The sequence below is a fragment of the Corvus cornix genome, chromosome 4A (genome assembly GCF_000738735.6).
Source record: "Corvus cornix cornix isolate S_Up_H32 chromosome 4A, ASM73873v5, whole genome shotgun sequence".
Classification (NCBI taxonomy): Eukaryota; Metazoa; Chordata; class Aves; order Passeriformes; family Corvidae; genus Corvus; species Corvus cornix.
In genome coordinates this window covers 6,568,711-6,640,799 of record NC_047058.1, presented here as the reverse complement: position 1 = coordinate 6,640,799, position 72,089 = coordinate 6,568,711, and the positions used below count along the sequence as shown (strand labels likewise).

Sequence of the window (72,089 nt, the reverse complement as noted above, 5' to 3'; positions counted from 1 at the left end):
CTCAGGGCCCTCAGAATGACTGCATTTGTTGGGGCTCTGCTGGCTCCAGGCTCAGCTCCCTGATTCCTTTGCTCTAAATCTTGTCTCCAATGATCTTCTTCATAAATATAATTTCAACTTTAATCTCAACAATTATGATCTGCTGATCTAATTCTCTGATTTTGCCCCGTGTCTATCTGGCCAGACTCAACTCCGTCTTTCGTGCATCTCATGATCAGCTTAAAACATCAAACTCAAATAATAAGGAGCAGAGGAATAGACAGCTGGAATTTTCCTCCTGTCTAGACAGCACGACCTCCACCTGCAAGTGACACACTCACTAAAACTCCACACCCAAACTTTCTGCCAGCAAACATTTCTCAGCGTGTTCCTCACAACAGCCCCAGAGCTATTTCAGAGCTCTTGGCTCGCCTGCCTCCTGTCCACCCATGACCAATGTCTGGTGACTTCTTTCTCCCAAGTCCTTGTTTTGGGGGCAGATCAGCAAAATCACTGTGTTTTTAGGTCAGCATTGAAAGCTGCTGCTTTCCCTTGCCAATCCCAGGGGAATTTTTGTCCTCTTTGGAATCCTGTGGTCATAAAACTCATCGGTTTTACTAAAGCCAAGTGCTTTTGTTCAGAGGTTGGAAGAAGTATCAAGGCAAAAAGAAACAGGGAACAAACAGGCTTTGCTTGTACTTAGTCTCATCTAATTTTACGCTTCACTACAAACAAAATTAGCTACATTTCCCTGCTAAATTAGTCTAGCACCTCTAAACCAGCTTTAGTCTCCAAGCAAGTGCAGGTGCTTCAGTGTGTTTAGAGGACAGATTTTCCCTTAGGAAAATAACTATAACAGAACTTTAGCTTTCCTTCTGAAACAGAGCTTTTTATTTAACTTACCAAGTTTTCTGTTGGAATTCTACTGGAATGGACAAATGTCTATTTGGGCTTCCTTTGTCATTCAGAAAGGAAAAAAATTTTCCAGGATTGTTCTATTTTGTAGAATAAATTCCAACACCTGATGAATTATGTCCAATAGCTTCTTTTTTCAGGGCTCAGATTTTCAGTCTCCTAAGGCAGGATGATGGTGACATCCTTTAAAAGGGCACATTTGCTTTCAAGTTAAAATTTTATATAAATAAATTCTGCTTTAAAAAGAGTCATAGCTAGAACATTCTAGCTTGAGAGTTGAACTGAAAAGGGAAAAGAAAACCCTAGGCAGAATGATAGAGTCATTAGAGGTCTTTCTATGGACATAAGTGAGCTCAAGTGGGAGTCTAAAGTAGCAATCTCTATGACTTAGCCACTCACAATCATTTCCATGAAATCAAAATATTAAGAGCATCTTCTAAATTCAGAAATAGTCAAGTGCCTTATCAAAATGTATGAAAAATCAGTGAAACTAAGCCAAAGGAAAAACTTCCAAACTTTCCTTGCCTTTGCATATTTACCCTTTTCAGCAGTCTACAGGGGATTTTAATTTACGTGATTTTTGAAACTCAGGTAATGTTGTGATTGATGTGCTGGTGGAGTGATAAGGTCATAGATATGCCAGCTTGGTAACAAAGTTAGGGAGAAACCCCACACTGGAAATCTGTACAACTCATGGTAGGCAACGAGTGATGCCAGGCTGTGCCATCACCTCTGTGGGTTCTGGTGGCTCAAGAACAGAAATGCAAATTAAACCCTTCCAGGCAAGCCAGCACATGGCCCTGTAGCATCTTTGTACTATTTTCTACTTCAAATGGGAGATGTACAATCAGCAATTTGCTTTAATGTTTTAAATCATGACCTTCCTAATGCTGCAGCATCCTTGCAGAAGTGATTGAGTATTTGGATTGTAGAAGAATAATTCTCAGAATATAGGGTGTCTTGGGTCCACTTTCCCCTCAGGCAGTCCTTTTCTCACAAGGGATCAGATATATTTTGGAGATGTCACCCATACAAAACGGCCAAATTTCAGTATTTCCTCAGTTTTCTCAAATATTCATATTCTTTTAATCTTTTTCTTGCACTGAGAACCACTCCAGCTAGTGCTGACAGAAATGTATTTTGCTCTACTTCAACTTTTCCTGATGAAAGTACTCCTTTCCCTGAGGAAATAGTCACTGGAACGGAGCAGGATATTTATTCTAATGCAAGAAGGTATCAGCATATCTGTTTATAAAGCAGTTTCTTCCCCTCTGCTTTGTGTCAGGACAGGAATGCTAAACTGCATCTCAATTACTAAACCTCAGTATGGAAGATTCATGCAGCCTCCTGAACCCAGAAAGGCTATCATAATTAACTCCTCAATAAAGCTGTAATTAATTATTGACAATTTAATGTCTCCACTTTTAACCTTAAATAACAGGCAGGAATTACTGGCTGTCATCTCTTCCTTAGCACTGCCAGCTGCAGCACAGGTGTTTTCAATCAGGTCACCCCAAATCCATCAGCCACTTACAGCATCCACTCACACTGCAGCAGCACCTTTCCCTGCAGAATAGCGATGGATTCTTCATTTGAATAATTTACGTCTGAGTTTTGTAATAGAAACTCATCATTTAGTGAAATGAGCTACTAAACGGACCTTAGAAGCACATCATCCCCAGCATTTCCCACAGAAACGTGGTTCTGTGCTGCTTATAAAACCCCAGAACTGTGATATCCAACATTAAACTGTAGCTGCTGGATTGGATGCTCATCTACACCCTTTGCTGAGCTTTTCCTCTACAGCCACTTTGTGTTTTGAGTCTATCTATTAATTTATAAGGTGTCTGCTGTTGTAGATAGCTGTTAAATAGTTAATAGGGACCTACTGCACTTTGTCCAGCAGCATAACTGCAGCCTGCCTAATAAAACCCTCCTGCAGTAAGTAATGATTCTCTCCTTTCACACTTCTCACACTGAATTCACAGTTGTATAGTTAAATATTTCACAGTGTACAGAAGAAAAAGGCTGTACAGCTTCTCCATGTAAATTACTTTTATACCACAAGGCTACAGAAAGTCTCCGAGCTGAATAGTCCTACCCGAGTATATATTTCAAGTATATATGTTCAAATATTTTAAAATAAAAATTAAAAATAACTTCTCAATGCCAAGGTATTGGCCAAGTTAAAATGATCTTTCCTGAGCACAGGTACTGTTGCTACAGGTGTGCCACCTAATGCCCAAGGAAAGCCTTGAATTGATCCAGCTTATTTGCCCCTGGAAATTTCCTTCAAGACAAATCTTATCACTGTGAAAAGTTGTTGCAGGAGTTGCTGGCGATGGGCAGTGGAGAAAAACTCAAAGTGAAAAGGTCTCTCCTACTGCCACAATGGCCTTAGGGATTGCTGAGAACAAACTTAATTACAGGAACAGTAATTTTGCAGGACAGCAGAGAAGAACCCAGGAGATCCGAAAGCCACAGGAGTAAAAGTTGCAAAGCCAAAGCAGGCTCACCTTCCTTCTTGGCTGGGTAATGTCCATTTCTGGCACCACAGAGCACATTGACCCACAGTGCCTGACACCAAAACTACCAAAATCTACTTCCAAAAGTTGTCTGAGAGAAGAAACACAGATTTATAATTGGGGTTCAATGAGTTTAAGGAGTTTTCATCAGTCAAAACCTACTCTTTTTTTTTTTCCATAAACTACTTGTTTTATTGCTTTTACTCTCATAAAATTTGAACTGCTTTCGAAAGAACACAATTAGCACTTTGAGAGGAACAGGCAAAATTTTGTGCAAGTACAGACAATGACCATTGAGCTTTTAAGAATTTTCCATGACCCTTACATTACAGAAGGCTCATAAATCACCAAAAAATTACATTTGCCTGAAAAGTCTTTGCACAGCTCATAATTAATGAAGGAAAAATTAACAGAAATTTCATTTCACAACTCAAAATCTCAAGTTTCAAGTTGCACATATATGTTAATGGCCCAAATGTCTTATTTCAGAAGTACTCACTTGGTGGATATCATGAGTGTACATCTAATTTTAAGTTCCAGTTCCTGTGTGGATCACTAGATGGCACATGCCCAACTTGGTGAACTGGTTTTATGCAGAAAAGATCTTTGCAAAGACTCTTCTGCAGCTAAGGAGTACCAGGAAAGTTAAGACACTGCTTTGCAATCTGCTAATTATCTGTCTATTCAATTCCTTATTTAGCATAAATGGTTTCAAAACAGATATGAAAACAAGGATGTCCAAAACAAGGAAGAGCTCTTATTATTTAAATGCAGCTGGGGAAAAAAATTTATAGGATGTCTTGAAGAGCTGCAATTTGCTTATAATTTCTGAGCCAGCTTTCTTGTCCTGATTGTGTATGTGTGTTTGAAGTACATTAAGTGGTTGAAATACAGAATGATTCACAAACTAACATTCTGTTTTATCTTTATTTTGGGAAATACATTTGATCTGTTGAAAGCCTTGGTTAGATATAAGAGGTTATAGAGACTTTTTTTTTTTATTATAGATACATTCTGTTTTTCAAATGGAAGGCAAAGTAGGCAAGTGAAGGCTTTCATTTAGTCAGAGCTCGGTCTGAAGGAGATAAAAGCATTTGGGGCTGAGTATAACCCCGTTATTACACATCATCTATGAGTAGCCCTGATGTTCTTGCTTACCAAACAAGCCTTTTAAAATATAAGATACATTTTATGATGAATGCCTAGTAACACACAAACTCCTTTGACATGAGTGCTCAATTTCTCGTTTGCAGCTATTTTCCTCTAAGTGTTTCTGGGTGATTTCAGTGATTGCCTCTATCAGGTGGCACAGGGGGACAGGCACAGGCTGGCTTTGCTATTCACAGGGACCATCCATGACCCTCAGCCCTCACCCCAGTGCAGTCTTTCAGCATTGTTCCATCCACATCATCCTTATCAAACACCAACAAGCCCATAGGTTTTCCACCAGACCTACATTTTGCTATTCAGCTCAGAGCTTTGATATTAACCTTCATCCAATGTGCACCAGGGCATGAAAGTTGCCCATGTGGTGAGCTGACAGCTGCACATGCCAAATCCCTCTCTTTCCATGCAATCCAACACCAGCAGAACTACAGGATGGGATTTCCACTTGCTCCATGCCCAGCTGGAACCAGCTGCAGTGCCAGCACAACAACCACACAATGGTCACTCTGGAAAAATCTGCTTTGAGGGCTGCTTGTGGTCCCAGCACACTGCACGCTCTGGTCACAGGCAGAGCACAAGCAGAAATACCCTTCCATGTGCATGGCACGGCGCTGCTGGAAAAATGTGATGGTATAAATCCTTGGAGAAGCTGTTATAGATTCCTCAGAGGGCATATGGCTGAGATTTCTTTACTGAAGTCACAAGTTTCCTTTTGCTTGCACATATTCCCTAACACTTCCTGAAGTTTGTCACCTTCGGGCTTCCAGTGAACTCTGATTAAAATGAATTTGGCATCTTGTGCCTTTGATTTAATTCCTTTTATTTGTTCATGGGCATCTAGAAGTAAAGAGTGTGACATTGAAAAAAAAAAAAAAACTTACCTTCTTTTTTTCCTTTTTTTCTATTTCTTTTTTTTGTTATTTTTCCATCTACCCACTCACCCTCCCCCCAAAATCTAATGTGCAACATCAGACCAGCTTAGTGCTTTGAGAACTCCCCATACCCTCTGAAATTGAAGAGGCTGTACTCAATTTCTAAGAAGCTGAACCAGAATACAGCCTATATGAATACAAAATTAAAACAAACATAATTTTTAAAGTTATCACAATGTAAAAGAGATTGTAGGGTGCATAGGAGAGAAGTGCCCTCCAATCCATCACACATTGCATGGGCCAGACTAAATCCAGGCTGAATTATTTATGGCCATAAAGGAGGCCTGTCCTTCTGCTTTGACCACTGGGGAACAGTACAGCTGCACAGGTTGTCTGTGATTTTTAATCTGTAAAATTAGATTATTTCCTTATATCTTAGGGATGAAACATAGAAGTCATCATGTAGAGCCCAAGGAAGAGTTTTTGCTTATCTCCTATTCACTAAAAGGGGGAAGGCAGAGCTCAGGCACAGAATGGTGGCCAGACACACATTTTCTCCCAGCTGGTACCTTTGGGACCCCATGCCCTGCTGCAGGGGATGGCAGCTGCTGGTTTGGGTATCAGACACTACACAACACTCACAAACCTCAGTTATAAAGGTTTGCTGGCTCCTTCCACAGTCCCCCTGGCACCCCTTGGAATCCAGCCCAGTGCTACTGGAAAGGATCCTGGGTGTGAGCCACACATGCCTGCATACCTTCTTCTGACTTAAGAAAAAGTAAAATTTCTCAAGTGGGAGCAGGGGAGTGAAGTTCATAAAAAAAAAAAATTCAGGAGGGGAGGCAAAGTGATGCAGTCACACAGGAGTTTTTGTGTGTGGCAGACAGAGGAGAGAATGCAAACCTGGCTGATTGGGCTTAGCAAAGCCTCTCTTCTGAGGGAAACCCCTTTAGGGCAAGCAGCCACTGCAGTCTCTTGTATGATAAAAATCAGCTGGCAAGAGTAAACCCCTAAATGTGGTTGTGCATGCTCAGTAAGAGGCAAAATGGCCTTTTGGACAGGCTGGGATTATTTTTCATCTGAGCCCCAGACAGATCACTGGGCAGACAAACAATGACAATTCCTCCTATTTCTGGCTGGGTCAGCTCCCGATCACCACCAGAACTGTGGGGCTGCACTCACCAGGAGATTTAGGGCAGCAAATTCTCTTAATCTTCAGTTTGCCATCTACTGCCAGCTAAATATTTACTGGGCTGGAGGGCTCCAGAGGGCAGCAATGTAATCTTGTTACTGTCTCTCCAAACTGTTTGTACACCCACCAAACCCCCCCTCATTATCACACAGCTGCCAGTCTGATAACGCCCCTGGCACAGGTCAAGGTTTTGATAGCAGTGGTACATTAAACATCAAACGTAAAAAGATATTAATTTTAAATGCAATTTCAGGCTGTTTTGAACTAATTCTTTGAACAAGCTTGTTTCACAGAGGAAATTAATGAAAAGTTAAAGGCCAAAACACAAAGCTACAGAAGAGACTTGTTATTTTCATTAATAAGTAAAATAAATACTCTGAAAAAGCCTTTCTTTATTTTTATTGCTCTCAATGCTTTTAAAAAGGCTTCTCACCTGGCACACAAAGCTCCAATAGCACTAAATGCCCAGAAAACATGCACTCATTTTGTGCTAAACCTGCAGGATGACATATTTACATTCATGTTAAGGGATGCAAACAAAGAAAAACTCAATTCCAGCAACATCAGATGCAAAGTTAAATGCCAAGAAAAATTATTCCAGGAGAAATAACACATTAAAGAAATAGAAAATTGGCATTTCAGTCTTGCAGATGATTCAGTCTGCATTAATTCCTTTCAAGATTCATATAATGGGTAAAACATCTGCATCCTCTGGACCCCTGCCTCCATTATTTTATGAGTCAGAAGAATGATCAGGGAAGGAACCAGGATCACAAAGACACAGAAGGAACTGTTCTCCAAAATGAGACTTCATTCACAGAAGTCAAAATGCTGTTCCACATTCCTGCTTATGTCATCCACAAAAATTGAACTGTGGAGTTCAATTTTAACCTGGAATATGGCACAATATAAAACCTATTGATGTTATTTTTTGGACTTCACTGAGGAAATCAAGGTAATGAGGAGAAAACCATAAAAAAGGTGTAGAGGAAATAGATGTCATGACCATTATGAAGAGAGGTGCACATCATTTTGTTTCTGTGACTGATCTATGAGTGAAATCCAATTTGCCTAGATTTCATTGTGCAAACCAGGTGAACAGAAAATAAATTTGTTCTGAAATAAATCAACTCTTTCATACTGGAGGAAAATCAAATTCAGAGCCGAAAATCAAGATTCAAAAAGCCTATACAGAAATAATGAAAAATGGGCAGACATAATCAAAATAAAGCTTGGACTCATTCTGTTGCCACAGCTGTAAGGACACCTTTTAAAGCTGGTCTTCTTCTGCAGATCACAAAAAGGAAGGTGCCAGCCTTCGCATGCTACCAGAGGCTTGTTTTTTCTTAAGTGTTTGTTGTGCCTTGCAAGCCTAATGAATTATGTTTATAAAGGTTAATTAGCTTTCTCCTATAATTCTACTCGAATGCAAAACTCTTGCATCTCAAACAAATAAGGGAATATACACCCAATTATTATTCCAAATGCAACTCAGTGGAATATTCCAAATATCTTCCTTCTTTTTCCTAGCAGACAGGCTGGAATCTTTTAACCCTCTCCTGCAAAACTGCTCCAATGTTATCCAGGCACAACCTAGGCAAGACAGAAATCCTGATTTCTGGAATGACCAGCTAGGCAAACAAATATAAATCCCCATGGCCAGTATATTCCCCATACATAATAAAAAACCAACAAATTAAGAGGTACAGAATTATTCCTTATTTAAACACAATGACTCTGAACAGAAACTCCTCTTGCAGCCCGATGTAGACTGGTCACAGTGCAGGAGCAGCCAGAACAGAGGGGGAACCAAATTTTTGAAGGAAAGCTAAAACACAGCATTCTAACAAAGGTCAGAGTTCAAGTTAACACCATTAACTGAAAGCATTAGCCACTCAAAAATATTGAATTTCCACAGCCACCCCTGTTTTGAAGGATTACATTTTCTCTCTTAATAGAATAACCAGCGAAGTCCAACTTTTTGTTATTGTTACTTTCATAGAGAAAATTTTCTTTTTTCATGACTGGGTAAATTTTCTATATTTTTCTGCCAGTGATGTGCAGAAGTGCAGGAAGAATAGAGCAAAAATTCCTTGGTGCAGTGGACAAATGGCATGGTTGAGGTTTCTTGCTGCTCCTGTTCCTTAATATTGCCTAAAGTTCTACTCATATTTCCAGATCCATGCAACCTAAAAACAATCAAACAAGTCAGGCTAAATAATCTAGACTGCTCTCAGATACCAAAAGAGTTTTTACCTCACAACACATAAATTACAAGGAAGCATAATCAGTTATTTGGCATAAAATGAAAATAATCTGTTCCATTACTGTAGAAGTATCTTAATCAAGACTCTAAAATTAATGCAATGATTCAGAAAACACATTACTGTTCAAACAAAAATATTAGGCATCTGTGTTTCCTAAATATGCTTTGCTAATTTATCAGCAGCAGCTCCTTCCCCAGAGGCTCACAGTACACAGATTCCCACATTTTGGTCTCTGGTTTGAAAACACCCTCTCAATTTTCACAGGGCTGGAATTTTTCTCCTGCACTCTTAACTTGACATAATAAGACCCAAAGTGATGCACACAGTTTTCAAACAGCTGAGGAGTTGGTGAGAAGTGCATGTTCTTACACATAGAGCCCGTGTCCTGGCTTTTCCAGTGTCTTATAACACCCCAATTTAAAGAAATGTTAATACAAGCTTTATTGGGATATGCATAATTCATAGATCATTTATTTGGATGCTGCTTGAAATTCCTGCAGGTACAAGCCTTTCATACTCTGTGTTTTAATGGATGTGATCAAAACATGAACACTACTAAACTTTCATTAGGAAAAATAAATAAATAAATTCCTAGGTGATCAGGGGCTCAGTCAAAGAGTTCTGCTCTATGGGGCCTCTCAGGGCCAAAATCCACTTAAAAAAAAAAAAAAAATCAGGTAAGAAATGGTAATTTTAGTCTATTATTTTTTGGCCTTATGACATGAATAAAGGTATATCAGTATTGCAGTTATATGAAACAATATAAGCATCCTGCTGCAAGGCTCTAGAACTCAAATGCTAAGTAAATATTAAGCTAATTTTAATATTTGCAAGATTTCCTCACAAATATTCTCTTCTGGTTTTTTTTTTTTTTTCATGCTTCTACTTACAGCAGGGTGTAACCAAAACCTACAGTATATAAATTTATATCTTTAGTCTTCATCACGGGAATGTATACAAACTTGCAGGTTATAAGATCAGTTCATCTGAAATCAAAAGATCTCAGCTTTCTTCCCATCTCTTCTGGCCTTTTAACAGCTTGGAAGAATGCTTATTGGGATTTGCATTTTATTTCAACATGATGATATATTTGTTTTTATAATTCTCTATTGACAAGGCATTCTGCTACAGTACCCTGATCATGTAGTATCCTACAACAGAATGTGTAAATGGATTCACTGGACTTACAACCAATAGCAATTTAGGCATGGATTGGAGTTTTAATTGCTTTCTTTGAATAATTTTCATCATATCGACAATTTGAGCTGTCTTAGTCTACTTATACTGCTCTGTGATATTATTTTGTCCCTTATTGACACAAATACCCTACAGCCAATTTAGGCAGCCATTAGGTTTTGCATTTAAGCCTTACTCAGATTTAATGATCTAAAAATACACAAAATCTTGAATCAGTAACTAAACAATAAACTCAGCAGGGAAAATATCTCGGTATGGTGAGATCCCATGCAGTTGTTGTGATTTTTAAAGCCATCCAGGTGTAGCAGCATGGACTTCCATGATGGATAAACAGGGAAATTAAACCCTACTGGATTCAAACTCTGAGGCCTGCAACCTTGCAGGACAGGACATGGATTGGAGTTCTCTGACTCACCATGAAAGCACAAGAACAGAAGTTGTGAGACATGCACCACAAGTTCTCACTCCTCCTTGGTCACCACGGATGGACACAGGATCCTGGGGACTAAACAAATCTTTGTGTTTGCTAGCACAGTTTATCTTTTATTACTGTTCTCAGAGGAAGTTTCCTTTAATGAATAACATTCATTAGTTATAGAAAACCTGAGAAAAAAACCAGCACAATGAATTCAAGGGACATCCTGCTGCTATCACAGAATCAACTCCTTTGGGATGACTGGGGGTGAGATTTTGTCTCTGTGAAACTCTCAGTCCCTGCTGACTGTAGAGAGGCAAATTCCCTAATTCAGTCTTTGCAAACACTTTCATGTTTCACTCTCTGGATGACATGAGGGGAGATTTTTCCTGCTGATGCTTGAGCTATCCAAAAGTGTCTCCGAGGCACAAGTTACAGCTGCTGGAAATCCAGACTTTACTGGGGCCCTGACTTTCTTAGTCTGCCTAGGAAAGCACACAAAGCAAACTTGGTGGGAAGTGAATGGACAACACAGAGAACATCCTGAATTGGGAGGGACCCACTGGGATCCTCAAAGTCCAGCTCCTGGCCCTGCACAGGACAACCCAAGAATCCCACCACGTGTCTGAGAGCATTGTGCAAACAATTCTGGAGCTCTGGCAGGAGAGAGACATAGAGGAGATACTCAGAAGAAAACTTTGTCAGAAAGGTCATTATAACCTTCCTCTGGATTAGAAAGGAGAAAGAATAATTCTGAAGTTGAGTATTTATTTACCTCTAATAACAAGGCAGCTAATCTTTTCAGATTAGCAGAACCTGTTTATAAACCTCCTCAAAACTAGGGAGCTTTGAGCTCCAGGCTTTGTTTGGGATATTACTCTGTGTACAATGAATTAATAATTCAACTTCCTAAACAAAGCATCCACAGCATTCATCTCTGCTCAACAAACAAAGCACTGGCTCACCAAGCCAGGGCATCCTGCAGTGCAAATCACCAGGGAAAAATAAGCAAGCACGAGATGTCCCTCTGCTCCCAGGAGGGAGGTGGCTGGAGCTGTGCTGTCAAAGAGAGGAGACACAACTGGGTTTTTGATTTTGTTTTTATGTTAAAGCACCACAGCAAGGCTGGAAGGACTTGTCAAGATAATCCAGCTCAGTGAGGCAGCATCATCGCCACCCAAAGCCTCTGCCAAGTTCCTGACTTGCTCACAAAGACTGTGGCTGACAAAACCAGAAAACACACCAGTGAACAAAGCAGAGCTCTTCTGTCACTGTGTTCTCAGCTCTGCAGCCTCTGGACAGAGCTTTGGGAAATCCCCCCACTGCTTTAAAATCCCACCACCCACCTGGGTGCTGTTTTACCCATCCAGGTTATGGCAGTTTTCAGCACAGTTTGGTTTCTCCAGTTCAGTTCTTGCATCAACCGGACACTCCAAAGGCCACCAGTGCTGAGCCCTCAGCTGTTGCTCCCACCATAACCTGCAGCCCAATGTCCCCATTGCTTTTATTTCCTATGAGCTCTGCTAAGTCACTGCAGTTTGAGACACTCTCCTGGTGTATTCCTAGAGGGCACAAACCAATACTCTGTAGGAATCCCAGCACTTTATTCCATGGGCTCACTTACACCAGATTTGTGTACAATTGCTCTCAGAGGATAACAAACCCACATTCCTTGACACCTTATCTTTACACACTGCCTGAGAACACCTATGGGTAACATATGGTTAACCAAATCTGCTTCTGCTTTATTTTTGGGGGATATTGATCAAAAGAAGCTGTCCTTTGCTCTCCATGGGTGGTGGCTGGACACAAAATGAAATGTAGCTAGTAGCACACAGCACCTGAATATAATGAGATTGGAAAAGGAGATTGACACAGGAAGACAAATGTGTTGTGGTGGTCTAATTAATAAAGTACTTTTTCTGTATGTGTGTGAGAAAGAAGGGGAAGGAGCAAGCAGGAAGGAGTAGGCAGTGCTTCTACAAATAATGTGTGTTCAAGTATCGTTAAATTTTACAAAAGGTGTTTTCTCAGAAAAAGAATGAGTAGGCTGATGGGAATCAGTTTTCTAGCCTCAAATATTAATGAAACAGCTTAGCCTCTACTTTATTAAGTGTTTTATGAAAATATAAACGTTTACAGAAATCACATCACTATATTTTTATATATTTGTAAATAAAATTTAACCAAATCTACGCCTCTATACTTCACAAACATAGGCAAAAAATATATATATATATAAATCTTCTTAGAGAACTAATTTACAATTTTTTATCTTTAATTACATTTACACAGCACTTGGGATATTTTAAAATACTCAGATTTTATTTTTTTTAAAGACATCCCTGGCTAGTGGCTGGGATTATTAAATGAACAACTGTGAGCATTACAATTCACGCAGAACAAAGTACAGCTCTCTACGGCTTCATTTATGCTCTTAAAACACAAAGTAATGGAAGCTTTATAATCTAAATAGATCTTTGGGTTTTTATGGGTTCAGTTTTTAATGCGTTACTATTTAAGGGAAAATAACATTTTTCCCTGAAATAAAACTGTATTTTGACTTCTGAGGCAATGTGGTGATCAGTAAGGAGTTAAGGAACAGCTCTTACCAAAATTAGGTTTTACCTATTGAAAGAAAGTTGTTCAAATTCTGGTAGATAACACTACCCATGTGAGAATCGCTGGTTTTGTGCCATTTGGGCACCAAATTCCAGCTATAATCTAACAATCTACAGTGCCAGAAACTGGATTTGAAAGTTGGCTTCCATCACCCTGCTGAAAATGTTTCATAATCTCCCATTCCTCTCCTCATTAGATCACACTGACAAAAAGGACACAAGAATGAAAGCCTTTAAGACAGAAGTTAGAAAAATACACAGGAAAATTATCATTTTAATTATCCTCTTTTTCCTCAACTCTTTCCATTTTTCTGACTCTATTAACGAGTTTTTACCACTGTCAGCATAACATTAATGCACAAATATTAATCCCTTCCACAAGTTCACTTCCTAGTCATTCACAGAAATATATAACAGCATTCCTATATTGGATGCACACTGTGTGCAAACTGGGACTAAGCCTATTTAAGTTGAAAGCACAGACATAAAAAACCCAAACCCAACAATGGGGGTGCTCCAAATAACTTTTTTTTCCTCCCCCTCCTCAAAATGCATCAAAATTCAACTTTAACTTCTCTTATAACAAGCTCTGCCACATCCCCTGCCCCCCTGACACTCCTGGCCATGAAGGAATCTTCTCATTTTTGCAGCCAGGTGACAGAGGCTCTGCAGCATTATCTAACCCAGATAAACAAACACCTGCCACGAGTTAGCTCCTATCTGATAACAAACTCACAGTGATAAGGCTACAATCAATTCTCATCAAATCTTGGTCTGAGGTGGTTTTCAGAACCTGACACACCATCACAGAGTGCAGTCACGCTGACTTTGCAAAGCTGCTTTAAACTCCTGTCCATTCAATTCTGATGTTATTAAATACTCTTTTTTTTTTGTTATCTTCTATTCAGATTTAATTTTTTTTTTTCCCCTCAGGCAGGTACAGGTTTCTGTATACCCCAGAAATATTCTCTGCAATAACTTTTATAGAGAAAAAGAATAAACCCATGATTTTTTTCAGATCATAGAATACCCTGAGTTGGGTACTAGTGTGCATCCAATATAGCAATGCTACCATTCACTGTGTAGGACACGAAACACTAGACAGGCATCTCCAAGGAGAAATGCAAGTTTGAAAGATGATTTAACTGCAGTCAGATAATTTGGAATTATTTAGGGGATTTAGAGGAGAGGAGACAGCTGTTCACAGTGGAACCTAGGATGAAATACTTGTTTCATTACAACACTCCCAATACTTAGGAAAAACACCCCAGCCATCAACAAAGGTCCAGCAATAGAAATAAGATTTGCATGTAATTTATACCTAAATTGAAAAGTGCAATATGTTTTGAAATTCCCAGATGTACATAATTTCTTATTCATTAAAGGATAACAAAACTTATACTATGCAATTTAGAACTAATTTATGCTTCAGCAGCCGAGGTTTGATTAAGACATACCACTGAAACTAAAGCAGTGGAACAGGACCAGCTTCTGGTTCAGATATAATGCAACTGCAATTTGCAGCACAATTTCATCTCAGAGAAGGAGAGGCCTTTCTTAGAAGAAGATGCTGCAATTATTAATTGTGGGGGCAACTCTGTATTCCTTGGAGGTAGGGCAATAAACTCGGGACTTAAAGAGAAACATTTCTGCCCTGGTTGCCTATTCAGAGTCTGCTATGAGGAGGTGAGTTCTGAAGAACAAGTGGTTTCATTTGGCAACACAAAATGTTTTCTGACAAGAGACCACCTCGGTACATCAGCATGAAAGCTGAACTATTTTACTCAGATGACAAACTGTTGAAAGCTTTAAAAACAAACAGAGCTTTTACAAAGAGAACACTAGTGTCACTTAATTTTAAATCTATGGTAGCATAGTGAGAAAGAACTCACTTTCTGAGTTTAAAACTGAGTCTAAATCCACAGTTATTAAGAAAGAATCATATGTGCAATCATACCTGTAACACTTTCAGAATATCATGCAGGTTCCTTTTATCACCCAGCAGTTCTTAGTGGTGTAAAACAGACACAAACATCCAGCTCAGGCTTCCTCTTCCTCTACCACCCTGAAACACGCAGACAGAAACTGCTTAAACAATTCTCACCTGCAACACCTAAACTGGCAAAAGAGCTTTTATTCTTAAAAGGAAACACATGTTCCATCACCTGACCTGAGGGAAATTGCCAACAGAATGGGAGCATACACGACTGATGATTTAAGGTTATGTTACAAAGGCTGATAAAAACACAGTGTGGAAGAGGAAATGTGCATATTATTTAGGACAAAAGTAAGAAAAAATTAGGACCCCTAGAGTAGGCAGGAATTAATCCTATTAATCCCATTAATCACAGGCACCCTGCTCCTATGGAGGTCAATGTTAGTGCTGTATCAACTTCTGTAGCAATACTTGGGACTGAATTATGTTTAAAATTTCACAGTTCAGGACCTTCCTGAAAAAAATTTCCCTCATTATTTGAATTAAATAATGGTTCTAAGTCATTCACTTGGTTATTCCTTATGTATTATACTGATGAATAAACAGGAATCTAATAGTTTACTTATTCAGAAGACAATGGTACCTAATAAAACCTAGATAGCTTTCACATTCTCACTCCAGCCCTAGTAGATAGAACCTCAAGAAATGCTAAAGAAGCACATATTGTTTTACAATTTTAGTGTAATACAATAATTTCTGAAATTAAACTGAATAACAAACTGGGATATCTCAGAATGAAAGAAATGGGATAATTAAAAGTTCCCATTTGTGTAATTGCTCCGAAAAATCTCCAGTTTGGGAGCAATTTTCTGTGTGTTCTCAGATACAGGGACCAGATTTGCAATAAATCTCAAATCAAGACAGAATTATAAATTTCATGATCCAGAATCTCTTCAGTCATAGAAAAATATTAATCCTGAGAAAGTAGAATGTTGTGTTTTGGTTGACTAGAGTAAATAAAAGATCTGGACCAGAATACTCACCTCGTTCCTTGACAGCAGGGAAAAATAATCTACCAAGAGTAATGAAGTCTATTCTCTATGGAAAACATGTGTCCTTTTCCCATTTGAATTAATGGAACATATATAGTCACATAAAAGTAAAGACTGTAGTCCCAGGCAGTATATTGGAAAGAAAATACAATTTTAACTGTGGCTTCAAGAATAATCTGCATCCAAAATGAACAACAATACCTTAGGCCCTTATTAGGTTCTAAGAAATTAAAATCTCTGCATATGTGAATGTGAATTAAAATTAGAATTGCTTTGTGGAGAGGAATCTTGGCTTTCTGACTTTGCTGCTTCGCAGGTCTCCTCGTCTGAATGTTTCAGCAGTCTTTAGGAGAGGACAGAGTCAGCAGGTCTCCAGCCTCATCCAAAATACATTCTGGCAGGCTAAAATCAATAAGATTTGTCTGCCAGCTTCTTTACCCTCATTCCCATTTGCTGCTGACTCTCCCCGAAGCCTACTGCACCTGGTACTGTCTGAAAAATTTGTTCTCCTCCAGTTTACAAATCACTTAAACCACTCCAGTGAAAGGAAGGGAAGAAGTTCTTCCTGGCCATCCTAGAACCAAGACCTTGTGTTCAAGGAGCACCTTGGCAGAGACACTTGGAGTGGTTTTGCAGCTACATCTGCTCCATCTGTTCTTGCTCTGCTGACAGGACCCTCAGCCAAGGCTGCAGCTCTCTGGCCAACTTGCCAGTGGAGTTCTGATGAGTCTGATCAGCTTTGGAAGAAGTAAACCCTGGAAGTTTTACATTGCAATGTTGCTATAATCATGTCTCAAATCTCCTCAAGAAAATGTACACTTATATACATATGTACAGCTAGACACAGGTGTGCCTTGGTACATTTTTAACCCCATAGATGATTTATGAGCCTAAAAGTGGCCTGACACTAAGTTTATTGATGCAAGACGTCATTAGAGATCATAATACCTTATTTCCCCCAAAAGAACCCCAAAGAAATAATTCCAGGCAGCACAAATTTGCTTAGGAATTTGTACTAATTTGAATCATTTGCTACTAACAATATCTGAGTGGTGTTTTACAGGCACCAGCCAAATGAAGTTAGAGGATTGTTTCCCGACTCTTTTCCATGCATACATTAAATTCTTCATTGCTTTTAAGGGATTTATCTATTTATTCTCCACTGCTCCTTTAGGCTAAAGGGAAGAACTGAATGAGTAACCCTTGTTCTCCAAGGTTTTTGGGGTCTGTAATTATATCTAACCGTTAGAGTAAGTTTGCCATTATTTGAAACTGCTTACTGCGTCCCAAAACTAAGACTGGACTTAAATCTGATCTTAAATCACCCTTTTTAACATCATTTTCTCATTTTATACAAGTCAAATGGCTTTAGACTGAAAGAGGGTAGGTTTTAACCAAATATTAGGAAGAAATTCTTCCCTGAGTGGGTGGTAGGCCCAGGGTGCCCAGAGAAGCTGTGGCTGCCCCTGGATCCCTGGAAATGTCCACGGCCAGGTTGGACGGGGCTTGGAGCAGCCTGGGATAGTGGAAGGTGTCCCTGCCCGTGGCAGGGGATGAAATGATCTTTAAGGTCCCTTCCAACTCAACCACTCTGTAATTCCATCCCTGTGATTTTATAATTCTGTGATTATTTCTCAAGGTGCTCCCCACAGTTTCCACCTTTTACAACCTTGTACTGGCCTCCATCTGAGTAAATTCTACTCATTTCCACTGGCAGTGCTGATCTAGTCCGAAGCAATCCCAGTTATCTCATTGCATAAGACCCCCAGCTCCAGAGAAATCAGGCATATGGAAATAAGGATTCTCTAAGACATTAAAGGTTGCAACTACATTTTCCTCTGGAGAGGCTTGAAAACAGAAATGTTGCAAACTGTTGGCATTTCAGGACGTTCATGGCTGTGCTCAATTTTAACAAGATTTAGCAAATTCTCCCTCCTCAGTTAGGAAACTTATCTGAAAACCCTGTATCAATCTCTCAGATAGCTGAATAATTCCCTAATTCCTCTGTGCAATTCAGGTAACAAACAAAAAGGTTGCAGCAGCATGAAAACTTTAAAGCTTGTAATCATGGCATATACAAATAGCAGTATTATATTAGAATTGTTTCTGTCACTAGGTTTCCTAGGGATAAATTGACAATAAATTATACTTTTATTATTATTTTGGGATGCTGTTGCAGTTTGTCTTTCCCAAAACCTAATTAGGCTTATGTATCATACACCACTCAAAATTGTTCTATCTAGCCTGGAGTTAGTCTGACTTGTTCCATTCCAGGGTGAATATTTTCCTTCTAATTCTTCTCCTGGGAATCTCTAAGCAAGAAAGACATAATTTCCATTAGGGTTGCTTCACTACACTACTCACACCAAATGTTGGGTGTTAGTATATTCTTGTATATCATTTGCTATATGTTCTGAAAAAATGGAAAATAATAACAATAAAGTCTCATTACCACTGGAGAACATGGAAGGTTTTCTTTTCAACTAATGCATCAGTTCTGACACTTTTGTTATTTATGAACAAGTTCAAATCATTTATAGTAAAACTGAGATGAATCAAGGTCTGAAGGAACCCAGAGTATGCTCAGTTACTAAAAACAAAACCCCAAACTTAAAGTATTTGTGTCAGGTATGCCTTAATGAATTATAACTCTTTCAAAGTCTGTTTGGAACATTTTAGAGAACACATCTGACAACCAAGAGTATTTTGCTTTGGATTAACAATTCATTGGCTCAGGTTTGTTTCTCTGTGTTTTGTTTTTTAAGCAGAAACCCTCCATCTCTGTGTTGCTTACTTGGGTAAGAGGATGTGTTTGTGCACTTTACATTTTATTCCATGCATTTGATAAGGCTGCAGCTTTACTGCTGTGACAGAGAAGGTAGACACCAAAAATCCAAAGAGGTTATTTGCTGGAAGGGAAAGGTGGGAGCAAAATAAAGTCATTTTAGAGTTTTCACTGTGTTTTAGAACAGCTTCTTTTTCATGAAGAAGCTTCTCTAGGAGGCACCATGGAGAGCAAAGTCCTGAGCTCTTCTTCCCGTATGAACTCCACAAACTCCATCCCCTGGAATGAATAAAAATACAAATGATGCCAGACACTGGAGCAGACAGATCACCTGGGGTTGTTCCCCTGGGCAGGGTGCTTTGGCAGGCAGCTGGGCACTGCTTTCCCCCAGAGCCTGCTGCATCTGCAGGTCTTGTGCCCTCTGTCCCTGCCGCCTGCCAGGCCAGCACTGCTCCCTCTCCGAGGGCAGCTCCCCGTGCCAAGTGTGCTCAGGCTGTCACAGAGCTGGCACATCATCCCTGCCCTCATGCTGCAAGTCCATGCCCCATTTCCTCTCCTCTCTGCTCTTTGTCCTCCTTTCTCTCTGCCTGTTTGCAGCCCCCAGTGTTTCAGTCACACACAAGTCAGGGACTCATTTCCCTTCCTTCGTGTCCCAGCTCTGCGGGGGATGCACCCACGGATACAAGGAGGGGTACCAAGGAATCAAAGTGTGCATCTTCCAGTCCAGGATGCAGCAAATTTGACTTTACAGATTCCAAGGAACCCATTCAGCACTCTCAACTTTACCGTCTGTATTAACTCTGCCACCCACTGCTGGATTAAGTTGTATCCTAAGAGTTCCACATTGTCTTGGTTTTGAAAGACAGGTGTCTGCTAAGGAAGGCAGAAGTCTCCCTTGAAGTGGCAGATATAACCCCTTATCCTCCGAGTTATTATAATTTTGAAATCAAGGGCCTTTAGGCAAAGATGTGGGAAATAGGAATAACAGTTCTTTACTATATATACATAAATATATATGTATATGTATATATAACCAGTCAAACAAGCAGCAATAACTCTGGCAGTAACAGCAAACAATCACAAACCCAGTCCCAGCCTTCTCGGCTGTCAGGCCCTTTCCCCTCGGGTGCAGTTCCGCTCGCAGCCGGCAGGGGCGCTGGCGGCTCCCGGTGAGCAGGGCAGGTGCGATGGTTCCCCCGCGGCTGCAGGGGGCGCTCCGGAGCGAGCTCGGGGAGCACGCGGCACCGGTGCCCCGGGATCCCGGGAAGGGATGGAACAAAGGCTTCACAAACCGCTGGGCAGCCGATCCCGGTGTCCGGCCGGACCCTCGGGAACAGCAGGCTGGAATGGCAGGCTGAAGCGGCAGGGATGAGCACAGATCCCGGGTGGCAGACGCGATGTATCCAAGCGGGGAACCCCCCGGAGGTCCAGGCAGGGCGAGCAGGGCTACACCGCAGCGAAGGCTCCAATCAGCAGCGGGGCAGGGCGGCCACAGCCCAGCCTCCAGCGGGGCAGGGAAGGTGGGCCGGGGGTCCTGGGATCTTTCTCCGCAGAAAGAAAAAACGGCCGAAAAGAACCAGGCTCCTCTCCCCGAGAACGCCGAGAGCGAACTGCCCCCACACCCAGGTGAAAACAAAAAAGTAGCCAGGTCTTTTGTCTACTTGTAAGTACGGCCATTTGTCCCCTAGCAACATGCATATGGGAAAAAATTCCTTTAACAGGAAAAAAACTAGGACTAAACTAAAACCCCAACACACATCATCAGCAAAGACCCTGCACAGCCTACCAATCCTTCAGCTGGATGGAGATGGGGATTTATGATGAGTGGAATGGGGTTTCTAAGCAGAAACTTGCAGTCAAGAATGCAGACACGGTGATTAAAACAGTTGGCTAAAATGTTCCTGTAAGGAAAACAGACAAAATGACTCCAAAAAGGTTAAAATATTTCATCTTTTCACAAAGAAGTGCTTTGATTTTTAAAATTCAAAGCATATTATAATTTTTATTATTTCCAAACACAATATTGTTTTACTCACTCACCTTTCTAATTCTGTAGAATGCAAATGAGATTTCACCTGGTTTAGTATTTATGTGAACTACTATTTTATACAGGAACTGACAGCAATTGCTGGTTTTGTTTGGTTTTTTTAATGCACTGAATTGATTTCAATAGCTGTCCAAGCCCCTCAATTTTTCATAGAACAATGAAAACACCCTGCCAGAGACAGGCAGGCCAAACTCTTTCTAGAGCACTTTAAACTCTGATCTCAGAGCTCTGCTGGACCCCAGTTAGAGCAGAGCAAAGAGGCCGAGAGATTTGAGTTTCATGGATTCACGTTTGCTTTCCTTGGATACAATGGCAGCTGATGCCTCAAAAGGTGTGTGACTGCAGCATTTTATATTTTGCTGTCTCATGTTATTGGGAGCACATTGGATCATTGAAACAAAATGTATGCATGGGGTGACCATGGGCCAAATAATTCCACAGGCCAGGAATGATTTTTGGTAACCCTCACTGTGACCAGATATTATTATTAATCCTTCTGCTGCCCACTGCAATGATGCAATGATGAAGAACTGATGTGTTGTTAATGGAAGGTAATGCTCTCTAGACTTCACAGAAATTCCCCTATAATTGACCAATCAATGTACCACTGTTTAAATTGTTAATTTGTTTTTAAGAGTAAATGTAACATAAGTTAACAGATGTTGTTTTAAGTAAGGCTGAGGCCAGCTATTTTCCAATGACCTTCTTGGCTCTTTTGGAAAGCTTTGCCAACTCATTCAATTACAAAGTGAGAAGACAGAGTGGTTTCAAAACAATTATAAAAAATGCCAATAAATTTCATGCAACTCTTCTTACTTAAACAGAAGGTCAGCAATGAGAAAAAAAGAGTCATTTTGAAGTCCACTTTTCATTTAAGAGGTTCTAAACCATAAAAACAAGTTTGAATGAATGTAGACAACTTGAGATCTCCCCAAAAGGTTTGGTTTTTGAAGGAATTGTACTTTCTACTGAAACGCAGATCTTCTAAAGGAGTCTAAAATTGGACACCCAAATTCAGTGGTATTTCAATATCATTATTATCATTATTATTCTTATCATTATTAATATTATTATTAATATTATTATTATTACTACTGTGGAATTGCCTGTTCATTTTAACTGATCACTTCTGCTTTTCTATGCCCTTTATCTTATCTGTGGCCAGGACATGTAGTTACAGCTCCTCTGCTGAACCCACTTCCTCTCCTCGTGCCTTGGGGACAGATTGATTCAGAGCACTCAGCTGACCTCAGATGTTAAACAGCAATCCTACCATTTCAGTGGAATTTGGTTGGTTTGGGCAAAATCTTCAAGAATTTACGGTTCAGTGAATCCAGAAATGCCATCATACAGGTTGAGACAATTCTGCTTCCATGAAAACAGAAGATGCTGTGTCAATTCCAAGCAGAAAACAAAAATACTTCTCAAAAGTGGGTGAACAGAGAAAAAATCTGAGGAAAATATTTTCCTCCATTTCATTCTTCTTTTGAATTACACATGTAGCATAACAAAAATGTTACTCTGATCTTAGGTTTAATTCTCCAGGGCTCCTCCACGGGAAATACCACTGAGCCAAGCTGGTCTGTCCCCATAACAGCTTCACTGGGTGTTGTATTGTCATTGATAAAATAACCTTGGATAACATTTGTACAGACATTTTGAGCTTTAAAACACCAAGGGGCCAATTAAACTTTTTCTAAATTTTTGGAAGCTGGGCTTTGGTCACCTTTCAAGGGAAAAAAGAAAAATGAGTCAGTGGTTATTTTAATTTCTCAAACTTTTAATGTCTGAATGCAGATATTTTAGCTTAGTTTTATCTCCACTTAAGTAATGAATTTGAAAAGGAGTAGGTTTAAAGTGCTTGAGCACTTTAGAGGGAGTTCTTTCTACTAACTTTAACTAGTTATAAGATCTGGTTTTTGTAAAGTGTCTCTCAAAAGAAAATGACAGTCTTTTAAGTTTGATCTAACAAATCTTACAAGCATTCTACATGATAATATTCTGCTTAAGAAACCCACGTTTGTCTCTCTCATAAAGCAGATGTAGGATTTTACTACGACACTAAAATTCTTCCTTATAACTCTACACTAAAACTGCCCAAAAAAACCCTTTGGAATTTGGTGCTCAAAACACACAGGCAGATCTTTCACTGGATGTAATGAGGGCTGTAAATTTAAGTTCTGAACCTTATAAAAAATTTGATGCACACATTCCTGTTAACCAATTTGGTGTGTAAAGTTAGCCCAGACAGAAAAAAACCCAAACCCATAGACTTTTTACACTCACATCTTCAGTGTAAAATGAGCCAATTCCTGTTTCCTATATGCCAGAGAAATATTTGCATATTATATAGGTAGAAAAATATCTCTCATGAAACCACTAAACATGGCAAAATTTCCTCTAGTCATGATTTATTGTTCTGATAGTTCTCTTCAGGAAGGGAAAAGCAATGCATGTAAACCATGAAATACTCAGTGCCTTTAAAATGACTTCACTTAAAAGATGTGCAAGTGAAAAATAATTTTGTTTGAGCACATGCAAGCATTGATTTCAGTCTCCAGGCAATGCAGTTCTCTGTGTATTTGTCACAATTCAATTTACATCCACAAGCAGCAGAGGATCAGCTCAGCATCTCCAGTCAGCTGGCAGGACCCAGCAAACAACCACCAGGGGAACCCTCACCCTGCCTTACACCACCCCCACAGGGCATCGTTTGCAGGGGGATTCGGTCCCCAGCCAGTGGCTAAAGGATGATGCTTATAGAAAAGGGGCATTAAAATTGTCCCTCACCCCTCTGCCAATCAGAGCTGTAGAAAGGTTTGTTCTGGCTTTCCCCATGAAATTAGGATTCTAATCTTCGTGGGATAAATAGATTCATTTTTTGGTTGCATTAATGTCTTGCCTACACCAAAACCTCCAAGAAATAAAAGTCAAACATGCAGAGAAGGATCTCACACTGTTCTCATCAAATCCCACTGTGCAGGGTATCATATCTAATGTCATGCACATCCTCAACCTACAGCATCCACTGCACACCCCTCTAAGCACATTTTGTCCAAAGATGCTGTTTCCACAATCCAAAGTATCTTCACTTTCATGAACCAAAAAATAATGTTATTTTAAAGGCTCTGCAGGTTTTAATTTCCTTGTGCTTAATGGTCACACAACCTCCTAAGGGCTCAGTGCCAATCCCATCTCCCGAGGTGCAGGAGCAGCCCCAGTGCCATTACAGAGCTGTGGGACACCAACAATCACTGAGATATTTTGGTTTTCCCACTAAGCAAGAATCCATTGAAACCAATGACACAGACATCCCATAAATTCTGAATGGACTTGGCTTCATAAAAATAACACATAATGCCCTCTCTGCCCAGCAGTCCACAGAGCAGGGCTCTGATCACATAAAGCAGGGAAGCAGCCAGCTCTTCTGCAGAGGGCTTGGACACAATTCCACCTCATCCTATTCTCTTCAGCCACTTGGTCCCAGCCAGTTCTAGTCTGCTGCAGGGCTTTTGATGGAAGATGGGAACACAGAAATGGATTTTCTGTTCCTTTCCTTGCACAAGTGCTGGGATCAGGGAGAGCTGAAGAGGAAAGAGATGAAGAACCCATCCACCCTGCCCATGTTCTGTGTCCCAGCTCCCAGAAGCTTCCTCGTTGTTTCAAGGACATTTATACAAGTGAAAGCAAGAGCAAAGGAACCACAAACACTGAAAACAAAATATGCAGTTAATTTGCAAAATGTGGCCAAATGAGTATTTAGAGTGATGGTTTTCAACCTATTTCTGGAAGCATAATTGAGCACTTCTGGACTAGAACCACAGTTAAATTTTCTCAAAATATGAAGGTAGCCAGACTCCCTAAAAAAACTTCTCCCATCAGAATTGCAACAGGAATAATAGAAAATGATCAGCATTCTCAACATCAGATAATTTAAAATCCCAGGGACTTAGTATATTTCCTACTCCTATTAGGTAAAGCTGTATTAAATCCCTGTTCAACAGCCTGTGCCCACCTAGAAAACAATTCCAGCATTTGACAGGAAACAGGGCCTAAACCTGCTACTTTGTTCTGGTACCTGTGGTCATTTTTTATACTTATTTTGCATTCAGGCTGCTACAAAAAGAAATACAGAATGGAAATCAGGCCCGTTGCATACATTTTAAACACTAAATCTGACTTTTAGAAAATCAAGGTTATGCTTTTCTTCCCATGTAAAAATCCAGCCACGTTAAAAAGTTTCCAAGGTTTCAGCAACAACAAAATTACGACTAATTTATGAAAACTGTGTTAGTGCCTGCAAACCTTCGTTGTAAATTATGCATGCGAGCATGGAAATGCTAATGAAAAGAGGATTTCATTTACAAATGATTAGTACAAATTCAGCAGTCACTATAGTTATGCCACTCTCATTTATTTTCTTGTAGAACATGCTGTTTGCCAGGTTTGGGCCATTTATTTCTACACTGTCGAGCATCAACTTTTCAGACTTTAATGTCACATTATCTTTTTTATCCAAAGAAATGTTCATTTTCTTTCCAGGGCTTAGTAAAATGAAGTCCTTGGGTTCGAAGGTAACTCTTTTGATTAAAACATTTGTAGGAGGGCTGCAACAAAAGTGATGCCCTTTTACAGACAAGGAATTGTTAAAATTACTGTGGTTTCTACTAATGTGTTGAAGAAAATGCATATGAATATAATCACTTTCACCAGAGCTTAGAAAAGATTTTTCCACTCAGCACACAATTTTTAATTTTTTTTAAGAAATTCCCTTCACAGTAGGGTTTTGGTAGGGATTAGACCTCCCTAGAAATAAATAAAAAAGCAAAAAACCTCAGTGAGTCAGCATTCCAAAAACATTCTACAGGCCTTTAAATGAGAAGAATCCATAGTGAAAGGCTAAATCATTATTTTTTTTCCCAAAGATCCATGTTGGCTGGAAAATCAATAGTGCCTTATATGAAACATATCCAAATGGAAATGAAAACACGGGTTCTAGGGAGTCATAAAAACTTATTGTAGAAATCCCTTCAAGGTTTATTATTAAATAAATAGAGAATGTGGATCTTTGCAGTGGTGGTGAAGTTCTGTGGATTGTGTTAGAAGAGTTTGAGGCAGAAACAATATTTTTTTCCACAAGGGAATTTGCTACTTTCTGCTAAATCCATTAAAATATGTCAGGCTGGGAAGTTTCAGAAGTTTCAGCACTGAGGTCCTGTGTTTAGATGCAAAAGGAGACTTTTGTGCTTGTTTCTGGGGGTTTTTAGAAGGCTCAGAGCTGAAGTTTGGTCAAGTCAATAAAAGTATTTGCAAGTCTGGAAAGGCTGAAGAATTATACAACTGGTCCTATAATTCTGGCCTGGAAAACAAGCCACACAACCCCACAAAATCAGCTTGTGAGCAGACTATTAAAAAATACTAAAATTGTGGGAAAACAGACTTTAGGCCTACATCAGACAATGATTCTGATTGCATGATCTACCCAAAGCAAATACATCCATAACGTGCAGTGCACATTTGCCTTTGACAGCTTTATTTGTTCATTAAACATTTATGTTTGATGGCTTTTAGCATCCCAGTCCATGATATTCATCTAAACTTGGCTAGAAAATTAACAGCTTAAGTAGTCCCATATTTTATCATATTAACCTCTCTTTGTGTTTCTACTGAGCAATTGGGATAAAAACTGGCCTAAATCACACATTTCAGGATGGAATTTTAAGAATGCTTTTGCTAATTTTAATTGTTTGGGATTTTTTTTCATGTTATGTGGTGCAGCTCCTCTCTCTGATAACTTGGTAACAGCAAATTGATTGCAATCACTCAGCCTAAAATGGGATTTCTTTTATAAGCAAATCAAGAACATGACTACTGGGAAAGGTTTAGCTATCAAATTAACATTGTAACCTGCTTGGAAACTATTTCCTACCAAACAGTATGTGGAAAGATTTCCAGGAAACTCATGCTAAATATAGGACTTTAAATAGCATTTAAAAACAATTATTCATACACTTTTAATTTCGTGTTCTATTAGCTAAATGCATCTCCTGCAAATCTAGCTAAGTGAAGGAGCTGGGATGAGGGCAGAGAGTGAAATACTTCCTATAATTTAATGATCAGAATAATCAGAAGTTATCCTACAATAGGCCATGAGCTTAAGAAAATATAACAATTAAAACTTTTAGGATTTAAAATTATTTATTGTATGAAATAGTATCAAGGAATTATTCAAGCAGAGAGTTTGAGGGTTTACAGGCAACGTGTGGCTGAAAACAAGAAAAACCCAAAATGGACCTGCACACTGTACAGAAAAGATAAGGAACTGTGGAATCTGTGCGATCTTCTACCAGGTTTATTCCAAGGGCATCCTTCTTTTCTTCAATGACATTGTGAAGACTTGGCAAACATTTCAAATTAAATGGGATTTTCTGGTCATTTTAAATGTCTTTAAGCTTAATTTAGTGATATATTTGCATTCAAACAATGCACGTCTGAAAAAAAATTGGTGCCAGACATGGCAGTTTCAAAGACACAATGTGCACGAGATGTTTTCTGAGGCAGCAAAAATGATTTTTAAAGTGTGCTCTTATTAATTTCTTTATTTTTCAGTACTGTTTACCAACATATCTGCTTGTGAATTTGCTGTCTGTAAGGCAGCAATCACCAGTATCTCACTGTATCACAAGGCAGAAAATCCCTGTTTTTCTGGGAAATGCTTCTTTTCCCAAGCAGCCATCAAGGGAAGATGAGAATGAGTGGATGCACAGGAAATCGTACCCAGCAAAGCCTGAACACCCTCCTGGCTGGTCAGACACAAAACTTCATCTTGCTCACAATCTCCAAACTGATGGCTCAGAAACCTCTCGGAGAAATATTAAGCAACAAAACCAGGTATGCAACAAATTATGAGAAGGTTAATAGAGAAAATCTGAACACTTGAAAGCAGGAATAATTACTCCTCTAGGAGAGCACAGCATCAGTCAGCTGTCACTCTTTCTTACGAGTTCTTTCTCTGTAAATCTGCATTTTAATTTCAATCTTATATGCCCATTCAATCTTTTGCTGTTGCTTGCTAAGAAAACAGAAGTAATCAGGTCTCACCCACATGAAACAATGATTTGTCTTCCAGGACAATCCATCTGCTTTGGTTCCCTGCAAATCAAATCCACTGAAGTTGTGAGGCTTCCATAATGGCACACACGAGTTGAAAATTTGGTTGTGATGTCAATAATTTCACACAAAGTTGACAGTAACTTGATAAGGTGCTGCCTTTATTAGATCTGTCCCATTGTTAACAGAAACCACCTTTGAGACAAGTCCACATTTCACAATATCCCCATTTCTGTGCTCTCACCTGTTCAGCAGCTCGTCAGTCACACACACTTCATTTTATCCTTTTGGCAACTAGCTTAAACATTTTGATGCACAATTTTCTTATCAGGACAATAACAATATTATCTAAAGGCAAAATCCACTCTGATGTGCACGTGCTGTAAAGCAGCTGCGATGATGACAGCTGTCAGAACGAGCTGGGAAAGAGGAGCAGTGCAGGAATCACTGATGTGATGTGTAAGGAACTGGGTGTGCTGATGGTCAGCCCCATCATCATCCCAGTCCTGAGTTCTCAGTTTAAATACCCCTTTTGGAAAGCAGAAATGAAGACATGAGGGAATAACAGCATCAGAAATGATCGATGTACGACCCACATCTCCTGTGTTTGTGCACTTTCAGGTTTTCCACAGTTACTTTGTCATCTGCCAAATCTTATGCTGTAATGAAACCTTAATCTAAGTCAGAAGACACAAAGGTTTCACCCCTTGTTATAACCGATTTGTCACCAAATTTTGGATGAACCCAGTGTCTCTAGACTATTCACGTGCATCTAACACAGAACAGAATCACCTTATACTGATGAAGGACTTGGTAAATGCTCTTTTGAAGGGAAGGATCCAGAAGAGTTATTCCAGAAAATGAGGCATGAAAAGCCTTTAGGAATTCTAGCCTAGATTAGGGAGCATGACTAGATTGAGCTGTGCAAGACTGAACAAGCTGTCATAGTGACAGCGACAAGATTGACAGGAAAGACATTTTCCTCCTTTTCTTCTCCCCCAGCCACCACACACCTTCCATGGGAAGTGGCCTCCGTGACAGAATGAAGATGGATGATTGGCAGTGCACAGTGCAAATACCAGGTTGGCATTTCAAAAAACTGAGGGGATTCTGAGGAAGCTTGTAAATCCTCACAAAGATACTGATAGGTTTGTTCTTCACCTTATTGATATAAAAAAGGAATTCAGAATGACAGAACAGGGTGATGAATGAAAAGTAAACACTCTAGTCAGGTATTTTGGCCCAACACTTCCTGAATTTCTCATATTCAGCTCTGGCATGTTTGATATTGAACTTCTCCAGTGGAGCTTAACATCTTCAGCACCAAGGCAGACAGAACAGCATTTCTGATGGTATCTGATTTGTTCTCATAAAACTTGTTATTCCACATACACAGCTAATTTCAGTTTCTGCTGCTGATGTGTGACTGCCGGAGAAAGCACCTTCCCCAGTTCTGCAGGAGTTCCTGAGGGGCTGCTGCCTTCACTCCTGTCAGAGAAAACTTCTCTGAAGTACAAGTTCAGTGATTTAACTGGGGCAACAGTGCAGCTGCTCCTCCTCAGTTCTTCATCTGTGTACGCATTTCACCCACAGCTGCAAATTGAACAGGGAATTTCGGGGAAAAAAAGAACCTTTTAGTAAAAGCCAGTCTCGTTTCTATCATTTTTCTAAGTAGGGTTGTGATCAAATCTCCACTGCCTATTGCAAGAACCAGAGGAAGCCTCTTTAGCTTCTATAACGTAATGTGACTGGATCAGTGTTACATTGGGCATATAGAAAAAGACTTGGACGAGAGTGCAGTGCAATGTCTGATACAAATTTCAATTTCTTCAATACCCACCTGTCAGTAAACACCCAGGAAAAAATACACAGCCCTGTTTTGTTAATCTGATTATCACAAAGCCCTCTGTAATTTTCCCATTTGGTTTTTCTAGTGCTAGGTGCTCCTCTAGGAAGGCTTTTGAAATTAAGACCTCTTGGAAGGAAAGAAAACCAAACCAGGGTAGAGGTAGTGTCAGTTTTCTTTGCTGATCACTTAGGGCAGGGGTGATGAGGGCCGGCAGTGGGGCTGCAGTGTGTCAAAGGATACTCAGAAAATGCAAACATCTTTTATTGAGAGCTCTACAAAGGGGTTCAGCAAGATGCTAATCTTGCTGTTATTACCCCATAGATAACCCCAGCAGAATATATATTTGTCTCAAAACTGTGTTTTATGACATTTTAGGGAGGGGGAAAAAATTACTTTAAGATTTTTTTCTCCTTAAAAGGTTTGGGTTTTTTTTAACACCTGAGTCTAATGGAACAGACATAAGAAATTGACTACTAAAAGAAGTCTCACAGCCTCTCTGCTCCATAAGAAAACCTAATGAACTTGAATTTTAATCTTACTTTTTCATTAAAAAAATATTTTTAATGTTTAATTTTTGCTTTTTCATGCTAAATGACTGAAAGAGCCTAAAAAATTAGCCTAGCCAAAATTGGGAGCAATCACCATGTTTTATTAACTGTGAGGATCATCTTCTGGAAAGCAATCACAAAACTATTGAATATTTTACTTTTCTCATCTGTGATCTTTTCTTCTGTCTCATTAGAAAACAACCCAGTGAATAAATCTTTCTGTGCCCAATTCTGTATATTCAGCTCCCATTAAACACATTGTAAGAGATCTCAGCATCTCAAAAGAACTCACTTCTCATCTGCCTCATCTCTCCTGCAGTCTTCAGCACCAAGTTCCTCCAAACCTACCTAGTAAATGTCCAGATTGTTCAGTTTGATGTGTCTCTGTGTTCTTTTCCCGTGCTCTTTATATCACCCAGCCATGTGTGACTGATACCCATAACTGAACTAAGGTAGCTGGTTAGCTGATACACAGGTTGACAGATATTTTCTGGAACTCCAAATTAAACGTGAGGAGTAAACAACCAGAAAGCAGATTTTCCCCAGGAAAAGAGAGGCTGTTGAAATTTTCCACTGAAAATGGATTCTTCCTTTAATGGGGATGCTGCAGTTGCTCTTAGCAGGAAAAATTCACAGTGAAAGCTGTTCTACTCTCTGTTTTATTAGGGGAGAATTTAGGTATTATTGTACTAATGCTTATCACTCAGACAGCAGCACAAATCTTTTTGTTGTTTTATCTTTCCTCTCTCCTTGGTTTTCACAGGAGTTTGATAACTGATCAGCCCCTGGGCTCTTTTATAATTTGAGGTAGTGCAGGAAAGCATCGCTCCAGGAGCCGTGTAATCCCATTGTCTGTGCCACACGAGCTAGGATTACATGGAATCCTATTTTCTCTGATCACAGCAGGTGCCAGGAGAGGTACACAAGGTTTCAAACAGGAAATTTGGGCTACAGAAGATGTTCTCTAATAATACCTGACGGAGGCCTGTGTTTGATGTTCCCAGTGCCCCCTGGTTTGGAGTAGAACCTTCTGAGAGCCACAGGTCACTTCAGAAACAAGTGGTTTTGATCAAGCTACAAACACTTTTAGTGAAGTTTTCTCATATCTTCAATAATTCACCATGGTTCTGTCACCCTTTGCTGCCAGTGACTCCTTCTGCCCTATACCAGGGCCCTCACAAAGGGCAAGGAATTGATCATTTCTGACCATAACCCCCAAATTTCCACCCAGAAAAAATTCCACCTGGCCTGAGAGAACACTGCTGGTTATCACATTTCTGTGCAACAGGAGCTGAGCTCAGAGACTCCCTCAGATCTGCAAGTGTTCCTCAGATTTAGGTACAAATATGGTTTTACAGGCCAGGCTGGAAATACTGGTTAGAAGAACAGGAAAACCAGCCTCTTAGGTGGAGTGATTTGTTGTCATTTGCAGGTCTGCTCCTTTCTCTTTTGAAGCAGCCTGTGGAGCAATTCTGGTGGTATTCTACAACAAAACACAAATATACCTTAATATTAAATAGAAAAAAAATACCAGTTTTCTATCTTAGTAGAAAAGTTGGAAAATGTATTTCAGGCTAAAAAAGAAAAAAAATGAAGAAGCGTTAAGTTCTGGAAAGCCTATTTCTTAGGATTATTTCATGACCTTGCCTAATTTTGTCTTTAATTTTCATCATGGGACCAGGACCAAGTCCTACGGGAACATGATAGGAATTGCTGTTCTGACATTTAATGATAATTGACTTTGGTTTTGGTATGAATGAGTTGCCTGTAGTTTATCTAAACAGAAAACCATGCAGAAAACACCGCAGGCATAATGAACGTTTGAAATACCTTACAGCCATTTTAGTAGCTTAGTTGTCTTTTAAGAGAGCTTTTCAAAAAGAAAGTAGATTCCATGTATTTTAGTTAAGTTTAAAGCAGATTTAGAGGTGCAATTTGCAGATTGCCAAAGTCCATTAGCCTGATGCCTGGTTAACATATGGCCCTGTACCTCTGAGGGAGGATGAGCCAAAGAAGAGGCTGGAAGAATTAAGCCAAAAGATCTGAAGCTGATTGATTGTGTACAAATAAACCACCCAAAAACCTATAACCTGCCTATTGAGAAAGTTACAGATTCTGGTAATAGTACAAAAATCTGAAAGAGGTGAAATATCTCTGTTCCTTTTGAAAATAAATCTTGGTCTAACATGTTCAGTGTGGTAGTGCCGAGCTGAAATTCGCTCTTATTCTCCCATTTCCAGAACCATAATTACCAACATACCTCCTAGTAAAGCATGTTCCAGCCTTCTACTGCAGCACAACTTCCCTGAAATCACTTTCTCATTTCATTACTGCCCCTACCATTCATTTCTAATGGTTTGTGGCCTCTTTCTCCACATATATCCTTAGCCCTGCCTTTATTTTCTGCCTTAAAAATATCACTTTCGTTTCTACTGAAGGGCTGAGATTATATTTGGCTGTTGTAAACAATCAGTTTAGAAGAGAGTAAAGCTTGTTTGCTCAAATATTTTCCCATATTTCACTGTATCCCATGGATTTTAGGATGAACAGATTGTATAACAACCCACATCTGCTCAACAGGTCTGCCAGCCTAAAGCTGAACAGCTCCTAACCCCTCAAACCATCCTGTCCCTGTCTCCCTTCCTATTTTTAGACTGAGCTAAGAAGGCTTTGTTTATCTCTTGTCACTTCGACTGGATCATCTGAAGGTGATTCTGCTTAGTCTAATTAGGCCTTTTCTCCTTCTCCCCATAAAGGGGGGAGTGAGAGCAAAGGGGGGTGACTCAAAAGGGCAGAACCCTTCAGCCATCACAGAGATATCCAGGTGACACAAGGCAGGGACTTCCACTGAGAGTCACATGTGAAGAGGTTTGTCAGCTGAAGGCACTCGGGATCTGTCACCCCATCCGTGCCCTGTCCTTGGGAAAACACACTGTGGGGACAAGCTGGACTGAATTTCTTATTGATCATTAATAGGTAGCAAGAATTATTGCAGGTTAAAGAGAGTAGGGAGATATGAGATAAAATGGAAAGTGAAGCAAAACCAGAAAAACTTAACATCTGTTCAAAGGTGTGGGGATATTTATAGATCTTAATGTAAATATGCACTCTAAAGCCAGCTTTCATTGTCATAAATTGTCGTATTTTCCCCAGAGATGCTGCACTACTGAAGAAGGAAGCAGCAGATCTTTATGAAGCTGGATGACATAGCAACAGCTAGCTCCCAATTAAGAGTGGAAGGGAATCTCTCCATCAGGCACTCCAGCCATTAAGATGCAGTTCACACCATGCACGTCTCTGAGAAGTTTGCAGTCTGTGAAAGCGAAGGTGAAGGTCAAGGAGTAAACCACAGAAACCTTGGCTACCTGCAGAGTCTGCAATCAAGATGTGTGCAGTTGATACATTCTCATATTATTCCCTGAAATGATGTCTTTTCTTCCCATAAATGTGGTCACTGCATTGCTGATCACCAAGGCTTTGTAGTACAGCGTTGTGAGGTGATTTATAAAACTCATGTTTTCAAGGCAGCTCATCAGGGAATTGAAGCAGCTAAGATGTTGATAATCACTAGACCTGAAGCAGATCTGACAGCCAAAATTCCAGTCTTTCTCAAAAAACCTTTTGCTCAGAGGTATTTGCTGTAAACAACTTTGGTTCATCTGTAGTCAAAAGCAGTGCTGGGTATTTCTTGTCTGGATATCACCTTCCCTTGCAAAGCCCCCTGCCCATCATGCCCTTCTGTCTTTCAGGCAGGGCTAGAAATAATTCTTTCCTGCCCAATAAATTACCAACAATATTTCCCATTTAGAAATGAGTCAGTCACAACATGATTTTCATGAACATTGAGCAGAAAATTCTTTTTTCTGCTAGAAGTTTTTTCCTTATACAACACCTTGTTTTGGCACATAGACATCCTCACTCCCATTAAATATCAAACATTTCAAATAATCATCTGAGCACTATTCTTTATTTGAACGGAGCTTTGATCTTGAAGAACTAAATAACTCAGATGACTCGCATGAGACTGCTAATTCCAGCCACACAATAACAAGGAAACCTTTTCTGGTGAGGGCAGCTCACACAAAGTTTTGAGAGAGCAGCTTCCCCCACTGGAGGTCACAGACACACAGAGTGGATCATTGACAGAAGAGAGGCAAACAAAACTGCCTCCCAGGAAGGACCAAGCAATAGCCAAAACTAAAGGAATGCATGCAGGAATAAATAAAACAAACTGTCTTCATGCCTGGGGTCAGACTGGGACTGGCAGGAGAATTGCAACAGCTCCAGGTGTGCTCAGGCGGTGAGCACAGGCTTGAAGTCCACAACCAACCACATTCAATCAAACCCTAAGCATTTCTTTTCTCTCAAACCATCTTATTTTTCAGAAGGACTCAGCTTTTCATTCACTGGAGCTGCTGGGTGGTATTCCCTTCCAGGACCTGGACATCTGGTTTCTACTCAGAAGCTTTTTGCTAAATAATTCCACTGATTTCAGCAAGCCCGAGGCAAAGCAGGAGTAAACAAACCAGAAAATCACCATGTAGAGAGTCTGGTTCTACAGCACTTCAGTCACAGCAAAAACATTCCTGTCCTGGACCTCTGCACAGAGGGAAATCAGCTCCCATTATCACTGCCTTTGTTTGTCGGCTTATGCCACTGGTTTGCAATTCTGCAAGTCAGACTGGTTTTGATACTGGTCCAGCTCCTTTCACAATCTTCATTTTCAACCTGTCTCTTCACAGAAGGGCTGGGAGGGAGGGCAGGAGGTTCTTTTTATTCTTCGTGCTGCCTTGCTTCTGCCTGTCTTGTTACCACTAATGATCTTAAACACTTTTCCCAGCATTTCATCAGTATAGCATTTAATTGGGTAATCACCTGCTGAAGTAAAAATAATGTTTCTAGGCAGTCCATCTGCCTTTGCAACACAGGGAAAAACAGGTTTGAGCAGGTAAGTGCAAATGCAGGCCTTGTATTTTGATGATCAACTGGTTTGAATGGGACTTGAGGGAAGAGATTCGCTTCAAAATAAACCTTCCCTCTCTGCTACCTGTTCTGTTATAGATCAGAGAGGAATTTGGGGGCTACATCCTGAGTAACAGATTAAAAACCTTTCTTTATGTTTCCATTCTTTTGTTCCAGCAAGCACCAATGTCCAATGCAGACTGGGAACATTTGGTGACTCTGTACAGCCCTTTCTCATCTTCAGCTGAACATGGCAACTTGGAATCACTTGGTATCACAGCAAAGGCAGCCTAAACAAAACAGGCAAAAAGTCATTCTGGATTTTTGCAGCCAGACAGAGGGCCTTTAAAACCTAAAAGAATTTTTCAAAAACCTTAAATAAGGTTTGTGCACATGACAACATCTGAATTCCCAAAATAACTACTTTATACTAGACTATAAATACAGGTTTAGCACGAGGTAAAAGAGAAGCTTCCCTTGTGTGCCACTAAACTGGTAAAAAGAAAGGACAAACCAATTAGGGGGATTAAAAATTGACGGAGAAACTCTGTAACATTCCACAGGAGCCCCTGGTATTTGATAAATTCATAAGCTCCTTGAAAAGAATGAAGAATAAGGTGACAAAATTTGCTTAAAGCAGAAAACAGCAGAGACTTCTTCAGCATGGGTAAGAACAGAGTTGAGGGGACATAGGATGACTGACTGTAGACTGATAATTCACCATGCCTTGCAGCATAAGATCCATAGGGATGAGAGCATGTGGCAGCAGCTTGAACATAAAGAGCAAAGATGTAAATCAAACTTGTCCTTCAAAATTCAGAATTAAAATGATGGAATACCTTCCAAAAGGACAGGTTGGATGTTAATATGCAGAGAGATTAAAAACCTCTTAGACAAATGGAAGAGAACTCCCTCAAGTGCTATTAAGCAAAATGGTGTGAATATAATATTCTGGTGAAGAACACCACAGACAGAAATATGAAGAGCCATACCTAGAGAAATATCTCTATGTTTGCTCTGCTCTAACACTTTTTTCTGCAAGCATTTGCTACTGCCTGTTGTGTCTGTTGATTTCTCCAGGGTCATCTGGACTCTTGGACTGAGCTGTTGCAGACAGCCCTTTGGTCTCAGAGCCCTCTGCCCTGTGCATGCAGTTAAAAGAGTTTCACCTTGGAGCACACAGACGTCGAACGGAGCAGTTTTCCATCTTCCCTTGCAGCCACTCTACTCAAAGAGGGACCCTAAAGCTACTGATCTTCTGTTGTGCATGGAATGAAAATCAGACAAGAGAGAAGAAAGGAGAAATCTAATGATAGTCAAGGGATACTGTGTAAGCCTTTCCAAAGGTAGAGAAAAAGCAACAAGCATCACATAAATAAAGAAAATAAAGACCCGAAGCCATAAAATGAACAAAAGAACAAACCCTCCATCCAACCAACCAAAAAACAAGCTAGCCGTTCCCCAAAACACTTATCTGTTGGGTATAAAGAAACCTATTTCTTAAAGAAGGATTTTAAAAGCAGCCTAAGTCTGGGCTGTATTTCCACCATTCCTTGATTAAGAGCAGCACTTAAGGATAACAAGCAGGCTTGTGTTGTACATGGCCTTGTAAATAAAGTATGAGGGAGATAAACGAACTTTTACAACTTTTCTGGGAAAGCTGGGAAATTAATGGAAACCACCTTAGCCCTAAGATAGTTTCTCCCAAATAACAGAGAAAATCAATTTACATAAAAGCCCCGACTGCTATTGTTAGCCTACTTCCAGAGCTCCTGCTTCCTTGTTTAAAGTTAGCCTGCACCTCCAAACCACACTGCAATTTCTATAGATGGATTCTTTCCTCACTTTCCAGCACCATTAAGACCCTCCAGGATGTGTTTTACCATCCTGCTCATCCAAACCTCCCACAGCAGCCTCATACATCACCCCACACCTCGAGGCGTGTGTTAATTGACCAATAAAACACACCTGTAGCATATCAATGTTCTAATAAAACACTCCACATATTCTGTAAATTTTGTGCTATCAGTTCTCCATCAATTATTTATTAAGAGCCAGCATAATAATTATCTGCTGGGCAAGGTGCAATAACATGAGGACAAAACAGTGCAAATACGTTTTATCACCTCCTCACTACAGTTCCAGTCTTTGTGGCACACTGCATATTTATAAGTGCTTGAAGTGAGGTAAGATTGAACTCTTCAGCTCTAAATCTTCATACTTGATTCACCAAGAGATTGCTTTGTTGAAATTAACAAAATACAGGGCTTCTTATAGTATTTACTTGCATCAGGTTCTCTTAGTCCTAACATTAGTGATCCCCTTCTGCATAGAATCCATAGCTTCATCCTTTGTGAATCCTCCTTAGCTGACTCTGTATTAGTGTTAGTGAACAGAAATATTTCCACGAAAAAGACGCTGTAAGGTCCTTTCAGGACTAAATTTTTTTTTTAACTTTCAGTAGAGAATATTTAGAGTATCTCCAGATACAATTAACACATATCTAAAATGAGGGTGCAGAATTAAGAGCCAGTGTGGACTTCAATGACCTTGTCAGTTTTCAAGAGATGCCCTATTTAGGTTGAAAATACTTTGGATTTTTTAATAAATATTATGGTTAAATCCAGATATGGCGACAGCCAAATAGAAAACAGATAAAGGCTTGAAATAATCACTAAAACATAACTCTTAAACATTTCCTGATTCTTTTCTCCAAGGGGAAGTTAAAATTCATACTGCTACAGTTTGCAGACTTAGATGATTAAAACACAGCAGATCCCTTTCTTTCCTCCGTGTTCTTATTTATTGCTGCCTTTACAAGATAAATGTTTCATGAAGTTGAAAAGAATTAAAATCAAGACTTACAGAAGTGACTGAAATGAAAGGAGAATCAGCAAAAGATTATTCTGTTGCCTCTTGTTCAAGAGACAGTTCTTATGTTGATGACAAATGAAGGATACAGGAAAAAAGAAAGAGCTTAAGGTAAGTAGAAGTTAAATGGGAGAAAATGATCATCACTGTTATTCTCAATTCTTTGTGGACATCCACCTGAAAGCTCTCACTAGCTCTAAGAACAGGTGAAAATCCTGGTATACATAGCTCTTCATGGAAAAGAGAACGCTCATCTCCATCACCTTCAATCTACCACACATTGTTTGTGCCACTAAAGTGTGTCTTAAAACAAAATACAGGAATGGCAGCAGTGCAAATATAAGACAAATAAAAGCTTTTATTTTCTATTGACTATTCAGATGTACCTTTAGGGTCACATTTCTGCCTGTAATTTACTCAATGCTTCGGTTCTGTGTAATGGTGTCCTGGGGTGGCTGTAGGATACTGTATCCCCATCGTCTGCCCTATTGCAGACATGAATCCTGTGCCTTTCTGTGTCGTTAGGCTGGGTCTGAGAGAAAGGGAGAAAAAAAAAGCTGAGTGGTTTGTGCTCAAGGGCACACACACTGCCCTGTGTTCCTGGCTGCTGCAGAGCAGAGGAAAGCACCTTCCTGCTTCTCCCAGCTCTCGATTCCTTTCCTCAGGAGAGAGACGGAGAGTTCAACTCCTTTGCTTTTCAGCTAGTCCATGAGCTGAGGTAAGAAAGTTTTTTTTCCTGTGACTTTGGCTTGTTTTTCTTTTCTTCTGGACTGTTCAGCACCACCAGAACATCACTGGGAGGCCTACACCTTTCCCTGGAGGGGCCCACACCAAACTCCAGCTCTGGAGAGGAGAGAGCCACGTCCACAAGGGCTTTGAATTTTACCAGGTTCCCTCCACAGCGAGAGGTTTTATTATTTAACATTATTCTTTTTTTTCCCCGTGCCTGCATGCACTCTGCTTGTTAAATAAATAACTTTTCTTTTTCACTTTCTTCCAAGGAAAAATTCTTTCCGAACCTGGTGGGGGAGGGGGGGCTGAAATCTGCCTTCTATCAGAGGAAGTTCATTTCGGACGTTCCTCTGAATTTGTCTCAAACTGGGACAGATGGAAATTACCTTTGTTGAAATTTTGCATCTGCAAACATTTACCCTGCTCACGTGGATCACTCAGAGCCGAGAAACTTCAAGTGAAGAGAGAAAGTTACACTCAGCACCGCACACAAGGTTCAGCCTTGGCCTCTTCAGATATATCTGTAAGAGACTGAGAGAATTTATCCTACAGCAGAAATTGTATTATGTCATGAAGTACTAAACAAACTGTTTCTTCTTGTACAAGAGAGGTTATAAACCATACTGCCTAAATATTAATCAGTTTGGGGTTGCACATGTAAATTATCCCCCCAGATGTCTCCAGGAAGCAGAGATGCTCGAGAAGGCAAAGCTTCCTCACGTACAAATAAGAAGGAGCAGGACGATCTGCAAAACCTCATAGATATTTTAATTTGGTGTTGGTGCAGAATGCTCAAATAGGCAGGAAAAACCTTCCACGATGACAATATTCAGAGTGTTTTCTGAAATGTCAGAAACAAACATTAAATATATCAACAATATTTCAATGTAACTATGCAAAACTGGCAGAGCATTCAAAGAATGCCTCGAGAGGAAGGAAACCAAATGTTCTACTTTCATCAAAACAAGACAATAACTCATTTCAAAAGTGTAATTTCGAGGAGATGCAACAAATGCTCAGAAAACAGTATTACGGGTTTAGTAAAATATGTGAGATATTTTCTGCAAAATCTAAAAATTATAATTTCCTCAGTAAGGGATCAAATTACCATTCTCATTCAGAGTAATAACAAAGAGCTTCAATATTACATGTCAAAACAAACTTACTTTGCACATTCAACCTAATTTTATTTCCCTGTTTGTTTGGATTTTTCCCTTGAATATTGAAAATGCACCTTGGAAACTTGTCACTTTTTATACTGAGTACAAAATAAAGAATTCAAAACAAACCCAGTCCCACTGTGAGTTTTGGCATTACACACTGGGTCTAAAATTATTAAAGAGGTAACAATAGTGTAATTATTAGTTATATTTTGGAATAATATTTTAATAATATCATTCAGCAGGTTATAGGTTAGAGCTTTATTGTGAGAAATAATCCTGAAGAGCAGATTATGGCTGCTAATTTGAGTGTCACCTGAAATGGAAAAAAAAAATTTCCTCATATCTTCCTGATTTGCTATTTTTCTATGTCTTTAGGTCAAACTGGAAAAAAATCCTAACTTTTCATTAATTTTGTAGCTTGTAAGTAATGAAGGTTTATATGGAAATGGAAACTGAGCAGACCAGAACTGCCTCTTTTGTGGCATTTCAATCTGGCCTGAAAATAAAGATTTTAGGTGTGAAGCTCTTCAGAGAACTTGCCCATTACAGCATTTATTTTCATATTAATATTTTTAACTTCATACTTTCAATGTGCCAAGAATAGCCATTTTAACTGAAAATAAATATTGACCTAAATCATAAGATATGGGTTTCCAGATCCACAGTCCTATTTACCCTATCAAACAGAGAGCAATCACTCTGCAAATTAATTTATAGGTAAAATAATTATGCTGCCCTATATCTTTCATAAAGGTCCTAATTCAAAGAATTTTGCGTTTTCCTTCTATTTAAGAAGTTATTTGTGAACAACAGTTAATTATTAACAAGGAACCGTTATATTTACTTAAAAAGCCTCTCAGCAAGCATCTAAACCAGGATCAAAGTGAGGTGAGGAAATAGAACTCTTAAATCAACAACTGCAAAATAATTTGTTCATTTTCATGTTATGTGAAAGAAGAAGTGTGGAAGTGCAAGATTTGAGTCAGTTTTCTGGTGTCCAAAGTTCAGCAAGTATGGCCTATTTACAGACATTTTTGTCTCTCTCAAATGTAGGTTTTTCTCTTTTTTCCCCTTTTTTTTTTAATATTATATCTGTGCAAGGTCCTCATATTGTTTGAATCAAATACTTGTTTCCCCCCTCACACCTTAGTTTTGTTTTGTTTGGTTGGTTTTTTTTCTTTTGCCTTATAATGAAGTGTTTTGATCCATCAGAAACAAAAATCCCAGGACAGATTATAATGGAACAAGATATTTATTTGCTCTGACTTGGCATAAAGTGAAGCATGTGAAATTAAATCCTGCATTAACATGAGAGCAATACACGCCTCAGCATGGATTTAAACACAGTGGATCTTGTATTTCTTTTGTTGCCAAATCCTTTTAAAATGGTATTTTAGGACAGCAAATATTTAATAGGATAAAATGCTACAAAAGAAACAACATTTAAAATAAGAATAATTAAACTCTAGGGAAAAATCTCTGCACCACACAAAGCTATTTGACTTCTGGCTAATATTTATCTATTATTTCCATGGGCTGTAGAAAGAATCAAGTTATGAATTAGTAACAGGATGATTATTTCTACATAAAACACGTCTAGGAAGCTGGAAAAGCACAAAACCTTTTCTGCATTCTGCCTGAGTCAATATTCCTTTTTTTCACACATTTCAAGAGCATTTCAATGGTAATGGACATAAGTACAACACTGGACTGAGCACCAAAACCAACAACGAGCAAACTCCTAGGAAAAAATGCACAGCAATATCCATTCAAATTCATCAGCCCTTCTGTTCCTATCGAAAACTTCTGAAATATTGATTAATTCTTTCTGTTTGCTCTTTCATATCCCAAAAACAGAGCTCTTTCCCCTTGACAACTGACCATGCTTTAGTGCTGAGTTGCCACGCTCTGGAGGGGAAGAGCTTTGCCTCTGGCAAGAACCCTTCAAAGAGTGTTTGACCCCCACCTGAGTAGCCCCTGTGGGCAGGATGACAAGGAGCTCCCATTTCACACAGCTCTCTTGACATACATACATACATACATGTATAAGCACAAAATGCGTCTATAAATCTGAATTAACACTGGGAAGAGCAGCTATGAGTGCTGACATCTGACTGGAGCTATCTGGATGTTAAGAATCTGCTCTGAGTTAGTCGTGATCAGAGGAGAGAAAAAAGCACCTGGAAGTAATGTCTGAGGTAAAATGAACCCCCCCAGGAGGCAGGTGGAGCTCATGTGGTGCCATGGGGAAGTCCAGATGATTAACTCAGACAGACACCTCACCTTGAGATGGGCTAAGAACCCAGCTGAAATGAAAGCCAAAGCTGCTACCCCCAATATCATTCTAAAATTAACATGTATCTTCTGATTAAACTCAAGATTAACTTGTATTTTTCATTTAAAATTCAATTTAAAACTCAACAGCTTTATTATTCTAGAATGATAAATCAGTTATTTTAGTTATTCAGTTTGATGCCAATTCTACTTCCTATCCAGCAAGAAATTGTGGAATATATGTTATTAGTACTTGTATTGCTCTGCTGCAATCCTGCTGGCTGTAACCTTAAAAGGATAGTTCTGTGCAGGACATGGCCTCAGTAGGAGCTGGGAATGACAAATTAAATATCATGCTTTAGGAAGCCAGAGGTAGGATTCACATTTGTAGAAAGACTAAAATAGATTAAAACATAGTGCAGTTAAAAGTGAGAAGTGCACTAATAATCAGCTACTCATTTTTCAGAGGAAAAACAAATAGGAAAGAAACACCTCAGCTGTTAAACAACAAATAAGACTGTGTGGAGAAAAAGCAAAAATTGAGTGCAGGGGCAGTGGTTATGGTACAGTCACAGTTCTGACTCCATCACCTGGTCCCTGGGTTCAGCCAGGCAGAGCTGTACGAGGTCCAGCCCCCAGTGCTGGAAGGAGCAGAGAGGGGACAGGCAGCACTTGGCCTTACCAAGGCAGCACAGCCTCAGAACGCAGCAAACTCTTCATGCATGTCAGTGGAACAGACAAAATGATGAGTTTTGTCTCTGAATCAATTCATATGTGCAACAAACCACACACAATTTCAGAGAAAATAATCTGGTTTCAGATGCCTCCACAAAAGCTGAATCTGCCAGAAGAGTGCTGTGCTGGAGGTCTGTTGGTGGCTTCACTAAGCTGTGTTTATGTTGACAGGTCACAGTCTATTGCTTGATATTTTTTCCTGATTAAAAATGTTTTGTCATGAAAACATCTCTATGAATTATATTCTCTCAGTCACAAAGTTAAAAACCCCCTCTTAAATAGCATTCCCATTGGCTTTCCTGGATGGGATGCAATGCCACCCTATCAAACATAGGCACAGGTGTAAGGAGGGACTTTAGTCCATGGCTCTTCTGTCTGGTCTTGCCAGGAAGCTTTGGAATCAAATTCCAACTTTCCACTATTAAAGCTCAAAGGAGAAAATACAACTAAAAACACTAAACCAGTATGATGGAGTGAATAAGGCACATTTTCCTGAGCTGGCACAGTGGCACACTCCTTCAGAGCAGGCTGTGGAATTCTGGAATCCCCTCACTGCCTCCCGAGAAAGAACCCAGAGTTGTAAGAATCAGCTGTGCCTTAATCTTTCCTTTTCTTATATTTCCTTCCTGTGAGCAAACGGAGAGTGGGATTTTCTTTCTGCATTCATGTATTGGTAAAACCTATATTTAAAACGGATTTTGAGGATTTCTGCTCAGTGCAATTGGCTATAATTCAGCACACCCTTAAATCTGAGACAACTTCTCCAGAGTTCAGTCAATAAAACAGCTCCTGGCGAGCAGCAGAAACCTGCATTCCCAGCTCAGTGAGCTGTCAGTAAGAAATGGAGGTTATTAGATGCCTGTGTTATTAGAGATTACACAAGTGGCAGAGAAAATGACATCCAATTCATGTTGCTCCTCAACTCTGATATTCCCCTCTCTGCAGTCCTTGTGAACACGTACAGATAAAAATTCAGTTGGCTTGGAAGACAAAATAAGGATTGTATGTGACCAATATTAATGAAACCTAAGAAAATGATGAGACCAGAAACCTATTTCCCAAGACTTCAATATGATTCTTTAATATCGCATTTCATTTTTAATATAGCACTGACATTATTCTGAATGAGATTACTGCATCATATCTGCTTTTAAGGCTTCCAAAAGCAAAAATACAGAAAAGCCATTTTTCCCGTGTGCTCTGCTTTTGGGATGTAGAAACACTTACTGAGAAAAAAAAAAAAAAAAAAGAGATTTCTTTGTCTTCCCGTGTGGTGAGACCTCCATAGTCACCTAGATTCCTTTTTGAAGACAGTAGGTAGATTGACTATTCACAAAATTTAATGAAAACACATGGTTAAAAAGGAAAATCAGGAATTCCTGAGCCGCCTTCTGGCCAGTGCCCTTCTCCCATCTTATTTTTCTGAAGTATCATTCCTTGGAAACCTCATCAAAACTTTATATACTATATATACCTCTTGCAGAAAGAGGCAAAAACCAATCCAAACCCCACCTAAAACACACACAACCTTTTTGTGTGTGCATTTTATTCATTAATTTGTGGGATCCACTGCTGCAGTGTTCTAGGCCACATGGTAAGTGGATTTTTAAAAGCAAACATTTACACTGAGGGCAGGCGTGATGCTGAAAGTTAGAAAGAACAATTCCAGGAATGTTTTCTTTGGGAACTTCTAAATTCAAAACCTGAAGCTCTAACTGAGCTTCCTGATGCAAGAACTTGCACCCAGGTGTAAACCTGAATGTTGTTTTCCAAGTTACGAGCTAAATTCAAGTGTGGGGAGGAGAGGAAAGGGAATTTTCTCTTCAAATGTAGTACCTGCTACATAACTCCAGCATTTCCTTCATCTGAAACAGATGAGTTTGATAATGATAAAGTAAACTGAACTGAATGTGCTATGGAATTAATAACACCTGATCTCTAAAAAAAGGGGGTTTATGGGATTATGATTCCTAGATGTAAATATCTGTTAAAAAAAACCAAACATACAAAAAAACCCCCTAAAACAAACAAACAAACAAAAACCCAGCAGATGCTGCTATCAAAAAAGAATAATTTGGCTGTTTCACGTGACATCAATCAAAGCACTTTTTTAAACATGCCCAAAGTAACCAGTGCTCATACATTACAAGCTGATACCAGGGGAGTGCACGGTGAATGTGTAAAAGATGATAAACTGTGAAGGAAAGGTTCAGTTCTGGCCTTTCCTGCATGCCTTTGGAAAGGAACAAAACACCAGAAATAATTGATATACTCCCTTCTATGAGTGTAGTGGGGGCTGGGGCACTACTCTTGTTTTTGCCTCGCTCCCCCAGCCTGTGGCTTTGACAAAACTGTGAACACTTTGATATTAGAAAACCAGGTAGACATAAAACATCATAGAGGAAAAATAAAAATCTGATGAAAAAGGAAATAAAATAAGTAACTCAATCTGCCTAGGGAAAATTATTGAATTAACATACATATATAAAGAATTCAAATCATGAGTAACTGTGTTTTTGCTTATTTTTGGAACCTTTCATCCTATTATAAATATGGCTATGCTTAGTTAAGTTTGAAAGCACACTTATAAGGAGAAGATGAAAAAACTGCAGTTATCACCCATAATAAATTATTTTAGATGCCTAAAAAGCCTGTAGGACCAATACAAAATTATGGTATCAGAAATTTTTGAGCAATGACTTACAAACAGAAAGTGAAGAGTTATACAGTAATAATCAAAAAACATTGTAAGGGGCATAATGCATACAATAAAAAATAAATGAGAAACATATATTTGTGGGAGAAAAATACTCTGGAAAGAGAATAAACTGAAGGAAAGTTTTATCTTTTCCAAGCTAAATATAATTTTTGTTCTCTGAAAGAATAGCATAACAATAGTTAGAGACCACCATGTTCCTGAGGCCAGATTGTACCTGATATTAACATAAGTGTACCCTCTACAATCCAAATCCAGCAAAGATCTAAATCTGTTCCTCAGCCTCAGTGACAAGTGAGTTTCTACTTCATTCGAGCTTATATATCAGCATTAGGAGTAGACACAAAATTAACTTATATGTTTGGTCACTTAGAAAACAGGTCAAACCTTCTTTATGTAACCTGCACAGATGAAAAAAAAAAAAGAGACTAAACCAGTAAACCCCAATAAAAGTGGTTTCAAATCAACTGGGTACTTATTAATTAAATTATTGAAATTATTATTAATTACTTGTTATTATTAACAGACGCAGTGAACTGGCAACAGATGGTGTGATAGAGTGAAAAAGAGATTAATTTCATACATTCACTTTTGGCAGTCCTGCTGCCCAACCAGACCATCTGTGGCACATTAGGAATGTTCGAAGCTGCACCATACATATTGCAAAGATGATACAAATTACTGGACTCTTTGCTTCTCCAGTCCAAAACCCATTCATCCCTCGTGATGGCAGAATTTTAAACAAAGAAGTTTTTATCATATACATTCTGCCCTCTGCTCTGCCATCGTTTCCACGGCACTGCAGAGATTCTCCAGGATCTCTGCGGGATTTCAGCTGAGCTGCACTTTGCAGTGTGTGAGTGACCTCAAGTTCTTGCTCACAGCACATTCTCCACTGCCAACAGGAGTTTAAATTTCCAAGTTGGGAATCATCTTTACTTTCCTTTTTCCAAGTGAGAATTCCTAATCTGTTTGCAGAAAACTGATAAGGGGATGAATGTCATTGTCCCTGATGGTTCTTACAATTTTGGTTCATGACAGCATTTAACAACTGGACATTTGGTTCTTTTTCCTTCTGCTTTGGGTTTTTTCTATCATATTTTTAAATGATTTCATAAAAACTGACATTTAATCCAGCCAATCCATCTCCATAACCCTCTTCACCTTTGCTACAAATATATGTATATCACACAGAGATGAAATCCTTTATTTAACACATTTTCAATGTTAAAAAATTAATTTTAATGGACATATACACACCAGTAAAACAGGGTTTGGAACACAGAAATATGCTCAGAAATCTAGATTTCCATAGAATGGGTTCATCAATGTAATGTGATCATTTTAGGGGAAATTTTAATTGACTGGGTAAAAGACTAATGACATCTGTTTCCAGTGAAGTAGTCAAGGTTTTTTAGTGCAAGTCTGTTTTCTAAATTGTCCTAGATAGTTTGTCCTAGATAACAGACACAAATCCATCTGCCATGGCCATCAGAGGACCTAAAATTGCGACTTGTAAAAACAAGGAATGAGGAGCTGGATTTCAGTGACCCAAAATGTGCGAGTCACAAACACATAGAGATATTCTGCTGCTCCTCCTCAGCGTTCCATCCAGGAAGGGAGGAAGGAATGGGCTAACAGAACATGTGATCGTTTTGTGAGTCTGGAATTTATTGCTGCATTTCTCACGTGATTTTTAGAAATGCTTTCACAGAAGTAAAGAGATGTCCAAGCAGCAGTGCAGACTACTCAGTCTTTCTAAACAACAGATGAAAAATGCCTCATGTCACTTTTTTCACTGTCTCCCTCCAGTCTCTTCCCTTTACACCATATTTTTCTTCCATCATTTTTTACTCCTCCCTCTTCTCAGTTCAGTTCTAGAGGATCTAGAGGCAAAGCAGCTCTCACAAGACCTCTGTGAACTCCTTACTAGAACGGCCTTATAGACAATTACCTGAGACGAGGTCGTTGTGTGAGCCTGAAAGGACCATGTGTTCCATCTTTCCCACCTCAGCAGCGGGTGTAGGAAGTGGATTTAACACAGAAACTACTCTCATCTGCTTTGTTCTTTTCCCTCTGCTTCATGCACATTTAGCTTGGCAGCAAAAGGCTTCAAATCAAAGAAACCCCAGTCTTTCTCTTATTTCTCCATTGGAAGAGTCAATTCTACAACCATCCCTACTGTCAAAGTGGGACAAAGGAAGAGAATTAAGGAAAGCTTTGTACTTAGTCCATATAAAAGCTTGCATTAGTTGAAGGAAGAGAGATGCTATTAAAGTGTAAATTCTGTTACAAAAGTCCTAAGATTTTAGCAGCTTTGGTTTTATTTATCTTTAATAAAATAATATATTTTACGCAAACATATTTGCCATGAAAATATAGTCGTTAAATGGTTTATCAGAATCTCTAATTTTGCCTATTATGTTAGAATTGACAGATTTTTAAGAAAGTGTTTTTATTTGTTCTCAGTTTATAAGGCAGCACATAGAATTCCAGTGGTACATCTCTCTGTTCTCTTTTATTACTGTTAAGGAAAACCTGAAAATATAAGAGCCAAGAAAACAATTGAAAGAAAAAAAGGTTTTCATTTTCTCCACGCTATTTCTTGGTATTAAATAGGAATCAAACTGAAAAATACAAGAATTTAGCAAGGTATTAATTTCAAATATACTGGACAGTGAATTTTATTTAAAACAGTGAAATGCCTAAGCTGAACATAGGAGATTGATTGAGCTCTTTCCAGGAGACATTTGAGTTCTCAGGTAAATTCTCTCTGTTTCTTTAGGAAAGGAGCCCCCCAAAAGCTCTGGTTATGAGAAGGTGACTGCTCTTGCAGTCTGATCCCCCTTTTATTTTCTGAGTATTTCCAAGAAAAGGGCATTTTTCCTGAATTTCCTACTGTGACAGGTACATATGGTACATATAAGCAAATACATGTTGAAGTTTATTGAGAGCTGTGTCCTAGAAAAACAATTCTGCCATGAAAGCAAAATATTTTTCATCCACGTTGTTTAGGAGAATCAAAACAAAATCTCATGCAATGGAATTTTAGGGCCAAACCTAATTTCTCTTTGGATCTAAACCAAAAATATAGTCTAAGCTTTTGCTCTTTTCATTAGACTTTAGAACAAGACTGTTTTGCAGGTTAAAGTTAATTGCAAAATTCTTTGAAATGAAACAGCAATACCCAACTAAAAGCTCAATTCTTTCACTGTGTGCTTTCAATTTCCTTCCTCCTTCATTTCTGACTGAACCCATGTCTTGAATTTAGTTTGAACTCACAGATTCTTTTGATTCTCTTGAAACTTCGTTTTGTTTGCAAATGAGTTGCTCAAGCAAATTGTATGCCCCAAGTATAAAATGTATTCACTTACAGACTGCACTTCCTACCAAGCAATTAACTCTTTGTTCAGGGAAGCATGATGGCTTTCAGCTCTCTCGGTAGCACCTTCTTTTTAGCTGCTCATCTCAAGAGCCCAGCAACCTCTGAATGGCACAGTGACACCATCTATCAGCCATTCCCACCTCCTCCTCCTTCCAATCTTCCTCCACGTGTTCTTTTCATGCTTTGGAGCATCTCTGATTCACACAGTAATGTCTGCTTGACCTTGACTCTGTACATTAGATTTTCATCCCTTGTCTTGTTTCCTCAACATCCTTTCTCACGTCATTTCAGCTGTGCTTTCTGTTCTGTGCAGTGCCAGGACATGCAAATGCTTGATTGGTTTGGCACCATAATTGTGTAAGGTGGTTGCTCTTCAGTGACTGACAAAGAGGGAACAAATATCTCAGGGACAGGGTGGAAGCATTCAGAACTCCAGAGTTCCTGGAAACAGCCACAGTAAGGCCAAACAGTAAAATTTAATTCCCAGACATGTAGATATTTCACAGATAACCACAAGGACAATTTGCCTTCCCAAAGTCAGGAAGTCACATTACTTACAGCCTTTTTGACTGCTAGTTCCAGCCCTAATACTACAGTATTAGTAAACCAGGAGTATTTCATTGGTATAAAAGTAGTTCACAAACAGCTAGAGATTAGCTCATTTTCTCAACAATCTTTTTTAAATTCCTGCTTCTAACTGGCTGGGAGACTGCCACACAAGCAACAAGCACCTGCATTAATTCTTAGAATCAAAGAAGTGAAGCAATAAATATGCAGCAACAAAAACTGCTTGGTCAAAATCTGAGATCACAAACTTTGGGAGACCTTTTTGTACTTTCCCTGCATAGGTGGCTCCCTCCACAGCACAAAAAGGTGACACCTTTTTGTCCCTTTCCTACCCAGCCTTTAATGTGGCACTTCACAGTGCTTTCCCCCGATAACCTCACTGTTTCTTAGTTTATAACCCCAAATATCTGTAATTTGTCAGTAATTCTACACTACCTGCTTGCAAGATTTGTTTTCTATTTTCCATATATGTTTAGTGACCAAAAAGATACCAGGTTGGCCACCAAGATACTCAGAGCCCACTGTGCCAGCCAGTCACAAAATAATGTTTTGGTGGTTTATTAGTTTATTCCCTAAATCAAAACTTATTTTCATTATCATACAAAGTTTCTGTTCCATATTGGTTCTGCAGCCATCAAGGAAACCAAATCTAAGCTAAATGAGTAATTGGATTTGACACAGCTGTCCTAATCCATTATATTGACATCAGTATTTTAGGGAAGAGATGCTTGTTAGGACAGTGAGTGACCTGAGCAGAATGTCTCCCTTAGATAATTAAATTTTGCCCATATAGATGATGTGAACCTGGGCAGGGTGTTTTCATGTTCCATCCTAAGGCAGCTGAGTACCTTGGTTGTATATTGTAACTATTCTTGCACAGATGAATAAGGAATTCATAATTCGATTTATAATGGAGGAAATCAGTCTGGTGTTAGAGACACTCACTGGTACTGCAGGATGTTATTGCTAAGGCAAGCCTGATAATTTTGCAGCACTACCAGTTGGGAAAGTATTTTCAATAAATATTTTAAAGTATTAAGTGTTATTCTAATGGACATAGAAGGGCCAAAGAGATCTCACCATCTCCTGTAAACCTTTCCAAATGTGCCCTCCCTTTTCCTCCCTCTAAGGTTGGTTTTACTGCTTAGGGGGACACAAGGTGATGCGTGAGCTGGACTGAGAGCAGGGTCTGGGAGATCAGACAAAATTTGGGACAGGGAGTTTGCAGGGCCTTTAGTCAGTGCCCAGACTATCTGGCTGATTAAGTTTTGGTTTTTTCGAGAGAGATTGGATGGGTTTTTTCACAGAGGAAATTTATTCAGTAAACTCTAACAGCCCCCTTGAAGAACCTGTCAAGTTCTCCTCTTATTCTTAGCAGAAAGTTCACTGCCATACATTCCACTTATAATTCTTCCCACATGCTCGTATACATTCTTTATCTCCCTTAAAATTCCTCACTTTCTTTCAGTTATTTCTTTATCACTCTAATTTCTACCTTAAATTTTAGAGCACAGACCTGGTTAGGCACATGGATATTCACTTAGCCTAAAACTAAGGAAATAAAAGTTCCAAAGACACAAATGGATTTTATACCTATGGTTCTTCCAACTTTGAAATAGCTTCTAAAAAAAACCCTTAGAGCCATGATTAGAGAAGCGACTATGGAAAAAGTTTGTTAATTCAAGGGAAATCAAAATAATTTCAAAAGAAAGGTGTACACCAATTGATTTCTCATATTTTGAGCGTAGAGCTCATTATTGGCCCTCCTGTACAACCCTGTTCTACAGTGATTTGGGGGATATAAAATCAGGAATTCTGTTTCTGTCTCTAGCATCCGCTGCCTGCATGGTCCCATACAAACAGCACAACCCCTTTGGAACATGAAAGCAAAACTGTACATTATGTGCACCTGAAAAGAAACAGCGGCTTAGTGGGATCTTTGCTGTTTATATAAGCATCTAAAAGAGAGAGGCAACACTCAGATTTTATTCCTTTTCTCATATATGCTGTTCTCCCTCATCAAACACTTCAAAAAACTGAAACTTTCTGTCTTCTAATATAAATGGCTCCTACTGGGAAGCTACTTTTTCTCAATGTGTTCAAAACAGATCATTAGCAAGTTTGCAAGGAAAACCTATGTAAAGCTTCAAGATTTTATTTCCCAAGAAAATATATTTTACTCTCTCATTCTCAATTGGTATTTAAAAAAGAGCCTTTTTTTTTTTTTTCATTCCACTTCCCTCCCCACAAAATAAATGTAATAAAAAAAAGAGAGAACAGTCAAGATCACAGAACAAACATATTCGTACCCTCAACTCAGACTAGAGACATCCTCCCTTGACTTCTAGTGTGGGACAGAGTTTTCCTGGAGTTAAATCCTAGACAGGCTACACCACAACCCTCCTGAGCTGGACCCTGACAACTGCAGGGCTTGAACATTCTAAATTTGTTACTTCAGAACACCAGCAAAATGGCAAAAGATGAATATTGACAACTGTAAACTGCAGGGCATGTGCCATTAACATTGCTTGGCTGTTTGATAGAAATGGCCAGGGGCACATTTTGTAGAAAAATAAACCTTTGCATCTTTTGGCACTTTTCCTGTTCTTTCCTATTTAGTACAAATTGACTTATTCCCTTGGTACACAAAAGGAATATTTTTTTGCATAATAAAAAAAACCCACTTGCATATTTCCTGTTGCTGGTTTGTGTGGGGTTTTTGTGTGTTTGTTTTTTAATGGTTTGGGGTTTTGTTTCATTCTCCCCCCCCCACTAACAAAAAAGAATAACCTTAAATCAACCATAAATAAACCAGTGAAATGCAGGAAAATGTCCTATTCCCTTTCACTCCTGATTTTGGTAACATGAAGTTTAAGGCTAGGGCTGTTTTGGTGAAGTTAGAGTGAAAGTTATCCTGGTCTTCTTTAAAGCACAAAATAAATGAAGTTGCTATCAGTTTTAGAGTTGTACACAGACATTTATTTGATTCACACATCTAAGGTAGTCTTTTCTTGTGACAGATGGATTCAAACTCTAAACTTTCTATTATTCTGAGATGGCCCTTGCTATTGTGCAGCAGGCTGCACTTACAGCATCTATTACCACAAGATGCCTTTAACAAAATACATCCATCAAGAAAAAAGTGGCAGATCTGCACCAAAGGATTTCCAGGATGAGAATACAAGAGGCACCAGTATTCCAACAAGATTTGTTAGGTTCCTTGAAATATTTTTCTCTTCTTAAATATCTGGTTTTTATAAACCGGCTTTGCATTTTCATAGGTACTTCCACATCCCTTTGTAAAAACATGTCCTCTGATCTTACAATTATCTACCAAGTGGCTGATAATTTAAATGATAACTTTACAGATATTCTAATTCTTTAACCCCTTCTGACAGTCACAGAATCACAGAATGGTTCGTGAAGGGATCTGAAAGCCCATCCAGTCCCACCCCCCTGCCATGGGCAGGGACACCTTCCACTGTCCCAGGCTGCTCCAAGCCCTGTCCAGCCTGGCCCTGGGCACTTGTAGGGATCCAGGGGCAGCCACAGCTGCTCTGGGCACCCTGTGCCAGGGCCCCCCCACCCTCACAGGGAAGATTTTTTTTTCCAAATCAAATCTAAACCTCCTCTTTCTCAGTTTGACATCCAACGAGACAGCAGTGCAGAGACTGAAGGCTATGGATTAAGTTTTCTGTTGTACCTTTGCCACTCATGGTCTGCAAAGATACTGACTGGTGCAGTATTTACCTCCTCAGTTAATCCTGCTTCTCTTGGGAGTTTGTGTAGGAGTTACATGATCTGGCAGTTATATAATCTGGCAGCTACATTAACAAGTAAATAAGATGCTATACCCAGTTTAGTGCAAGAAAAAGTTTTTCACTTCCAAGTATCAAGATGGTCAGAACTGATTTAGAGGAGGAATCAGGGTGGTTTGAAAGCCACAAAGTAAAACAAGGGAAGATAAAAAGTAGCCCATCCTCACTGGATTCCCTTATTTCACAGTGAGTCACCTGTGTCTCTCTGTTTCTGACCAATTTGATTCCTTCCTCATTTTTATACCTGTAACAACATTCTTTATCTTGCATCTTTGTCTGTCAAAGGCCAACCCCCAAACTAGATATTGTTTCCTTATCTCAGAAGCTCACCTCCCTGATATGCAACAGAGGAGGGGAAACAACATATTGTGTCACAGCCTGGCACTGAGCACTGCTCTCTTCAAAAGGAGCTGTCCAAGCTTGCTGTTTTTGCAAGTGACTGCTCCAACCAGATATAAAAACGCATACTGAAGTATGATATGAATATTAAAGTGACATAACCTTTACCTGGTTAATGCCATTATTTATTAAACTTTGGCAGACAAATTGATGCCAGGTTCAGGGATTGCTCGGACCAATCTGAGTGATACTCAGAGGCCAACAGAATCCAGTGAGGCTCAAGCTGTGTTGAGAAAATGGATGTCCAAGCATTCAGATGCACTGTGTGTGTCCAGGAAGACATAATGAGGAACTTCAGATAAGGCTCATCGGCACGGTAGCTCCCAAGAATGTTTTTCCTTTGTTTCCATAAGTCACCCTCACAGACAGAGGAAATGGGATACATTAGACAAGTCAGAAAAAGAGGTAGTAACTGAAATTTTGGTTAAGATCTGAGTCTACCATAGAAAAGCAACGTGGAAGTCTGTGCTACACCCAGGAAAGAAACAAAAACAAGTTGCTGGCTTTTCAGATCCCAGTTCTCAAAGTTACAGTCAAGCCTTTCCCATGTTTTGCCCATCTGTCTAATGGGCTCTAAGCCTAGCCAGCACTGGAATGGAGTCAGTGTCATTATCCCCTTGCTGTAATTGGCATGGCAGGATGGAGCAGCATGTACAGCCTTCTCCTGGTGGGAGAGAAAGAGGGAAGCGAAGCCGAAGCAAGTGAGCCAGATGTCACAGAGACCCTAAGAAGTGTGCTGGCATCCAGAGGAGGAGTGAGCAAGCTGTCTGCTTTTGCTACACAGAAGCTGTTTCTCCCTGTCCTCCACTGGCTTTGTTTTTCCCAATGCCCGTGACTTTGTTCTTCTTGTTGGTTTTGTACTTCTGACCAAAGCCAGTGTATTTTAGTAAGTGTGAGCATGAAACATTCCACTGGTGATGTCCCTTTCCCTTTTCATGTGCTAGACACTGATGTTAGCAGGAGATTGTGAGGGAACAAGATGGTTTAAATAGCAATACAGGAGCATGAAAGAAAGAACAGGGTTTAATAAAAAATGAACGACCACTTTTGTTTTGACAGCTTCTTCATCTCTGTCAGGCTTTCTTTGTTTTATGTCTCTAAGAAAGCCAGATCCCACTATAGCTGTAAGAGAAAACAATTCATACTTGGTCTTTAGACCAAAGAAACTGGTCCAAGAAGCAGGAGGAAGAGATTATTTCAGTTTTGTGGGATGTAGTACAATAGGCCCTGATCTACAGTAGAACTTTGAAGGTTGAGTGTCCATGCTTGAATCAAACCATTTCCTAAGTTGGATGAATCTTGGGGCTGCAGTGTGCCTTGATCTGCGGCAACCACCTGGCTAAACCCACAGCTCTCCCAGACCTACTGCTGGTTTTTACTCTCCTCCCACTCCTTGATGCTGTCTAGGTAGGTCAGACTGCTTCCAGGAGCCCAGCCAGCATGGAGATGTAGGACACCACTAGAGCAGATCCGAGCTGACCTTAAAACAAACCCAACAAAACCCCCAAACAAAACAAAAGAAGAAATTTTATTGCAATTTCCTTGATAGTTCTGTATGAAACAGTGCTTTTGGTTTCTTCCTCTTTCAGATTTCAGTTCTAGTGTGTAACACCGAGAGTCTGTTTCAGATCTCAGCACAAGTGTGACATCCACAAGCATTTAAACAATCCCAGAGTCCTCAGTCCAGAATTTACAGTGTTTCCATCAGCGTTTCTCCAGAATCAAAGGTGAAAGAGAATTAAATATGTTCCAGATGGAGTGGACTTTAGCTAAAGAGGAAAAGTCAGAAGCTTAAACCATATGATAGACCTAGAGGCAATTCCAAAGCTGCCAGGAGCTGCCTTTGGAGTCTGCCAAGGAGACAGATGCTCATGCCAACAGTGCAGAGATTGGCATCATTTATATCACATCGGCTCTCCTGCTGTCACAGTGCCACAGAGCAAAGCACCAAGTCAGACAGTTAATATTTAGAAAAGAGCAGTCACACTGCATACATTTAGATCATATATCCAGGAACAGTTTTCATATTCTATTTACCCTTTTGGATCTTAAGAATGAAAGCATGATCTTATCTTGTGCTCCTATAAAGCTCTTAATGAAAGCTTCGTGTGCACAGCAAAGCAGAAAGTAAAACTAAACCTTCAGATTTTATACCTGTGCAAAACTTTGGGATGAGTAGTGATTATGTAAATGATATTAATGTGAAAATTAGATCTTCCACTTATAAATGAATTATTCACAGGAATGTGTTGGGGTTTTTTCCTCCTTGTTTTCACTTTACAAAATCTGAATAAAAAGTGCAAAACTGAAGAGTTATAAACACACAATACTTACCTAAAAGCTGCTGTTCTTTTAGTGGATTCACACATTGTTCCTAACTTCATGCTCTGCCACTTGGAACATCTTTCTGTCTGAGAATGAGTTCTGCTCTGTGTGGAGCATCCAGTCTAACCTTAGGCATCCAGCAGCATACAACTGTACAGATGTATTACAGCAAATATTCACATTACACGCTGTGGCATGGCATTTGAACAAGTGCAAACTCTTGCATGGAATTTTGGACACAAACTGGTTCAAGCTTGCCTTGTTCGGAGATCACTGTGCTGAGACTTCAGGTTTGATCACGCCGTCTGTTGAGAGCTCCCAGTTTCATGGGTTTCTCTGAATATACCTAATCATCATCTAAATCCAGCTTTAGAGCAAAAGTTCTAAACAAAGTGGGGTGCAAATGCATGAAAATCATTGTCCTGGCACACAGTAAAACAGTGACTTCAAAAAAAGAGCACTGCAGCTCTGAAATACTTCCCTATCAGAAGGATTAACTTTGTTCTCTACAGAGACCACACCATAAAATGTGTTAAAATCTACCTCTCCCTGATTGAGAGCCCGAATAAACATTGACAATTATTTAACAGCTGTTTAGGCAGCATGTTTACATATCCTGGGGACTGTGCCATCCAAATATTGTGATTTCATTAAGGAGCTTTGCCCTCAAGAAGCTCAGGGATTGAGACTTCTGAGGGCCCCAGAGCAATGTGATAATATTCCTGCCGTGTTACCTGGGTTTCACAAGGGGTTGATCTCAGGCAACCTTGCAGATGGTTTACAACTGCACAAGTCCTCAGCAACATGGCAAAGGAGTATGGTCCTGAGGAAAAAACATAAAAACAAATGTATCAGCTCTCTGTCAGACACTGCACAAACAGCAACAGCACAGGGTTGTTTATATGAGGACTTTCTGATGCATTTCCTTGGCTTTTTTTTCCCTAACCACCAAATACTCATTAGAAATCCTGTGTTCTCCATGCATCAGAAAAATCAGCATCTTCACACCAATGTGTTCTTGCTGAATGCTGGCATTCCCTTCACATGCCATGGAAAAATACAGGTTTGCTGCCAAGTTCTCCATCTCTTCCTGAGGAACTAACTGAACCTAACCTGCTAACTTCCTAAAAAGCTCTAGCAAAGCATCTGCATCCCGCTTCCCTCATGGCCACACATTTTGCTCTTAAATCCCTGTACACTCTTGAGAGTCCTTTGATAGCATTTAAAATATGCATTTCAGTTCCTCAGGCAGATCAGCACAAGCTCTCAGAGTGAACTGTGACTGCAGAGCTGCGTGGCTGTGCCAGCTGGAGCCCAGATAAGGCCTTCCCAGGGTTTATCAACACTTGGGAGAGGCAAAGGAGTGGTTTCAAGAACTGCACTCAAGAATTGGGGAGGTCAGATAATCTTGAGCAAGGTATGTTTGGGATTAATATTTTTGGGATGAATAGCTCTCCTCATCTGCCAGCACAGATCTCACTTCAGACACAATATACGTCTCACTTTATATTAAAATATATATTCACTCAGCACTCAGATTTTTTCCCCTCGAGATATTCTTTACAGCATATGCGCCATTCTGAATGCAAAAAGTATTTAAATCAAATATATATTTTGCAAACACTGTAAATGTATAAAATCTGGTTTTAATTACATATACATAACATACTTGAAAAGAATGTAACATTATATTTGCTTAATCCAATCAATTTATATTCAGCTCCTTTAATGCGGCAGAAGTTATAAATGAGTGGATTTAATCTCTCCAGAATGCACATTATCATTCTTTACAAATGGTACTGTCCTTAAAAACCACAATATTTTCTCCAGTACTAAATATGAAACTAATAGTTCTCTTTGCTAAAATTAACATCTGTTTTCTTCATGAAAGCAAACTAAAAAGCTTATTTGTGTTTCAGGAATTGTGTCTTTCTGCTCTCAATCACACCAGTGAAAGGAGACATTTGGCTGTCGCTTCAACTTTCTTATGTCTCACATCTAATTCTAAATTTTTCAGCATTTGAAAAGTACAAGTACTACAAAAAAAAAAAAAAAAAAAAAAAAAAAAAAAACAAAAACCACCAAGCAAGTGAAAAGCAGAGAGGATGCTATCCGTAATACCTGTGGTGTGGAACAGATCAGTGTCATGGAAATAAAGAAAAAAAAAAGATACTAAAAAGGCAATTCAGGTACTTCTGGGGTTTTTTCTGATTGCAAGGCTAAGAAAACATTAAACAAGACTGATTTAAATATAAAACAATATTTTTTTTTTTTCATTTTTCCTGTGGAACTAATTGCCATGTGGGCTAGAAATAAAAGTACGTGTGTGTTGAAACTGGATAGAAAACAATCAGAATGGAATGAATTACAAAGGTGTAAATTGATAGAAACTTCTGCAAAAAGATGTGACCAATCAGTCACTGATCACAAAAGATTCCCATAAGTGCTATAGAGTATATTTATTCTGAAATACATAGAACTGGTAACTGCCAGACAAAGCACTGAAAGAGAAGCACTGCTGGTGGGTGATTATGTTAATTTAAACTGATTTTGGGGTGGTAAGTGGAAGAAGAGTCAGTGAAAGTCACAACACCCTTTTTTCCATAAAGTCACAAATAATTTTCCTTTTGTCAATAGGTGACCCAGAGTATTTACAGTCCTTAAACAGCCCCACATTTCAGTCTGATCTGTAATTGACAATATCAAAAGAGGGAGTTTAAGGGAGGGGTTTGCCCAGTTTCATTATTGAACCCTTTATCAGAGCAGCTTTATTCCCAAGTCTGCACTCCATGCACAAATTTTAGCTTTGCAATCATGACCTGGGTCATTGCTGGGGCAGGAAAAACATCTCCAGTGCTGTGACACGGCCTCTCCTCTCCTCTCAGTCAGCACCACAGGAGCACCCGGGCAAGGCTGCTTGGCTCCAGGGACTGGGACCTCCTTGCTCCTCTGCTCATCTCTCTGAGCAGGTATTGAGCACTCTGGGCAGACAGGCACTTGTGGAGAGTTCTTAACGAATGTCCACAGATAAGGCCCCGAGGTCACTCCAATCCAAGAGGTAAACAAGTCCAGAAAGTGAATTAAACATTATAGCCATCCCTACCTTCCTTCTTCTTCCCATTATCACACAGATAAACAAAAGCAAAAACCTCTGACTGAGGCAGAGCCAAAGTTCCCTGAGATCATTCTCCTTTCTCCACGAGCAGCCACAAAGGGATGTCCTGTGATGAGGGGGAGCCAGGCCAAGCACACACAGCCCTTCCCTTCCAGGCACTCTTGGCCCCCAACCATTTCCAGCTCAGGAACCGGCTTGGCTCCACATTGTCTCTGATAACTGTCCCAGGACTTCCTGGGCATGACCTTGCCTGGCTGCTTCTGAGGCACTACAAACGTAGCCAGGAACTAGAAATGACAGCTTTTGTAGCTTCTGAGATTACAGCTATAAAGCATTTGAGTGTGAGTAAATCCTTGCCAAACTCTGACCCCTACCTAAGCAACAAGTGTAAATAAGGTAGGTCCTGCTAGTCGGAAAAGTCTAAGTCTGGTGTTTCCTTATTTCATGTTCTCATTGCTCCTTGCACTGCACCTGAAGAACTGTGTCCTCAGGCAGACCAAGAGCCCTCATTCTGTTATATATAAATCAGAACAAACCAGATTTCCCAGATCTGCTTTTGTGCAATTATGATGCAGGACCTCTAAATTACAGACAATTTTCTCAAGTCTTAGGTTGCTGCTGCTCAATAAGAGGTTTAAACAGCATAACAGTGCACATGTAATATAAATAAGTTACCTTATTTAGAAGACGAAAGCCTTTGAGGAGATAATAGTTTAAAATACATATTTGAGGAAGATATTTACTACAACAACAAAGAACTTGTAGCTTGTTATTACTGGTGTGGGAGGTAATTAGAATTGAAGGGTATTTCTGCTGTTTTACTGAGGATAGTAAATTCTACACAAAGCTACAAAGTTTCAGTTGCCAAACTATTTGTACAACAAGATAATTTTTTAGGAATTCCTAGGAGGCAAAAAAAGAAAAAAACAAAAAAAAAAAAAGAAAGGAGCTCAGACTGTCTAATCAAAATATGAGACTCCCAGCAGGAGAAGAAAACTTCAACCTTCCAGATATAAAACATATTACAAAGCATTCACACTTGAGCAATTGATAGGATGGTTTAGAGAGACAGCCATGCAGTCAGCACAATGGATAACCCTGGGGAAAAGAAGTATATGAAATTTCTGTCCCTTGAGGTATTCATTTGCTGAGGCTGGAGGAGCAAAGATCCAGAGCTTCTGACCATTAAGACTTCCAAAAAAAAAATATTAGTTCATACAAAGAAAAGGTTTTAGTCAGTATTTCCTTATGAATTTTCAAAAGGAAAAATCTCATTTTTAATAATAGAACATACCAAGTTATCTTATTTTAATCGAGGTGTTACTGCACTCTGTTAGAAATCGTGACTGATCTTTTCATTTGTAAAGTACAACATGGTTTTTCAGCAGATATTGGCAATTCTTTTGGGCCCAATGCAAAGACAAAAGCTTTTCTGTTGCCTCCACAGGTTTTGTATTAGGCCTTTAGTAAACTGAAATGAAACAAAATCCCAGAACACTCACACACGTTGCCATTTATCAAACAGCCAACAAAAACTGCAGCAGCAATCTGAGTCCCAGGCTTTCTGTCATTTCCAGAGAAATAACTTCCAAGTGGAATGCAGGATCAAATTCAAACACTCATTGTACAATAGAGGGAAGAAATATGACATAGCACTGGGCATGCTATGAGCAATAGGAATATTAACTGTGGTCAGACAGGGAAAGTGTGTAGCTCTCTTTCTATATAAAACCCTCAAGTGAACCAAAATACTTTCTGATGTCAGATGCTGGCAGCTGTATGACTGAAGTAGCTTTTTTTTTTTTAATCTCAAGGTTAGCCAATACATTTTAAAATTTAAATAAAAATTCCCTTTTGCCAAAAAAGTTAAACCTCCTTATTCTAATTATTGGAGATATTCTCCTTCCATGCTGATGCACACATCATTCCCACTTCACTCCTGTAGGATTCTTGTCACCCACCTTTGATGGAAGAAAGGGAAGGAATGTAAGAATTTAAGAACAGATGCAAACCACAAGCAGGTCCCTGTGGGAAAGTCTGAACACTTGAAGAAAGAAATATGCAGAGACATGCAAATTTTCTCCATTTGAAGAAGAATTTAGGATTTAGGAATGAAGACCAGATGCTACTCAGTCAGGATTCCTAAACTTGCATTAGGAGTTAAAACTTTGAAAAGAACCCTGTTTCAACTTTTAATTAGGGATGGTTCCACTGGTCCACTGTATTTGAAACTCATTAGATAAATTATTTAATAGTGCCCAAAGACAGAAAATGAAAGATTATTGTTATTACAGCAACTGGCACAGAAAAAGGGATACACATACCCACATCAGCCAGTCTGGATCGGGGTCAAATCACTGAAGTTGTACTCAATATTATTTACTACTCTATTAATATAATAGAGTAGTAAATACCTGCCCTAAAACAAAGATTTTCCTTATTTAGGTTTTCAACCCTTTTAAAATTATATTGCTTAAAAGCATGAGGCTATTTGGATTCTCACAAGAGCAAAAATCTCTTCATCTAGGATAGTTTAAAGAAGATGATAAAAAGTTCTTAATAGTTTTTGTCTGCTCATATCTTCATTTTTACTCTAATAAAATATTTAACCAAAGAAATTCAATAACTCCACATAGTACACGCCCTAGAGAAATCACTGGAAACAAATATCACTGCATTTCTGTTGTACAGTATTTGTAAGATTAATTAAGATTAAAATTTAGGATGAAATGCTTCCAGCTAATTTATTTTTCTCCCCACATACTATGATTTCTACATTATGATTAAAGTCCTTTTGCCATCCTTTAAAGCTGAAGCCTGGGAGAAGCTATTCTCTGACTCTGAGTTTATGAATCCAAAATAATGAAATCATGTCTTTTCTTGTTTTAAAGCCTGCTTGATCTCTGAGGATGGGAAAGGAAAATCAGTGGGCCTTTACTGTACAGCTTTCAAAAGAAGACACAGAAAGTGAGAGATCAGATGCTTGATAACTGGAGGATTGCCAGGGAAGCATCCATATGGCTCTCCAGATAATGTATGAGTGCCATGGAAGTTTTTCTTTGATTGGAAAGCCGACAGTTTCAGATGCTGCCCTCGCTCCCTGGAACTTGCATTAATAAGACTGAAATCAGAACGAGTTTCCTGTGCAAAACACATCCTCATTTGGCCACGAGATCACAATGTTCATCAGAGTTTTCCAGGCTCTTCACAAGTCAAGAAATTCATCTTGCTGTAGGAATAAGCTGTCCCTGGAAAGGCCACAGCATGGAAGCAAGGAAGGTTTGACTCTGCTAAATGCAATGGAAATATGTTCAGGTTTAAGCACTGGTTCTACAGCGAGGTGTTTGTTTCCTGCAGCTGTTTGCAGCACGGGCCAATATCAATTTATTTTAGGAGTCCCTTGGGTCTTAAATGACAGATCAAATGCATTGTTCAATTTTGCAAGTGAAAACGGGCCCAGTCTGACCCTATTTTGACACTTCAGTGTCACAAGAGCATGAGGGATGTCAGTGGGATTTGGGAGTGTTTATATCCCTGGAAATCCCCGTGCAGGAACTTCAGGTGAAAGGAGGAATATGTTTGAGGAAGGTGAGGGGATCTTGGCATTACTGTTCATCCTGATGGTGGGATCAAATCTGTTTGTGGATATCTTTTAAGAGCTCTAATGTCCAAGCTGTCAGCTTGCTTCGACATTGGGCTTCGGTGAGATTGTTTTACAGCTGCTCAGGAGGGCAAAGAGCTGATTTCCCACATCTTAAAAACTCCTAATTTCCGGAATGAACATACTATTTACTAGATAACACTTTCATGCCTGCATTTTTAAGCTGAATACCATTTTTTACTACCCAGACCTCTATCCATACATACAGATGTCCCAGAAGTAGAGACAGTAGCAAAGATTATTTGCATTTCAGGCATTTTTTTGAGATTATAGGAGTAAGAATGCAATACCTTATTCCAAACAAAGAGTTTAAATGTGATTAAGTGGAAAATTAATGAATATAGCAGCATCCAGGTGACATATTGACTTAAAATTCAGCCCTTTTAGAGATCATGTTTGAAAAATTAAATCTCTGCTACCTCTAGCTGACTAAGTTTATGATTTTTCTTTGGTCTATGCTTTAGATTCAGATGGTGTATCAAATACAATTCATCCTTTTTAAAAATCCAATCATTTTTGTTAGAAACAAATCCAATTTTTTTATTAATCTCTCAAATATGTCAAATGGATTTTTAATTGAGAAGTAATTGCATTTTGCCTTATACAGTCATTGCTGATTTCATAAGCTTATCATCAATCCTGTGGTGATTTCTCACCTGATAAAGAAATAACGTTATCTAATTAATCACATTTTGTAATAACAAATCTCCTATTTAGAGGTACAACGATTAGATTTGGGAAATGCCAGGAAAACAAGAAAATTATTCCCCAAGGTAGAGGGATTGTAGGTTCTACTTGAAAGGAAGACACACAGTTTGCAAAGTTGATTAATTAGTTTTAAGAGGATCTCAAAAAGCTCAGTACTTTGAAGTCTGCAATCAGTTTGGAAAGAAAAATATATCTGTGCTACAAAGATACCTTGTACCAACTTTCAAAATATTATCTGTGGCAAAACACAGCATTTGCTTTGCTATATGAAAAACCTGTTTTCACTTTTGGAGACACAGTATGATAAATTTTGGCAAGCTGAGTGATTTCCTGTCTCTGATGCATTTGGCAAGGCAGAAATGCTAAATAAGAAGCTTGCCTTGAATTTACATCCTCCCTCCACACAGTTTCAGCTGCAGCAGCTGAGAGTAAAGGAGATGCTGGTTCAAGTGAGAAGTCTTTTTGGACAAGAGTCTGCAATGAATCACACTTAAAATACGTGGTCACTCTCCACCATGTGCATATTTTTATCATTCCTATTAGACAGCCAAAAAAATTTTAAAAATCTCTATAGAGCTCATTTTGAGACCTGTGGCAGAGATGAATAGAGAGTTGAAATGAATGATTTGAAGCTGACAACCTCAGCAAACTGTGCTTCAGAGCAACTGTGAGCAACACAGCTGTGGCATCATGCTGAAAATATCCCCCCATCTGAACATATGTACAAACCTCGAGGAGGAACGATGTCCTGGGGGGAAAAGACAGGAAAAGAACACTGAATTCTGACAGGGTATCTGAAAAGTCTTTTCAGTATAGAAGATCAAGAATCCTCCTCTAAAGAAGCAAAAATAGAGTCACAGACAGAGTAGAGGCTGATTTCACGAAGCTGTTTTGAACTTCTATTTCCCCTTTCTAAGGGTACAATTTGAATAAAAACAACTTTTCTGCCTAAATCAATCAAATAAAATACTAAATGTACACGAAGAAGATTTCAAATGAGTATCTAGAAGAGCAATAAAACTTTATGGATCAATAGTTTTCTATCATTTGCCTATTGGAAAAGGTCTTTGATAAAAGGACTCCTTATTTTGCCCAGCAGCTGCCCTGTGAGTTGAGTTGTTCAGCAGTAACCACATTAAAAGAAAATGAGATTGCAACTTATTTTTACTTGTTTAGTACCTTTTCAAAGATCTACCCTTCTCCCTAATATGACATCTAGTTAATTGAAGAATAATAAGCAGCAGCCTGAATTCCTTAGACTATTATTAATTTTGTTTTTCTCTGCTGCTATTTGGAAATCTGCCTTTTCTCACTTCCAGAATTCTCCAGATTTTTTTTACTTCTTCAGCTCTTTCAATGCAAGGCCCATCAGCCCATCTTGACAAGCTGACCTTCCCTCAGAATGCAGGACCCTGCTCTTAGGGGATACAGCAAGGCTGTACCATTTATGTGCTGTACCTCTGGAATTTCATAGCCTACAAAACTTTCCTTGCCTGCTCTCAGGATTAAGCCCTCCTTAGCAGGAATTGCACAGATCTTCCTCATACACCACCATCAAAATGTCCACTACTGAAAACAATTTTCATCATCAGCCAAATGTCAATCAATAGGAAATGGACATAATAGATAATTCCAGTTATACAAGTTCTAGAGTCAGCACGGCCCTCGATTCCAAAACTGCTTTTGGGTACTTTGTTTCTACACTAATGAAGCTCTCAAACCAATAATTTCATCCAAGAACTCATCATGTTTTTTCCAAAATCCATTTCTGACTGTTTAATCCTAAACATATTTTTCTTTCAACCTCTTCCATTTCGAGGGCAAACTCCTTAGCGAGATCATAGAATTGTTTATAGTTCTAATGTTAATTAATTCAATAGATTGTCAAATACATATGCAAAGTAAAATTCTTCCCTTAAATGAAGTCTGGGACTTTGTAGCTCACCACTGAGTGGAGGCCAAGACTGTCAGTCACAAAACTCCTTCTGGCCTCTCTTCTATGCCTAGAAGAATTCTCCCAAGGCAGAATAAATGTTGCCATTAACACTCCCAGGCAGGTGCCCATGGATTTGAGAGGCTCCATAACTATCTTATATTACAAAGCCTCACAAGGTTTCTTCTTTGTCCTCTGAAATTTACTCTTTCTTTAAACTAAAGATAGACTTGTCATTATAAAACATCTTCCTCTTACCCCTCCAAGTCATTCCTTAGTCTACAAGACACTATTAAAAATCTGTGCAATTCGAAATATGACAGCAGCTTTCATATTTTGGAGGAAAAACGGAAGTGTCACAGATGTAATTTTTTCTGCTATCTGCACTCCTATCTGATTATTTCAGCTGATTGTGAAAACAAGAAAAATAATTTTTATAGAAATTCTTCAAAATACTAAATTTGCTTTTTATACATTATAACTTGACTGGATTTAAAGTCCTAATATATCAATTCTCTAAACAAAGCTGGCCTTAAATAAAACTTTTCCTCTGCTTTGCAACACAGTTTTAAAGAAAATCATCTTTTCACTACTTGTCACAAGGAGGGTTTATCTGTGAAATATTTATTCCTTTTCTTCCTGATTATTTCACTATCCCTAAAAAGAAGTATTCATGCAACATTATTTCAGTTAATGTAATCTGCAAATTCCTGCTATATTTCATTCCACCAAGTAAACATTCCTTGACTTTCCCTCTCGTGTCACACACTCCAGCAGCTGTGTCCTTGATGAATCTGGATATAAATTACTTATGATATGTTAGCATTCATCATATCTGCTAATTTTAAACTTTCTCTTCTCAATTCAAACAACTCTGCATTCAGCTATTCCTGATACCCATTTATTGGCAAATACAGTAGTCCCTGGCAGCTGGCAGTAGGAATTATACCTATTTATCCTGGGAATGGAAGAGTGGTTGAAAAGCAGACAGAGATGACAGAGGTGACTGTGAGAACTGTAATAAGGGCTCGAATTTCTGGACAATTAATCAATTTATGTTGCTGTTAGGCAGCAGAGTCTTAATAAATGTATTTTTCTAAACTTAGAAAAATAAAAGGCAGCTCTCAGGTTCTCCATACACACAGCTAATCCTGGTGCTCCTGCTGTTTAACAGCCAGGCCTGTGCTTTAAATGCTCTTCTCAATAACCTCCCACCCTCTCTGCTACTACAGTCACAGGCACTGCACTCACCCCTCAGCTGAAACGATTGAACATCAGGTGTGAGGTCCTGGCTGAAAACAGAAGGGAATCATCTCCATCCAGGATTGCCAGTCTGCTCCAAGTTCTCCTGGGTGCCAACACCTGTTTTAATAATAAATAGAGAACATTTCTTGTTTACTAAATGTTTAATATGGACTGACTGCTCAAAGGTGCTACCTCGTAAAACCATCTGCTTTCACAAATTTCAGGGTTTAAAAAAATACTTATTTTAATATTTGGGTAAGGATATAATGAAAGTTCCTGAGCTTGGCCACAGATGCACCTGCAAAAGTTCATGAAAGTGTTGAAGGTTCCAAATTCATTTCTTTTACTGGCATGGCAGACAGTTATGATGGCACAGGGTAGGAAGGCTTGCTTATGTGGATTTGGAGCTTTCCCCATATTCAGTGAAGGGGCAGAGAAGTTCTGGAGATGCAAGTTATTATTTTCCAGACCTGCAGCAATTAAACTAAGATCAACTGGACCAAAATGGAGGTTTTATGGCTCCATTTTGCTTCCGAAATGAAAGTTTTCTGCAAGGAATTGGCCAGAATGATTGTTGGGAGCTTTTTAAAATAAAAAACCAAAATGTTTCTAAAGACTAGCAGCCCTCTTCAATACACTTCTCTACACCTTATTCTACTATTCTTACTACTTATGAGTTTGTACATGCAAAACATTTCACTGTTCAAAATGGAAATTAACTATATCTATGAGGGAAAAAAAATATTACTGATTAGTGTGCTGGAAATACTGAAATTTTAGAATCAACAATCTACTACTCAAGCTGAGGTATAGTGCAGAAACATAAAAAGGGTTTTTATTTTTTTTCTTTTTATTCTATCCTACCAGAAGCAGTGAAAATGAGCTGCATCATATACTAGGGCCTGCAATCGCCCTGCAGCTGCCACAGATATATAAATATAAAAATATATTTATATATAGATATATAGATATATAAATATATAAATAATATATAAATATATAGATATATAGATATACAGATATATAAATATATAGATATATAAATATATAAATATAAATATATGTGTATATATAGGTCCAAAGAAAAAGTTCCAGCTGTAAAAATAGTTTGTTATTACACCTCATCCACAAAAAAACCCAACAAAAACCCACTTAATTTCTGAATGCTGGCTCCTTCTTGATGAGTGCTAAATCTGAATATAACAAACAGGCCTCGTAACTGCCACAATTTTGTTCCAATAAATCCAACTCAGGGCAAAGGCTCCTGGCATATGTTAATGCAGAGTATTGCAGGCAGATGTAAGCATGCTCTGAGCCTGAAAAGAAGCCTCTGTGACTGCAGTGGCATGATGTGGTGCCTACATTAATAAACCCTGCTGAGAGGCAGCTTTATTTGTGCAGACTTGCTGCTGTGCTAACACACTTGCAGTTTTCTCTCAGCTCAGAGCTCACACAGAATAATCCCAGCTGTATGGCATAAACACACCACTGGTTTAAATTCACAAAGAAAAAAAAACCAAAAAGCTCCACGTTTTTATATCCATGATGTACTAGAACCTGTAATCAGCTTGGAGAAGTTGTATAATTCCACCGAGCAAGTGCTAGAAATGGCATCATTTTGGTACTTTAGAAAACGTATCGACCTGAGATACCCAACCATAGCAAAGCAGATCTGTCTCCAGCCTTTATCTTGCTGCATTTTATCTGAGTATTATTATCTTCCTAATTATTAAAAAACAACCCAGTTTTCATTTTAGCATAATTTTGAGAATAAGTCGTAGTTAAATATTCTGATAGACCACATCAAATGTATTTCATAATTAGCGCTGATCACTTTTTCAAACTTGCAGTAGATGTTGTTCTTAGGAAGTTGGCTCATTGCAATCAGAAATTATTATACATATCCACAGAGAAGCACATCCTCATTTAGATAATGATTTAAGAAAGATCTACTTTATTTTGACCAGAAAACAACCCCACTAAGCAAATCCCAAACCTCACCAGATTGCACTTCCTTCTCTCCATAGCCCAGCTTCAAATTTTCACCCATTATGTGATTTACATTCTAGAAGAGGGATAAGCCAGCTCACTCTTGCCTCCAAACTGCCCAATAGGATGGTTTGGGGCTTGTTTCCTTTGTACAATAACTTTGTTTCATGCGATCAGGACTCTCTTAACACTCTCTTGCAAGCAGAGGCCTTGCAATATGGCACAATTATGGATTGCATGGAAGTAAAACAAACCCGAACCCACACAATGTCCAAAACCCACAGAAGGGAGGCTCTTAGCTCTCTCTGTAATATTTTCACTCTGCATTAATAGCCTCCCTAGAGAAAGAAATGCTAATCCAGCCATAAGATAGAATTTAACGTGTGGAAAACATGTTATGGATTGATTTACTCAATCATTCATTGTGTGCTAATTAAAACCAGGTTTTCCTGTTTAATTATTGGTCTCCAATGACAATAGATGAAGACAAGGCTGTTTCTCCAGGAGCTGACGTTCTTTTGGCAGCACTGAAAGCTGCCATAGACCCCGTGCTTTCGATTTTCCTTCAAAATTATGCTGGAAGAAGCACTTCTGCAATGCCTTGGGAAAAAATAAAATAGAAGTAGTGAACATCTGCTGATATTGATTGTGAGAATCTGAAACTTTATGAAACCATAGATGGGATGCATTTGACGAGCATTTTTCTGGAACATTTTCAGACTTAAGCAAACAACATCTGTTAATATTGATTTTTGGGCTACACTGAAACTTTCAGAAGAATTACAATCAGTGGGTGATTGAAAAGTGTTGTGATATATGTTAGAAGATCAAACAGGAAACAAAGGTTTAAAGGGTCTGCTTCTCTTTGGCTTCATTAATAATCTATGATCCCTCCCCTTTAGAAGAAAATAAAAAGAATAAAGGCGAGGAAAAAACATTTGCTTTATTTCACACACTGAAAGATCAGAGAAGAAAATTAGCATTTATGAAAGTTGGTGAGAATGTCTGAGGCAAAGTGTTTCAGTTCTACAGTTGGCACAAACCTTTCCAAAGCTACATTGTAATAAAAATAACTGAATAAGTCCATGGAAGAGAAATCACCGTGACAGATTAAGAAGTCTGTTTAAAAAAAAGAAAACAACTTTAAAAAAAATAAACAAATATTTCCCTGGTAGTCTACAGTTAAGCTTTTGAAACACTAATAAACCAAAGTTTTACATGCACAAATTGTAACAAGAAGGTTTTGAATTCCCTTTGCTGGTGAACATTCCAGATGTGGTTTATTGATGCCAAAGGTGTTTTTGTGCTTGAACTTTATCATTTTCCTGTTCAAAGGGCATTTTCCTTAAAAAGTGGACTTTTAGAAACATAATCAATTTATTCACCATTCTTTGATTTCGTAAATGATCCATTACAATTAAAGTGCTCACTGAAATATCAATTTTTTTTTTTTCTTATCTTACTTTTATAGTTCTTAACAAACTCCAGTTCTGCAGCAACTGGGCAGTCAAGTATGTGGCATTTTATGTGATATTAGAATATACAAAACACTGTGGCACAGAAAATATTATGGGAAATAGATCAATTGTGTACAATTAATAAAAAAGAACATGGGTTTGAAGAAACTCTTTTCTGATGCATCTGGGCTTGGCAGTAATTAAATAGAATTAAATCTCCTTCCAATGACTAAGGAAAGAATCACATGGAACAATGGATTCTGCTGCCTTCCTCCTACATCTGTCCCAGTCCCAGATTAGACCTGGATATGAGCAGATAAAGATATTAATGAATCAGCTTCAGCCAGAGGTCATACAACTCACGTCTGCTTTCAGGCTCTAGCAAAAGGCATCTCAACACCTGCCTGAAAAAATAAGTCATTTATTCACAGAAAACATTTCAGGGGACAGAGTATTCTATTTTTTAAATGTACTCTTTCAGATTTATGCTGCTTCTCTGTCCTACAGAAATTCTGTTTGTACTTGAGGGATTTCTTGAAGTCAAATCCCAAGCATATGGAGGGAGCAGTCGGTTCTATTTATCTTTCACACCATATGAAGCACCACCAGCCAGTCCAGTGTCTTGCTGGTGAATCTAAGCAAGACATGGGGAATGTTGGTAGTCAGGAAGAATCACTTGACAGCCCCATGTGCTTCCTTCAGTGGAGAACATCTGTTTGTAAACCACCAAACTACCAGGAAAAAATTCAGGATTTCTTGTTGTTGATATTTTCCATGATTCTTGGACTATTCTGTGTGTGCATACATATATATATATAGATACACACATATATGAACAGACACTCTGTGTGCGTGTATTCAAATATGTCCATCTTGTCCCAATCAGACTTTTCCAAGCCCTGAACATTTTATTATATGTAATTTATAACACCTTCATTGTTTAGAACTTCATTTTCCCCAGACAGGACCTAATGTAAAACAAGGTTCACCAACCCTTCGTGTGTTACCAAAGAGGCTCATACCAGGAGTGACAGACAATTACAGGAGGATGGAAAATTGAAATTTGAATTTTATGGGGAAACCTTCATTGCCTCCCCTAAAGACATTTCAAAGGGCTAATTTGTGTAAAAAATTCAGAACTAAGGTCTGGCATTGAATGCTGGAAGATTCTGAGGAAACGGAGGCAAGGAACATCTAAGAGACATAAAAAAGAAGTGGAAGTTCCTAAATATTTGTGGAAATGCTTCCATGGTTCACAGTTCAGAGCAGCTCTGGCCATAGCCCAGGGTGTTTCTGAGGATCTGAACCAGAGTCAACACAGTGCCCACCATCCTTCTGCTCTTCCAACAAGACATCAATCTGGGACCAAAGAGAATTCCTATTTTATTAGCCTAACTTAACAATGCAGCTCTTGCACAAGTTAAGTGCTTTCATGTGGAGTGTGTTGTAATAAAACACTAGACACACAAAAAGAAAAAGCACATTCCCTCACGACTGCATTTTGCCCCCTGCTCACTGTTCAGTGAGAACACAACAAGGCCAGGAATATTCCAAAGA

At 39.0% G+C, this 72,089-nt stretch overlaps 1 long non-coding RNA gene across 1 annotated transcript; it reads right to left on the bottom strand.

Annotated features, from left to right (window-relative positions):
* Positions 1 to 39,434: 39,434 nt before the first annotated feature.
* Positions 39,435 to 67,200, bottom strand: LOC104691310. Its single transcript, XR_752130.2, has 3 exons — positions 67,093 to 67,200; positions 57,159 to 57,247; positions 39,435 to 39,573 (listed from the first exon to the last, which is right to left on the bottom strand). It is a non-coding gene; the product is annotated as an uncharacterized LOC104691310 (long non-coding RNA).
* Between the last annotated feature and the right edge of the window lie 4,889 nt (positions 67,201 to 72,089).